This window comes from Phacochoerus africanus, chromosome 8 (assembly GCF_016906955.1).
Source record: "Phacochoerus africanus isolate WHEZ1 chromosome 8, ROS_Pafr_v1, whole genome shotgun sequence".
In the NCBI taxonomy this organism is placed as follows: domain Eukaryota; kingdom Metazoa; phylum Chordata; class Mammalia; order Artiodactyla; family Suidae; genus Phacochoerus; species Phacochoerus africanus.
This window is the reverse complement of record NC_062551.1, coordinates 60,900,155-60,969,199: the sequence shown is the minus strand read 5'-3', so window position 1 is coordinate 60,969,199 and position 69,045 is coordinate 60,900,155. Positions and strand designations below refer to the sequence as shown.

General features: G+C 52.5%; 4 protein-coding genes across 5 annotated transcripts in view; 3 read left to right on the top strand and 1 right to left on the bottom strand.

Moving 5' to 3' along the window:
• Positions 1-18,429, top strand: part of LOC125133298 (uncharacterized) — a 23,477-nt gene extending 5,048 nt beyond the window's left edge. The window contains exons 4-11 of the mRNA XM_047791406.1: positions 884-1,055; positions 1,950-2,031; positions 7,995-8,199; positions 8,500-8,791; positions 8,867-9,025; positions 13,182-13,271; positions 15,091-15,188; positions 18,128-18,429. Coding sequence (XP_047647362.1) covers positions 884-1,055; positions 1,950-2,031; positions 7,995-8,199; positions 8,500-8,791; positions 8,867-9,025; positions 13,182-13,271; positions 15,091-15,188; positions 18,128-18,310 — 1,281 coding nt within the window. The 3' untranslated portion in view covers positions 18,311-18,429. The remainder of the gene's footprint in view (positions 1-883; positions 1,056-1,949; positions 2,032-7,994; positions 8,200-8,499; positions 8,792-8,866; positions 9,026-13,181; positions 13,272-15,090; positions 15,189-18,127) is intronic.
• A 12,832-nt stretch (positions 18,430-31,261) lies between these two features.
• LOC125133297 (basic salivary proline-rich protein 3-like) lies at positions 31,262-33,466 on the bottom strand. Its single transcript, XM_047791404.1, has 2 exons — positions 33,231-33,466; positions 31,262-31,793 (listed from the first exon to the last, which is right to left on the bottom strand). The coding sequence occupies exons 1-2, from the start codon at positions 33,464-33,466 to the stop codon at positions 31,262-31,264; spliced, it is 768 nt and encodes a 255-aa protein (XP_047647360.1).
• Positions 33,467-39,441: 5,975 nt separating this feature from the next.
• LOC125133039 (uncharacterized) lies at positions 39,442-51,219 on the top strand. The gene is given in 8 exon segments (XM_047791021.1): positions 39,442-39,591; positions 41,764-41,819; positions 41,821-41,860; positions 42,489-42,580; positions 45,805-45,910; positions 48,042-48,137; positions 48,798-48,889; positions 50,922-51,219. Coding segments are annotated over 7 exon segments (648 nt in total). The 5' UTR covers positions 39,442-39,591; positions 41,764-41,780; the 3' UTR covers positions 51,105-51,219.
• Positions 51,220-54,824: 3,605 nt separating this feature from the next.
• LOC125133435 (uncharacterized) lies at positions 54,825-65,791 on the top strand. Of its 2 annotated transcripts, none has more exons than XM_047791554.1 (7): positions 54,825-54,965; positions 57,193-57,288; positions 57,930-58,021; positions 59,885-59,990; positions 62,620-62,715; positions 63,351-63,442; positions 65,494-65,791. In XM_047791554.1, the coding sequence occupies exons 2-7, from the start codon at positions 57,210-57,212 to the stop codon at positions 65,674-65,676; spliced, it is 648 nt and encodes a 215-aa protein (XP_047647510.1). In that variant the 5' UTR covers positions 54,825-54,965; positions 57,193-57,209; the 3' UTR covers positions 65,677-65,791. The 2 variants fall into 2 exon arrangements, with proteins under 2 accessions (XP_047647510.1, XP_047647511.1); XM_047791555.1 differs by lacking the exon at positions 54,825-54,965 and adding an exon at positions 55,008-55,040.
• Positions 65,792-69,045: the final 3,254 nt, after the last annotated feature.

The following is a 69,045-nucleotide window of genomic DNA, read 5'->3' as shown; positions in this document are numbered from 1 at the left end:
TGAGGTCTGTCTGCCATCGTTGGTGACGGGAGTTTTGATCCACTTGGCCAAGATGCTTGTCCCATTCCTCCACTGCATAATCTCTCTCATTTTTGTTTTATTGATGCAATTGACTCATAAGAAATCCCTGGGGAGACACTCGCAGATGGACCAAGGAACCCGGAAGCAGAGAGCGCTCTGATTGGTCCATTTCAGGCCCTGTGCCCACAACCGACCCCATCATCAGCTGCGGGCATGGAGAATCCTAAACGCTCAGCCTGGGTCCCATGGCCCTGGAGTGTGGGGGGTAGAAGGTCCCTAACTTTCCCCACTCAGGAGAACAGGAGCATGGGGTCAGGCAGTGATTCTCAGCCAGAGGCAGTTTATCCTCCAGGGGACACCCTCAATGTCTGGCAACATTTTGGGGTGTTACACCGGAAGGGCTGAAGCTGCAGGTACCTTGTGGGCAGAGGCCAGGGACCGTGCTCAACATCCTGAAATGCACAGGATGCCTGTCCCTTCAGGGAAGGATCTGGACCCAAACTGTCCGTGACTAAGAACCCTGGGAATAGGGGAAGGATGGTTTTGCGAAGGCACCGAGGGGAAGCCAAACCCTCTCACTAAGCAGCCAACATTGTTTAAGCTCCATTTCTTGGGTCCCCTGTCCAGTCCTCACGCTCCCCTCTGCGGGAGCAGTTCTTGATATTCCATGATACAGGAGTGTACACTGAGGCAGAAGGCCAGGTCTCCTGCCCCAGGACCCCAAGCTGTACATGGCCCCTTCGGAGGGAACTCAGCCCCAGGTGGATTCGCTCTGAGTCCAGCTGCTCCCACCCTGTGGAGGGTGGGCTCCACCCTCGGCAGTAACGTGCTCCCCTTTCTTCTCTCTTCTCTTTGCTTTAAGCCAACTGTTTGCTTCGCCTATTACTTGGAAACGGATGACTCTGACTCTGATCTGCAGTCTCCTCCGGAAACTTGGAAACCTGGCTCAGACGGCGCCTCCCCTTCGAAGCCTGGTGAGGAGTATCAGGAAGTCCAGACGTGGGAATGTCCCCTGTGCTGCCTCAGCATTCTCTGCCTTTCCTAATACCTGACATCCCTCTGCTTCCTGCTCTACACCACGCTCTCCTGAAACGTGCATGCTGGGCCACTGTGGTGTAAAATCCCAAAATACAGACACTTAAATTGGCTGAAATTGATGTCTCTGGTGGTGGTGGTCTGTGTGTAAAATCCCCAGGGCCCGGGGGTTGCCATCCTATGGAGCTGGGCAGCCTGGGTCCTCTGGTCCTGGTGCTCTGTGCCATGTGTCTGGGGAGGGCTCACCCCCACATCCAATCCACTTCCTGGGTCACGGGCAGGAGGGGAGGAGGGAAGGGGAAGACACACTTGAGTCCTTCAAAGGGCAACTCCTGCAAGATGCCCACATCACTTTTCCTCTACCCTCATTGGCTAGAACACAGTCACATGACCACATGTAGCTGCAAGAGATGCTGGGAAGTGTAGTCCTTAGCTGGGCAATCATGTGCTCACCTAATAGCTTCTGTTGTTACAGCAAAGGAGACTGGATATTGTGTCCACCATCGACCTGGTCTGTTATGTTAACTCACCCCAAGCACCAGGCTGTGATGACTACATGCGAGAATAAGTTGACTCTTCAGTTTGGTATCTGTCTCCCATTGAGTAGGATTCCCTCCATATTTACACGATTAATTAGAATAACGAACATTTCTTTAGCAGGGACCACGTGGTAGGCACTGAACTAATTTCTTTACCCCTTTTGAGCCACTTCATCCTCACAACCATGGGATGGGTTCTTATTATATTTTTCTGAGCTAAGAGAACAGAGGCACGGAGAGCTCATGTCACTTGCTTCAGGTCACACAGATCCTAAGTAGCCAAGCCAAGGTCCAAACCCAGGCAGGCTGGCTCCAGAGTCTGTGCCCTGAACCATCCTGGTCTCTCCCTCACAGATGGGGACCTGGGAGGTTCCCAGATGGCCTTACACCTGTGTGAGCCTCTTCCAGCCCTCAGAGCATCCACTCACCTGTTCAGGTAACGCATATGTACTTTGCATGTGCACGTATAGCCACAGTAATGCCACTTACAGCAACAGCAGCAGAATCCACAGCACTTGTGGAGAGAAATAACAACACACAGCGTGAGAGCTATGAGTTTCCGTTTTAGAGGGGGACTCACTGAGGAACACAGCCCAGAAGCCAGGCTTTCTGACAGCACCGAGCAACGGCTCGGAGGAGATGGGTAGGTGGTGGGCTTCCATGTGGTGGTGGAGAAGGTGTCCGTGCAGAGAAGCACACACCGTGGTAAAAGCTTCAGTGCTTTTCTCAGTAGGAGGAGATACAAGAATATTGGTTCTTAAAATTTTCTCGTGAAAACGCCTGTCCTGCCTGTCTTCCCAGACCCTGGGTCGCCTCCTCCTGATCGTCCCCTCAGTTCCTTTTGAGGGGGGGGGGTGTAGATCAGCCACCGCTGTGAAGTCTGCAGAATTGGATGGGGCAGCTACCTTCTTTTGCTGGCAGTGCCTTCTTCTTGGCAATAGATGCAACCAAGGTTTGGGAGGCATTTCTTACCCAGTTTCTACCGTGGTGCTCATAAGGTTTGTTCCTAGGTCAGCTGCGGATTTAATTCATAAGCCATTCAAAGTGCTGTTTGTGGACGAGGCTCCGTTAACAGTCGCCTTAAACATCTCTGCCCCTCCCACCTTACTCGACTGTTGAGGTCCGGGAAGTGATTTCCTCCTGTTGCTTCTTCCCAGACCTGCAGTCACTCTGTTGCCATCCTTGATTTCCCACAGAACTAGGAATTTGCTCTAGTCATCATGATACTTATTGGAGGCTCAGTCACACAATTCTTAATGCAAGAAATCACAGTCTTGTGAGGAGGCAGAATGCAAGTAACCTGCCCAGCAGTCTTAGTAGGGACATAAGTGCATCTTTACGGCAAGCACTTCCATTAGCTGCAGCACAGTATATACCAGGTCCCTCGTCCCTGTGCAATGCTTATCAATCATTAAGAGAAATTATGTATTGGCATTGCACTAACCTGAAAATGAACACCGCGCAGCCATAAAAAGAATGAAATCCCGCCGTTTGCAACAATCTGGGTGGACCTGGAAGGTCTTAAGCTTAGAGAAATAAATGAGACAGAAAAAGACAAATACTCTATACTATTATAGGTGGACCCTAAGCAATAAAACAAACAAATGAATGTAACAAAATAGCAACAGACTGGCAGATGTAGAGAATAAACTAGGGTTGCCCCTGGGGGAGGCGGGGCAAGGTAGGAGTAGGGATGAGGAGACATAAGTAAAAACAAGCTTATGAAATAAGTCAACAACAAGAATGTACTGTACAGCACAGAGAAACACAGCCGTTACTTTTTAATAACTGCAAATGGAGGAGAATCTATAAAACTATTGAATCACTCTGTTGTTCACCCAAAACTAATATCATATTATAAAGCAACTGCATTTCAATTAAAAAAATAACAGCTCCAGCAGAAGTATAACTCTTTTCTTCTAGAATAAATTTCTCATAGGCCATCCAATTAGAGCCTGGGAGAGGAGAAATCCACCAAAGTAAACTAGTGGTGCTGGGTGTCCATAATGGATCATAAAGCCAACCACCGGGGTAATTTTTAAACTCTGCCTCGGATTGTGCTCATGATAGAAACACATTTCATTCACATGCAAACATCCTCACAATCAAAAAACAGGAGAAATAATCATACAAGGTCAAGTCTTGCACCTCGGAATAGCTGATTACGTGGATGCCACCTGCTTTTCGCCCGAGTTTAATTTCTCCTGTGTTTGAGCATTGTTTTAAGGTGAGTTGGAGATCAACAGTCTTTTCCCAAGATCCGTCAGCTGCAGGGCTTTTTCTAAGGGGTAAATCGGATCCAATAGTCAATGCTCTTTAGTTTCACTGGGTATGAGGTGGTATAAGTGTTTTTCCGTCTAGGGTAGAGAGAGTGCTTTAAATGATGCCTTTTCCAGTAAGGATAACCCCCTGGTCACAGGTCATGGGGCATCCATTCTTCATACGAAGATAAGTTATTGGGGTAAGCTTCAGAAACAAACTTAGGCAGTCCCTTTAAGGGTTCCACTAAACTTTAATGTGCCATAGCAACAAGGAACCATTCAAGAAGTGAGTCTTAGACTGTAAACATAAAACTTCAAATACCATTAAAAACACTAGAACTTAATATGCACCGAAACATAATTTTTTCTCTGAACAGTGTAGCCCAGTCAAGACTAATTGTTTGCAAAATAAGTCTGCTTTCAGTAAGTATGGCCTGATTTTTTTATTTAAGTGTAATTGACCATATTTGATTTTTATAATTGGCTCTGCTGGAACTTATGTATAAAGACTCTCCAATTGAAATGTTCCCGTTGCAGCTCAGTGGGTTAAGAACCTGACATAGTGTCCACGAGGATGTGGGTTCAATTCTTGGCCTCAGCAGTGGGTCCAGGATCCAGCAGTTGCTGCAAGCTGCGGTGTAGATCACAGATGCGACGTGCATGTGGTGTTGCCATGGCGGCAGCTCCACTTAGACCCCTAGCCCGGGAACGTCCATATGCCACAGGTGTGGCTGTAAAAAGAGAAAGGAAAAGGAAAAAAAGAATCTCAGATCAAATCGATGAAAGGCCGCTTAGTCCAGGAAAGCCACGCCGAGGACTTATCATCAGACTCCACCTGCAATGTCTATAGATTTGGGTGGTTTCGTCTTGTCTCGGGGTCTCCAACATAACTTGAGATTCTGTGCCTGTCAGGAGGTGCCCTTCCTAATTTACCTGCTCGTGTCACCGGGAACTCTGGAGCAAGTTTGGTTCCAGGTTATTTTTCCGGGGAGCTGCTGGCTCCATAAAATCCACCTTGGTTCTTTAAACTTGTCTGGTCATATCCGATTCTTTGCATATTCTTAAGTATGACATGCCAGCCAAAGCCATGGTAACAGAGCAAATGTTTCCAATTATGTCCTGTTATGAGGAGAATAGATCCTTGTAGAACATATGCAAGTGACTCTATTGCCATAAAAATAAGAATAGTAAGAGTTTCCAAATTCTGGAAGCATCAGGGAGAGAGAAAAGATAAATGTTTTGATTCTGCTTACAGAGGTATAACTTACTAAATTGCCACTATAATTAGCTGAAAGGGAAATGTTCCCTTATACCTGGAAAACAAAGATTAAAAACCATATTTCAGACAAAAAGCCTTAAAAAATTAACACCGCATTCATCCACTCACTGAGTCCTATGTAACTAATCCCTTTTGATTTTGATCTTCTGTTAACACAGTGTATGAAGCCTCAGTTTTCCATTAGAATGCTTTCCTCTCTTGAGTTCCTACAGGTTAAGGACCTAATGTCTCCATGAGGATGCAGGTTCGATCCCTGGCCTTGCTCAGTGGGTTAAGGATCTGGCGTTGGTGCAAGCTGTGGTGTCAGTTGCAGATGGGGCTCAGATTTAGCGTTGCCATGGCTGTGGCATTGAGGAACTTCCATGTGCTGCGGGTGTGGCCATAAAGAAAAAAAAGAAAGAAAGAAAGAAAGAAAGAAAGAAAGAAAGAAAGAAGAAAGAAAGAAAGAAAGAAAGAAAGAAAGGAAAAAGAAAAAAAAAGAAAAAAGAATTCTTTCCTTTTTGACTCAGTTCAGTGATATGATTTGAAGTTTATTAGAAAGTTTTTGTCAAAAAGACCTTTCAATGTAAACCAATTAAACATAAAATTTATGAGAAACATAAACAGTTTCTCAGCTGCTCCAGCCACACTTCAGTGGCCAGATGTGGGCAGTGGGCACCATACTGGATGGGGCAGATAGAGAGCATGTCCGTGGCCACAGAAGGTTCTGTCTCAGGACTGATTGGGTGTCTTGGGGTATCAGGTTGTCCCACAGTGAAGCCCCCAGGAAGTGAGGGTGTGGGCTCGCTGCTGAGAGGGACGGAATGAGCACAGCTAAAGGGAGCCTCTCACAAGAGACCCTTGCAGACCCTCTGGGCTCCTCGGGAGGTTCCCTGGGCCTTTGGAGACTCAGGGCTGGCCAGTACCCTGCGCAGGACACCGCCTCTGCCTGGGGCAGATTAACCAATTGGATACTGGTACAGTCAGGTGAATGCGACCCTCTCTGGGCACATTCCACCTGTCAGGTATGTGCTGAGCACTCTGCATGGATGGCCTCACTTACCTTCCCCCGAGTCCTGTGAGGCAGGAACTAATACGATCCCAGTTTATAGGCGAGAAGACCGAGGCTCGGGAGGGTTTTACTTTGGTTAAGTTGGATTAAAATCAAGGAAGTGTCGGCCAGTGCAGGGAGTGTGCATTAAATCTACAAATATTGACCTTACCGTCTGTCTGTTTTTTAAAAAATCGCCTTAATGTTCGCCCCTTCCCTCAGGTCCAGGAATCTAGCACTGCTCGGTGAGTTCTGATCTGCAGGTCATATTTGGAATGTGATGGTCCATTAAGTGACTCTTTCATTTATTCCAACACCTTCTACTGGCAGCATAAACAAGGTCAGAATTGGAAGAGCAAACTGACCCAAAGTATTTTCAGTACACATGACATAGAAAAGATCAGTATCCTTAACATGTAAAGAAATCTTACAAAGAGATGAGAAAAGACTGATGACCCAATCAAAAATCGGCAAGATAGATGAAAAGATAATTCACCGTAAAGAAATGAACCTGCTTTTGACCCTGTTCTCACCAGAAGTTGGTAAAGATTAAAAAACATGTTCACACGCTGACTCGGCCTCTCCAGATGCATTTAGTTGGAGTTTCACCTGGTACTTTTTGTGGAGGTCAGTTTGGCAATAGCTCCTCAAAATTTGAAATGCACATATACTAATTATTTTTTTATTTTTATTTTTTTTTATTTTGGCCCACAGCAGTAACAATGCCAGATTGTGGAATCTGACCCACAGCAGTAACAATGCCAGGTCCTTAATCTACTGAGTGACCAGGGAACCCAAAGCATGCATATACTCTGATGTAACCCTTTCTGTTCTTAAACGTGTGCTGATAAACTTCCAGTTGTGTATAGTGACATATTTGCCAGAAAAGGCATTCCAGTAGTGTCTGTAGAAGCCACCTAAGTGTCCATCCTTAGGAGACTGGGTTAAACACCTTATGGCCAAGTCATCATGCAGGCGAATAGTCTACCACTGTTGAAAAGAAAGAGGCAGGGAGTTCCCTGGTGGCTCACTAGTTTAAGGATCCAGCAGTTGTTACTGCTGTGGCTTGGGTTCGATCCCTGGCCCAGGAACTTCCACACGCCAAGGGCGTGGCCAAAAAAAAAAAAAAAAAGAATGAGGCAGTTCTGTATATACTGATACAGCAAGATTTCATTAGTTTAAAAAAAGAGAATAGAAGCAAGGGTGCATATCATAAGATACCATTTGTGTTAAAAAAAAAACAGATGGCTAGTGGCAGATAAAATATATTTATTTATATACACATGCATGTGCATGTGTAATTAAACATATACATTAAAATATGATTGAGCATGCAAATGAATAAATAAACCTCTATCTCTGAAGGCGTAGATGAGAAGTTTTCAACAAATAAATATGTAAGAAATCATTGAACGCTAGCAGGGATTACTCTGAGGTGGGAACTTGGTGGGGGGGGGCTGGAAGAAAGGAAGTCAGACTCTTGCCCACGTCTTATTTATTCTGCTGGTGGTTCCAGCAGTCTTGCAGAGACCACTGCTCTCCTGCCTCGGTTTGCCCTTTCTTGAGGGTATTAAACTCGGAATTTCTGCAGGGGTCTTGCTACCTGCACTAATGACCCATTTCCCACCTCCGGTCTCTGGGAGTCGGTTTGATTGAAGGTCTGGCCAGTGAGGGGTCAGGGTAGGGACCGCCCTTAACAGAGTGCCAGGCGAGCTTGTGTTTCTGCACCTGGGTGCCGGTCGCCAAGAGGGTCTCCACTGTTCCAAATAGGCCCAGAAGGTTGAGGGGAAGGGGCTGGGGGTTGGATGTAAGCCATGGTGAGTTGGCAGTGAGTGTGAGGTCGTCTGGGAGAGGGAGCGCCATGCGCCTAAGGTCGCCATGCGTCGGAAGGTTCTGCGGGGCCCAGCCCCCCGCCCCCAGCCCTCAGGACCCCCCACCGTGATCCGGGGCAACCAGGCCCTTGGGCCTCTGCTGCTCAGAAGCATGACCTGCTGCTCTCTCCGGGCAACCCACGCTTCCCTTCTGGAAGACCTGGTCTAGGGCAGGAGGCGCAGGTTGGGGGGGGTGAATGGCTCCCCGAGGCCCCCCTGGCAAGCCCCGCGACAGGGACAGGGGTGCAGGGTGGCTGGGGTCAGGGAGGAGGGCCAGGACCAGGACTCCCAATCCGCATATCCTCCTGGCAATCACATCGGAACCAGCAGCCCAACTTTTCAGACTCGAGGGCACTGTCGGCATCTTTCAACCCGAGTTTTCCCGCGGGCAGGGGAGGGGCCGCGCCCGCGGGCGGCTCCTGGCTCGCCTTCCGGTCCTGCGGGGGTCCCGGCTCACGGTCAGGACCCCCGCGAGACTTGTCGGAGAGAAGCACTCCGCCCGCCCCCCGGCCCGGCCCGGCCCGGCCCGGCCCGGAGCGCCGCGCCGAGCCGGCGCCCGGGTCGGGAGGTGCGCCTCGCGGCCGACGCTCCGAAGGGGCTGCGCCATCAGGGCGAGTGCGCAGTGCGGGGCGGGGGGCGGCGGGACGCGCGGCGGGGTCGCCGCGGGGAGGGCGGCGGCGCGAGCCCGGCTGTGCGGGTGCGTCCTGGGCGATGGGGCGCGGGAGCGGCTGCCGGAGAGCCCCGGAGACCTAGGGGTGCGCGCGCGCCTGAGCCCCTTGAGCAGCTCGCGTCTCCCCTGAGGGCGGCCAGAGTCCTCAGACCCTCCTGAGCTGCGGGGCGAATCGGGTCCGAGGATCGCTCGGGCCACTGGGAGGAGAGCAGGCTGGCGGGGAACGAGGAGGACTGGGCTATCCGGGTTCGGGGATGGCTGGGTCTGCTTCCAGGGCAGGTGGAAGAGGAGCAGGGTCCTGGTCCCGAGATTTTAGGAGGTAGGAGAGGCAGACCTGGGGATTGTGTAGTTTGATGGAGGGGCAGGAGGGAAGGGGTGCTTCGGGACACCGGAGAAGTCAGTTGGGGATGGGGGCCGGTCCCCGAAGTGGCCGAGGAGCACCGAGGCTCCTGATTTTGGGGGGCGTCCGGAGGCAGTCTGGGGGACGCGGAGGGTCGCGGAGCCCCTCCGGGGGCTTTTGGGGGTGCTGGCGGAGGCTCGCGAGCCGGGCGCTTGGAGAAGGGTTTCCGAGCCTCCAGTGATTTTTCGCGCCGGTGCCTGGCTGCGAGTGGGGGCTGGGAGCATGTGGGGGACCCGCATCTTTGAGGGGCAGGCGCTGGGGGAGGGGGCTGGGGGGACGGAGGGTGGGCTTGGAGGGCCAGCCGGAGGGGATCGGGGTCTGGAGGGTGATTTTCCGTTTCAGAACGTCTCTGCAGATGTTTGCGTGTCTTTATGCCCTGCTGCCCAAAATGTTCATTTGAAAATATGTTTCTACAAGTTACTGTGTGCGTGTGTCTGTGTGTGTCTGTGTGTGTCTGCCGGGGTTGTCTGCTGTTTCAAGCTCTGTGAATCTGAATCTGCAGGTTTATGTGTGTGTATCCGTGAGTTGGTCTTGTTTCCAAAAGGCCCTCAAGCTGAGGGGTGGGGGGTGTCTCTGATTTTCCAGGAGTGTCTGTGACTGCAGTGTGTGTGTGTGTGCATGTGTGTGTGTGTGTGCGCGCGCGCACGCGCGCGCGTGTGTGTGTGCGCACGCACGCGCGTGTGTGTGCATGCCTGGGTGTTGCCGAGCTTGTAGGTGAATTTCTGCATGTCTGTCTGTCTGTCTGATCTGATAGTAGGTGTCAGGCTTTTCAAGCAGACCTACAAGGCTGAGGGAATGAGTCTGAGATTTAAAGTAAGCCCTTGGGAGTAGGAGTCAGGGGAGACCAAGAGGGGAGCCTCAGTGGGCATCTGAGAGGGGGAACCTCTGGGGGGGTGGCCCCGGGTGAGGCTGGGGGTGGACCCTGGGGTGTCAGGCCGAGGTGGCCTGGGGGTCTGGGAGGGCACCCTTTGAGATTTAAGCCTGCAGATGTGTGTGTCCTGAGTGGGTGTGGGTCTGGGCGTGCCTAGTATTTGAAGCTGTGTGTCTGTACATTTGTGTGCGTGTGTGAGCGTGTGTGTTCGTGCGTGTGTGTGTGTGTGTGTGTGTGTGTGAACATGCCCGAGTGTTGCTGAACATGTGTGTGTGTGTGAGGATCTACAAGTGGGTCTTAATTTGAACAAGTAGGACTCTGAGGCCAGAGGGGTGTCTCTGAGTGTTGGAAGGGGTCCCCCTGCGTGGAGGGGTGTGCTTGTGAGTCCTGGGCAGGAGGTCAGTGGCGGGAGGGGGTGTCATTGTGTGTGTGATGATTGTGTAGGACCCACCTGTCCCCCACCCGCCCCTGAGGGGTCCCCAGGCTCCTGTGTCTCTTCAGCATGATCTCCGGTGCCTTTCCCTGGGAGGCCCAGCCTGGACAGTGGGGGAGGGGACGGATTCTGAGCCCTGCAGGAACCCCTGAGTGATGGGGGCCAGTGGGGAGGGGAGGCTGGGGGCCTTCCTGGAGGAAGAGGCCCCCTTCCCTCCCCCATCATAAGATGGCAGCCAACACGCTGATGCCTGAGCTGGTATCAGAGGCTGTTTTAACACCTGATTTGTGTTGGGAGTGGGGAGGGTGGGATTGTGCGTGTTGCTGGGGGACGCAGTGCGATTCATTCCTGAGTTTGTCCACAGTGGCCCGGGGGGCATCTCCAGAGCCAGCCCTGCGTGGGTGCCTGGGATAAGCAGGGAGCCCGCCCCTGCCCAGGGCCCCAGACAGAACCCGGGTGGGGAGGTCGGTCCTGCGGCTGCAGCTCTGAAGGGTCCCCGCTGTCAGCTTGGGATGGCGCTGCCGAGGTCAGCCCCGAGGGCACGTTCAGGGCCTTGGGACGCAGGAGCTGCTGTCTGGGAGCCCCCGAGCCCCCATCCTGCGCACGTGGTGAGGCCCCTGAAGAGCGCGACTCTCCCCCGAGGGCGAAGAGAATCTGCAGCTCTGAACCACGGGGCAGCTCTGGGTCCGAGGATTTCTGGGGCCACTGGGCGGAACAAAGACTGGCGGGGACAGAGGAGGCTGGGGCATCCCGAGCCCGAATTAGGGGAACTCCCTCCAGAACAGGTGGAGGAGTAGCCTGGGTCTTGGTCCCAAGGATTTAGGGGTGGCAGGGACAGCCCTGGGGACTGTGGAGTCTGATGGAGGAGGCGGGAGGCGAGTGGGAGTCTCACACCTGAGAGGTCGGTTGAGGCTCACGGGATCAGGTACAGAACTGGCCAAAGAGAACACAGGAAAGTCATTTTGGAGACATCCAGCCGGAAGTTCGAAGGGCAGTTTGGGGTGGGGAGCCTTTCAGAGGGGTTGGAGGTCTGCCGAGGCTTCGCAAGAAGGAGATTGGAAGGGGGCTTTTGAGCTTCCAGTGAGTCTGTGGGGTCTTGTCTGGCTGGAGCCAGGCCAGGCCCTGGAAGCCTGACGGGGGGGGGGTCATCTTAGGAGGGTCAGCTTCTCCATGATGAGAATGGGGGAGACCGGGGTGGGCTCTCAGGGTCAGCCCCAGGTAGAAATCGTGTTGGAGAGAATGACCTGTGTTTTCCGCTTGTGGGTCTGCAGGTGTGTGTGTGTGCCCTGCGCGTGTGCCCACGCGTGTGTGTATTTGCTGGTGGGCCTGAGGTTTTGTTTTTTTTTTTTTCTTTCCAAGTAGGCCTGTGGGCTAAAAGGTATCTCAAAGGTTTTGGAAGAATGACATGGAAAATCGGAGGGTGCGGGAGTCTCCGAGGGGGTCACTGCCTTCCTGCAGGGTCCCTGCAGGTCTGTGGTCCTGCGGGACCAGCCCCCGTTCCGCAGCCACACTTGAAACAGGCAACTTGTCTCAGCTGCTCGGGAGCCTGAAGCTCTGTGACCTGGGGATCTTCTTCTTCCAGAATTGTCTTCCCTGGCAGACCTGGCCCAGAGCCAGGGCCGGGACTGGTGGGGGAGGGGCGCTGGGGGAGCTCAGGGGTCAGAGGCCGGCTTGGAAGGTCCAGTGAGGCAGGGAAGGTTGGGGTGGGAGACGAGGCCTCCTGATGCTCCACCAATAACGATAAAATCAGAATCGATATATAAAAGGTCTGACTCTGTGTCAGACCATGTTTTAGGTCCTTGACCTGAACTTCATCTTATCTAATCCTCATGTTTAATCATTTATTGCCTCCTTCTTATGGTGGGGAAATCCGACAGCTCAAGAAGTTAAGTAACCCCTGAATTGGAGGTTGCAGGTAAAATACAGGATGCTTACTTTAAATGTGAATTTCAGATAAACCGTGAATTACCTGTTAGTGTAAGTGTATCCAAAACATTTCATGCGACCTGCCTATACTTAAACGCAATTTGCTCAAATAAATAAAAAAAAGATTTTTTTATGTAGATTGTCCCATGAAGTGTTTGGACATACTTAAACTAAAAAATTATTTGTACATCTGAAATTGAAATTTCCATTTGCTGTGTATTTACTGTATGATGATGTTGAATTTGGCAAACTTGACCCCTGAGACCTCTCAGCCACTGACTGTCAGGCAGGAATCCCCCCAATCCCCCCACCCCCCGACACACATAGGCCAAGTCAAGCCTGGGGTGAACCTGGGGAGGAGGCAGGGTCCCAGGACCCCACAGCTGAGCCTGCTGCCAAGCACCTCCTGCAGCGCCCGCCCCTCCCCAGGGGCTGTGGGGAGGGGTCCACCGAGCAGCCCCTCCCCTTCCCAGCAGCCCTGAGAGGCAGTCACTGAGCCTCCTGGACCAGAAGGGGGCCCAGGCCAGGCAGGGGCGGTGCTGGTCTGAGCCATGTGGCCAAGCTGCCCCGGAGCCTTAGGACAGGGCTGGCATGCGGCCCTGGCAGTGCCGGCCAGGAGGGCACTTACTGAGTGCCTGCTGTATGCCAGACACCAGAGGCCCTCTGATACCGGGTCCGCTGAGCTGCCCCTTCAGGGCCCCGACACTTCCCCTTGGATGGGGGGACCCGAGGACTTGGGGGCCATAGCTGCCCGTGTCCACCCCCATGTGAGGGCAGGGCTGGGTCACCCCCGGCCATCTGGCTGCACAGCCCAAGCACTCCTTGCTCTGGTCTCCTGCCCACAGGGGGTGCCTGTGGCATCACGATGCTGCCTCTCAGCACCATCCGGAGCCAGGAACCGGAGGAGGTGAGGACCAAGCCACCGGAGAGAAGAGGTGAGAACCCATGGGGTGGGAAAGGGAGTGGGTGTGAGTGAGGGGGGCTCTAGGGCTCAGCTGGGGGGGGAAAGGGGTGACCCTGCAGCCTGGCCCCAGCCCCAGCTTCTCCCACTGGCTCCTCCAGGGGAGGGAGGGCCCTGGGGGCACTAAGTCATTCTATCCGATATATGGTGCTTCAACGTCCAAACCAGCCCATGGATATTGTGTGTTTTTCCATGTATTTCATCACAACTGTGGCTGCCTGTAAAAACTGTGCAAAAACAGATACAGGCTAATACTTACCCTTAGCAGAGGGAGCTACTTCCCAGCTTCTTGCCCAGTCTTCCAGAATGTTCTGTGCTCACTGAGCCAGACAAGAATGTGTGTGCATCTGTAACTGTGTGTCTATGTCTGATTGCTGTGGGTACTACAGATGCCGCTTTCCTTTCCCTTGTCATCTTGTTTCATTTATTCTGATATGATCTGGCACTGGCTATGTTCCGGTCACAGTCCCAGTGCTTTCCAAGCAGCCGGTCACTCAGGCTTCATGACAACCCTGGGAGGTGGGAACGGTAATCTCTGCCTTTTGCAGGTGGGAAAGCTCAGGGGGTGACACATGTGAATAATTAGCTCATGCTGGGGTTTGAACCCTGGCCATCTGGCTTTGGGGTCTTTGACCTGAGTTGCTCTGCACACCGTCCATCTCCAGGGACCCTTCCCCACAAGATGCCAGGTTTATTTTCTGGCTGCCTAGTATTCCCTGGTCTATCTATACTACACCCCAATTCATTTAACCAGGTTCCCAAAGGTTGGTGTTGGGAGTTATTCCAAGTCTTTGAGGATGACAGTAAAGGCAAGTAGAAATAGGATTATGGTTGGGTCATATTGCACTCGGGGGAGTATATCCAGGGAATGTTTAAAAGGGGGAATGGCTGCATGGGGGTGGTGGTGGTGCATTTGCAGTTTGGAGAGTTTGGTTGAATAGTCTTTCCTAGAGAGACCAAATTTCGTTTCCTGCAACCGTGTCGGAGTTTGTAAGAATATGTCAAGATTTGTTGGCAGCTTTGAAATACGAGGAAATTTCACTCAGAGTGGAGACATCTGTCTTCTTGGGAAAACTGGGCTATTTCCCGGAGAGGCATCCCCTGCAGTCCTATCAGCTGCAGATCAGCTGTCCCTCCTGTTGAGCACAGGGCACCCCGTTGTCTCCACATATTCCCTGTCTGTTCCCTGTGGACCTGACACCATTTCAGGCTGGTCTGCAGGCCCTGCTGTGCAACCTCCAGCAAGTGTCCTAACCTCTCTGAGCTGCAGTTTCCTCACCTCTAAAGTGGGATGATGATGGTAGGCATCTCAGAGAGACATTGTGCACAACCAAATAAGCTGCTCACATTTAAAAATCTCAAAAGAGGAGGTCCCGTCGTGGTGCAGTGGTTAACGAATCCGACCAGGAACGATGAGGTTGCAGGTTCGATCCCTGGCCTCGCTCTGTAGGTTAAGGCTCCGGTGTTGCTGTGAGCTGTGGTGTAGGTAGCAGATGCGGCTCGGATCCCATGTTGCTGTGGCTGTGGCATAGGCTGGTGGCTACAGCTCCGATTCGACCCCAACCTGGGAACCTCCATATGCCGCAGGAGCGGCCCTAGAAAAGGCAAAAAGACAAAAAACAAACAAGCAAACAAACAAACAAAAAAACTCAGAAGAGTGCCTGGAACATGGCAAGTACTGTACACATACTAGCTCTTGTCAAAGTATTTTTCATGATAAACACTTTATTACGGCGGAGTTTCTCAAGCCTCACAGGGCAAGACGGTCTCATGACTCTTTCCTCTTCCCTCAGCGCTGCCTTCTGAGAAACCTAAGGTTCGTCGTCGCCCAAGGAAGTCCTCCAGGAAGAAAGCGAGAATGTCAGCCAGACGGGTGCCGGTTTGTCCCCTGGTGAGCCTGCTTCTTACCTCCTTTCCACCAGAGGCCCCTGGGCTCTGAATAGTGAGGCACAGGCACCACCTTCTCTGCCCAGCGTGGATCCTTTGCGGGCTGGTTGCTCCTTTGTCCGCCCCACACCCAGGATGTGGTCCCATTCTCTGGGGGATGGTTTCCTCAAGGATGCTGCCCTCTTTCCTGCCTCCTCTTTCCTAACTCCAGCCTCTGCTCCAATGTCACCTCCTCCACGAAGCCTCCCCCTGGACACTTCCTATCCATCAGGCGCTAACGCCTGGCCTTGCTGAATTTCTTCTGCATTACTAATGCTACCTGAGAGCGTATTTTCTATCTATTGTCCATCCTCTGTCTCCCCTACTAGAGTAGTTCTGTGAGTGCAGGACCCTCCTTGGTTGCTCAGTGACAGATCCCTCCAGCATAGACCAGATATAAGGAGGGGTAGGCATTGTATACACGCGGGCTGAAGAAATGAATTAGGGAGTGGTCCCTGCTGAGGCAGGCAGCTGTGGCTTTGCCCACCCGGGTGCATTCCTCCTTCTGCTAACACCCTTGTTCTATCCTGGAAACACCTGCGTCCACGTACTTGGGATGAATCTGATCCCAGCCTCAAACCAGCTCCAGGTGTAACCTGACCAATCAGAGCAGGCAATGCCCCCGGCTTCACTATGATTGGTTCGGGGCTGAGCATGTGACTCGGCCTTGGCCATGAGGCGTCTGATACATCTCTGGGGTTCCCGGCAGGCAGGAGGGGAGACGCGAGGGGCTGTGAAGGGACCAGGGGGGTGGAGGGCAGAGTCCGGGGAGGCGCGGGGTCCGGGTTCTGGGAAGAATGCCTTTCCCATTAGTGCCTGCCGCAGTGCCAGGGAGGACTCAAAAAAATCTTCTCATTAGAAAAGAAGGTAAGAGTCTCTGATTTTGCAAAAACAGTAGAAAGATAAACACATTCACCGATTGTTAAGCCTTTTCTCTGTCCAGGTTTCCTCTCATTATGTATGTCTGTATGGACTTAGACATTCTCTTTCACAAGTGTGGGAGGGTGGTAACCTTTCTGCATTTAATCCCAATACACACGTTCATCTCCTCGCTGCCCTCATGCCAGATTTGCGAATTTGCTATATATGGTCTGTTTGCTGTTCATTTTCCTCCGACACAAGATCCCCTCTAGGGCCCGGTGTGGTGCTTCGTAATGTGCCTTTAGTTCTCTTTAAGCTGGAAAATCTCCTCAGGCTTCCTTTGCCTCTTATGGCACTGACAATTTTGAAGTCCAGAGTCACACCTTGCTCCATATTCGTGGTTTATTGTTTTTTTTTTAATTGTTGTTGTTTGTTTTCTTTTTCTTTTTTTCTTTTTTGCCCTTTCCCCATTAATGAGATTCAGGTAAGCAATGATCTCTGGAACACCAGCTTGGTTATGGCATGTCTTCCTCAGGACATCACATCCCAGTACACAGCAGGCCCATCTCTCATCATCAGGGATACGAATTTCGATCCACTTGGCCAGGATGCTTGTCCCATTTCTCCACTGAATACTTTCTGATTTGTTATTTCTACATGTAACTAATCAATGAGAACTCATGGGGAGATATTTGTAGATGAACCAAGTAACGTAGAAACACAGAGCATTCTGATGGGCCCATTTCCGCCCTTGTGCCCATGACTGAACCCATCATCCGCTGAGGGGTGGAAACCCCTAAATCTGTCAGCCTGGGTCACGTGGCCATGGAGTGTGTGGGGTAGAAGATCCCTACCTTCTCCCAACCACAAGAACAGAAGTACAGGATCAGGTAGTGGTTCTCAACCAGAGGTAGTTTACCTCCCAGGGGACACTTCCAACATCTGGGATCATTTCTGCTTGTCACGTCTGAAGAGGTGATGCTCTGGTACCTTGTGGGCAGAGGCCAGGCATGGTATTCAACACCCTGCAATGCAAGCCTCCTCCCCCCACTGCAAGAAGCATCTGGCCCCACATGCTCACTACCGTGGAGTCCGAGGAACCCAGGAACAGGGGAAGATTGGTTCTGACGTGGTGAGGGCACTGAGCAGTGACAAAACCCTCCTGTCCACCCTAAGCCTCCAGCTGTGAGTGCCAGGCTAGTGAAGCTAAGGGCACACCTTAGCTTCCTCTGTGCCTCAGTTTGCTCACCTGTGAAATAGAGCAGTAAGAACACCCTTCCTGGGAATTACCATGAGGATAAAGTGAGCTCACATTTGTACTTCCTTACAGTGGGGCCTGGAATATAAGCATTTGTCAGGTAAATGGTGGGAGATGTCCGTCCCTGGGGAAGGGTCCATCCTCACTCCTAATCCTGACTCCCTGACACCCCATCTCTCCACTGTCATGAGTGGGCACATTCGTGGGGCTCCCCACCTTCTTGTCCTCATCTGGAGGACGGAGAAGTAACGACAGAGGCCACTTCATGAGAATTAAAGGGGACCTGCCATGTCATTCACGCAGAAGACTAAGCGCCAGATAACCGGGAGGTAGAAGGGTCCTCCTAGACACCACGACAGCTCCGTGTCGCTTACCAAGTGCCAGCACCATGGGAGAGGCTTTATCTTGGAAGGAAGTATTTAATTTTTTAGGAAAGCAGATGATTTTAAGAAACTAGCAAAGCCAAAGTTGTCACAGCTCCCGGGTTTTCAGCTCTCACTAAGCGGCAAACATTGTTTCAGCTCCATTTCTTGGGTCCCCCTGTCCAGTCCTCACGCTCCCCTCTGCGGGAGCAGTTCCTGATATTTCATGATACAGGAGTGTACACTGAGGCAGAAGCCAGGTCTCCTGCCCCAGGATCCCCAGCTGTACATGGCCCCTTCGGAGGGAACTCAGCCCCAGGTGGGCTGACCCTGATTCCGTAGGCTCAGCCCCCACACTGGGGATTGTGGGCTCCGCAGGGGAGTAAGACTCTCTTCCTTTTTCTCTGTTCTCTCCCCTTCCAGCCAAGTGTTTGCTTCACCTTTTACTTGGAAACGGATGACTCTGACTCTGAACCGAAGTCTTCTCCTGAAACTCCGAAACCTAGCACAAGATGCGCCTCCCCTCCGAAGGCTGCTGCAGAGTACCAGGAAATCCAGGCGTGGGAATGTCCCCTGTGCTGCCTCAGCATTTTCTGCCTTTCCTAAGTCTCATGACCCTCCACTTCCCGCTGCTCTTGACTGGGCACCCCCAAACCGTGCATGCTGGGCTCCTGTGATGTAAACCCCCAAATACAGCTGCTTAAATAAATGGAAGTAGATGTCTCTCTGGTGGTGGTGGTCTGTGTGTAAAACTCCCAGGGCCCGGGGGTTGCTATCCTGTGGAGCTGGGCAGCCTGGGTCCTCTGGTCCTGGTGCTCTGTGCCATGTGTCTGGGGAGGGCTCACCCCCACATCCAATCCACTTCCTGGGTCACGGGCAGGAGGGGAGGAGGGAAGGGGAAGACACACTTGAGTCCTTCAAAGGGCAACTCCTGCAAGATGCCCACATCACTTTTCCTCTACCCTCATTGGCTAGAACACAGTCACATGACCACATCTAGCTGCAAGAGATGCTGGGAAGTGTAGTCCTTAGCTGGGCAATCATGTGCTCACCTAATAGCTTCTGTTGTTACAGCAAAGGAGACTGGATATTGTGTCCACCATCGACCTGGTCTGTTATGTTAACTCACCCCAAGCACCAGGCTGTGATGACTACATGCGAGAATAAGTTGACTCTTCAGTTTGGTATCTGTCTCCCATTGAGTAGGATTCCCTCCATATTTACACGATTAATTAGAATAACGAACATTTCTTTAGCAGGGACCACGTGGTAGGCACTGAACTAATTTCTTTACCCCTTTTGAGCCACTTCATCCTCACAACCATGGGATGGGTTCTTATTATATTTTTCTGAGCTAAGAGAACAGAGGCACGGAGAGCTCATGTCACTTGCTTCAGGTCACACAGATCCTAAGTAGCCAAGCCAAGGTCCAAACCCAGGCAGGCTGGCTCCAGAGTCTGTGCCCTGAACCATCCTGGTCTCTCCCTCACAGATGGGGACCTGGGAGGTTCCCAGATGGCCTTACACCTGTGTGAGCCTCTTCCAGCCCTCAGAGCATCCACTCACTCACCTCCTTGGATAGCGCATACATACTTGGCATGTGCTTGTAGCTTTATCTTTACCCAAGTAATACCACTTAACAGCAACAGGATCCACAGGACTGGTGAACTGTTGCCAAAGTGCATAACAAGAGAGCTCTGAGTTTCCGTTTTACTGGGGACTGACGGAGGTGTATAGCCCAGGAGGCAGCCTTTCAGAGAGCTCTGAGGACCTGCTCACAACAGGTGCGGAGGTCAGTTTCTATGCGATTTTGGAGAATGGGGTCCATGCAGTGCATATGCATCTTGGCAGAAGGTAATTGTTAGTCAACAGGCAGCGACATCTAAGTCAATGATGTGATCACTTTTCTAAGATGGGAAGATGGGAGACTCTTGGCTCCTAAAATGTTTATTACTTTGAAAATATCTAACTGTCTAAAACCCGGTTCTGCCTGTTTTCCCAGACCTTAAAGTGCCTTATCCTGATCTTGCCCCCATTTGCTTTCAGGGTGTGTTGTAAGTGAGCCACTGCAGGGGTTAATGGCTTGATTTTTGCAGAACTGGATGGTGGGCAATTTTCCTCCGCTGGCGGTGCCTTCTTCTTGGTCATAACTTCAACCAAGTTTTGGGAGGCATTTCATAGCCAATTTCTCCCTCAGAATTTCTCATTCCTAGGTCAGTCAAGTGTTTAATGGATAGGCCCTTCAATGTGTTATTGCTGGACTAAGCCCTGTTATGGTCGCCATAAACATCTCTCCACCACCTATCTTACTATTCTGTTGGTCCAAGAAATGACTCCTTCCTATGGCTTCTTCTCATTCCCCCCCCCCTTTTTTGTATTTTTAGGGCTGCACCCACAGCACATGGAGGTTCCTAGGCTAGGAATCAGAGCCGTTGCTGCCGGCCTACGCCAGAGCTACAGCAACACCAGATCCAAGCCACGTCTGCAACCTACACCACGGCTCATGGCAACACCGGATCTTTAACTCACTGAGCAAGGTCAGGGATTGAACCTGCAACTTCGTGGTTCCTGGTTGGATTTGCTTCCACTGCACATGACGGGAACTCCCAGAGGAAATTTTTGATCGGCTGTGTGAGGGGATCCCAAACAGTAATATGAATAGTGGCTCCCAAATCAAAGACACCTCAGAAAAGAAAAGTACGAGCCAACATCTCTGATTAATGAAGGTGTAAAAATCCTCAACAAAATGTTAGGGAATTGAATTTGACAATATATAAAAAGAATTGTAACCAAGGATCAAGTGGGATTTAATTGAAGGATTCGAGGACGGTTTAATATCTGCAAATCAATCAGTGTGCTCTACAACATTAACAAAAGGAAGGATAAAAATCTCATTATCTCCATATACACAGAAAATGCATTTGACAAAGTTCAACATCCATTCATGATAAAATCTGTGATGAAAGTGGGTTTAGAGGGAACATATCTCAACTGAAGAAAGGATATCTATGACAAACCCAAAGCTAACTCATACTCTACAGGGAAAGGTGAGAATATTTCCTGTAAATTCGGGAAAAGGCAAAGATGCCCCTCTCGCCACTACTACTTAATATTGTTTTAGAATTCCTGCCATAGCAGTCAGGTAAGAGAAGAAAATAATAGGCATCTAAATTGGAAGGGAAGCATTAAAGCTGTCACCTTTTGCAGATGACATGATACTATGTACAGAAATCCCTAAAGTCTTCACCCCAAAATATTATTAAAACCAATTCAGTGAAGTTGAAGATTACAGATGAAAATACAGAAATCTGCTGCTTTTCTATACAATAGTAATGATCTATCACAAAGAGAAAGCAAAAAAGTTGGAGTTCCTGTCCTGGCACAGCAGAAATGAAACCGACTAGGAACCATGAGGTTGCAGGTTCGATCCCTGGCCTTGCTCAGTGGGTAAAGGATATGGCGTTGCCGTGAGCTGTGGTGTAGGTTGCAGATGTGGCTCAGATCCCACACTGCTGTGGTGGCTGTGGGGTAGGCTGGCAGCTGTAGCTCCAATTTGACCCCTAGCCTGGGAACCTCCATATGCCATGGGTGTGGCTCTAAAAAGGAAATAAAATAAAATAAAATAAAATAAAAAAAGAGAGAGAGAGAAAGCAAAAAAGTAATCCTATTTAAAATGACATCAACAAGAATAAAACACCTAGGAATAAACTTAACCAAGGAAGTGAAAGAACTATAATTTGAAAACTGCAAAACACTGATAAAGGAAATTGAAAATAATACAGGAGTTCCCGTCATGGCTCAGTGGTTAGCGAATCTGACTAGGAACCATGAGGTTGAGGGTTCGATCCCTGGCCTTGCTCAGCGGGTTAAGGATCCGGTGTTGTCGTGAGCTGTGGTGTAGGTTGCAGACGCGGCTCGGATCCCGCGTTGCTGTGGCTGTGGTGTAGGCCGGCGGCTACAGCTCTGATTCGACCCCTAGCCTGGGAACCTCCATATGCCGTGAGAGTGGCCCAAGAAAAGGCAAAAAGACAAAAAGACAAAAAAAAAAAAAAAGAAAAGAAAAGAAAAGAAAAGAATACAATGATATGGGATGATACCTCGTGTTCCTCACTGGAAATACTAATGGTGCTAAATGCCCGTGATGGACAAAGCAAGCTCGAGATTCAACGCGATCCCTCTCAGCATACCCATGGCATTTCCATAGCACTACAGCAACTCTGAAATTCACACACAAACACAAAATATCTTGAATTGTCTAAGGAATACCAAGAAAAAGAACAAAGCTAGAGGTATCACAGTCCCTGAAATTAGACGCCACTACAAAGGTACAATAGTCAAAGCAATATAGGACTGGCACAAAAACACACACCTCAATCAATGAAAGAGAATAGAGATCCCAGCGACAAACCCAGGCATTTATACTCCATTAATCCACAACAAAGGAGGCAAAAAGCCAGTTTCTTCAATAAGCGGTGATGCGAAAATTAGACAGCTACATTTGAAAGAATGAAATTAAACATTTTATCACACCGTATACAAAAATAAACTTGAAATGGATTGAAGTCCTAAATGTAAGACCTTAAAGCATAAAACTCATAGAAGAGAAGAGAAGTAGAGCCTTACTTGGCATAAATCACAGCAGTATGTTTTTGGATCTGTTTCCTAAGGCAAAGGAGACAAAAGCAAAAGTTAAAAAATGGGACCTTGTTAAACTTTAGAGATTTTGCACAGCAAACGAAACCATCAGCAAAATGGACAACCTACTGAACCGAAGAAAATGTAACGTACACAGAAACATATAGTTAAACACACCGGCAGATCCCATAGTTTTATTTTCAAATTTAGTTATGTGTCAGGTATTGCAATGTAACACTCACTACTTTACAATTAGCATTTGCAATATGTTACATTTCCTAGCTTGGGTTTAAAAATGACTCATTTCCCTTTTTCCCTCTCACTCTCCAGAACTGGAGATGGTTTAGATAAGAGCAAGGTAAGAATTCCTGAGAGAGCTGATAAAACATTTATATCTCAAAAACATGGTTTGAGAAATGCAAGTTCTTCCCAGAAGGACTTGTGCCTTCAGGACTAGAATTCTGAAAGAGTGTTCTACCAAGCCAGTTTCCTCTGTCTGGCTATGCAAAACCAATTTTGAAATGTCAACAGAGCCCCATCTTGGCTATTTTCAGGGGTGAGAATTCCTTCGATTCCCAATTAAGTGCGTGCTTTTAGGTACAGGCTCTGATACGGCATGTGAACCTGGCCGGGTCTTAGTTGGAGGCTGGCTTTCCGATGCCCCCTCATTTAGGAAATATGTTAAGTCAGTCTCCTGCCTCATCACCCTGTTAAGACAGATCCCTGTCTTTCAACCACGCTCCCTCAGTAACTTTCGGCTGAGGGAACACCTTTCCCCCGACGTCCTTCCACCTACCTGCCCTAAAATCTTTCAGCGGAGAGACATCATCCTTCTTTTACCTGGGGAGATAGGTGCCTATTACATGCCACCAATGAAACTCAGAACCACCAGCCAATATTTGGGAGATCTGAGACAATGGATAGACTCCCCCAAATGCGTCCGGATTCACACGGGAGGTGGACCGTCACAAGGGGCCACTGCTGGTGCCAAGCCTCTGGATCTTTGTAGAGGTCAGGGGGAAGAAAGTGGGTTCTAGGTCCCTTCCTGGTCGCCAAACCTGGACTGAGCTGGGGGGCTTCCTGAGGCCTGCTGCCCGGGAGACAGCACCTCAGAGAGTTAGGAAGAGCTGCTCCACAAAAGTAGAGAGGGAGCCCGATTTCCACGTGATTTGGGGCAACAGGAGGTGAAAGCAGCACCACCACGTTGAGCCTGTGGCTTTGCACGTGCTCCAGGGGCAGCTTGGGGTGGAGACAGACCCAGTCCCCTTGGATGGATTTCACGTCCTCCAGAGCATTTTTCTGCAGCTTTGGGCAGCCTGGGGCGGGGGGGGGGGGCCCAGATAGACTGGGGTGAAGGTAAATAGCACACAGGTGAAGATCTCCAAGGATCTAGTGCGGTTTTAAGATGGAGCCAACGTTGACTCTGTGTCTGAATTCCTCCTGAAAATTATCTCAGGAGTAGGGCTGGGGACTCGGGGGGTGGGGGGAACACATGTGGCAGGGTCTTCCTCTTGCCTGTGAGATATTTCTGCACAGGAAGGAGGGGGTTGGTGGTGGGGTTTCTTCTAGTACAAATGAGAACGTTTCTGTATGTATTCATCAGATTCCTTTTGCTTGCAAGTAACAGGAGCCCAAGTCACACTAGCCTAAGTGAAACCAACAGCAACAAAAGGCATTTATTGACTCATACACCTGAGGTTCCTTGCTTGATGTTCTCTTTAACTTTAGAGGTTGGACTAGAGAACTCGTTGCAGTAAGACTCCATTGCCTCTCCATCATCCCCTGGTCTTCCCTGCATAGTTTCCCTTGTTTTCCATTCTTGGACGGAAGCATTGTCCATGATGGGGCAAAACCAGCAACCAGGTGTCCCAGCATCACAACCCTAGGGGAAAAAGATTTTTTTTTCCTGCCACAGCTTCTGAATCAATCCCAGTGAAGGATCCCCATGAGGCTGTTATAATCTGCAGGAGGATTGGAAGATACACTTCTCTTTAAAAAAAAATATTTGCAGTGTGTGTCACTTTCGTAGTTTTTTGAAGAATTTAACCAGGAAGATCAAGCAATCCCTGTGGCAGGCAGGGAAGAAGGGTTAGAAACGTAAAGACCACTTAGAGGCTGATGGGGTCACCAAAGCAAGAAGTAACGGTGTCCAGGAGCAGACTGGGACAGCAGGAGGGACAGAAGTGGGTGGCTTCAGGATGCATATATAGAAGGCTAAGCTGAGGCTTAGCTCGGGGTAGGATGTGGAAGACTGAGGAGAGGCAGATGTCTTGGATGTTTCCGTGGATTCTGGTTTGAGCCACTGGTTCCAAGGTGGGGATGATTTGGGAGGGGAGAAGTGGATGATCAAGGTTCATTTCAGACCTGTTGTTACACTCAAGTGAGACAAGGCAAGAGAGGAGAGGGCACATTCAATCTACAAATGTATAATTGATGTCTGTAGCCATCTGCCTTCACAAATTGCCTTCAAACTCACCCATTCCCTCATGTCCAGGAATGCTGCACCTCCCAGGGATGTATTTCGGTGGGTGGATTTCTGCATGTCTGTCTGTCTGTCTGATCTGATAGTAGGTGTCAGGCTTTTCAAGCAGACCTACAAGGCTGAGGGAGTGAGTCTGAGATTTAAAGTAAGCCCTTGGGAGTAGGAGTCAGGGGAGACCAAGAGGGGAGCCTCAGTGGGCATCTGAGAGGGGGAACCTCTGGGGGGGTGGCCCCGGGTGAGGCTGGGGGTGGACCCTGGGGTGTCAGGCCGAGGTGGCCTAGGGGTCTGGGAGGGCACCCTTTGAGATTTAAGCCTGCAGATGTGTGTGTCCTGAGTGGGTGTGGGTCTGGGCGTGCCTAGTATTTGAAGCTGTGTGTCTGCACATTTGTGTTTGTGAGTGTGTGTGTGTGTGTGAACATGCCCAAGTGTTGCTGAACATGTGGGTGTGTTGCTGCCCATTTGTGTGTGTGTGTGAGGATCTACTAGTGGGTCTTAATTTGAACAAGTAGGACTCTGAGTGGTGTCTCTGAGTGTTGGAAGGGGTCCCCCTGCGTGGAGGGGTGTGCTTGTGAGTCCTGGGCAAGAGGTCATGCCCTGGGAGGGAGGGGCGCTGGGGGAGGGCACCGATTCTGAGACCCCCTATGAACCCGGCAGTGACAGAGACAGTGCCTGGTGGAAGAGGTGTCTGCCTTTATTGAATAATAATAACCCTCCCCCCAAACAAAATTAAAGCCAAACACTGACGCCTGTGCTGGTGTCAGAGGCTGTTTTACACATCTGACCTGTGTTGGGGGTGGGGGTGGGGTGGGGTTGTGAGTGTCGCTGAGCGACTCAGCCCCTTTCTATCGCGCGAGTTCGGCCACAGCTTCCCGGGGCATCTCTGGCGCCAGCCCTGCGCGGGCACCAAGGACAGGCACTGAGCGAGCCCGCCTGCTCGTGCCTGGGGGCCCAGACAGAACCCGGGTCCGGAGGTCAGTCCTGAATGGAAGATTCGGAAGGGTCCCTGCTATCATGGCCCGAGCAGTGCGGGGAGGGGGCAGCGGGGGCCCTGAGGGCGTCCCTGGAGGGCGGAGGTGCCCAGCCAGGCTGTGCTGACGCGTTCGGGGCCTTTGGACCCAGGAGGTGCTGCCTGGGAGCCCCTGAAACGCGATCTTCCGCGCGTGGTGGGGCCCATGAGGAACCGGAGGATCTACTGCAGCTGCCCTGGGTTCTCAGACCCTTCTGAGCAGTGGGGCTACTCTGGGTTCTAGGCTTTCTCTGGCCGCTGGGAGGAGGGGAGACTGGATGGGGCAGAGGAAGCGCGGGTGTCTGGGGTAGAGGATGGCGGGGACTCTGTCCAGGACTGGTCCAGGGGAGCCTGGGTCCTGCTCCCCAGACTTTAGGGGATGGGAGGGGCAGCTCTGGGGACTTGGCAGTTTGGTGAAGGAGGCAGGAGGGATACGGGTGCTGCGGACCCTGGAGAAGTCAGGGGGACGATGGGGGCCGGTTCCCGAGTTGGTCCCACAGGACTTGGGAAGATGACGGGGCGGGGGCGGGGGAGTCCGGAGGGTAATTGGGAGGCGGGGAGGGACAGGGAAAGACAGGAAGGCCCTCGGGATGTGTCTGGGGGCTCACTGAGGACCCACAAGAAGAGTCGCAGGTGAGAAGGGCGCTGGGAAAACTGCTCTGAGCCTCCAGTGATGCTGGGCGTCTGCGTGGCTGCGGGTGGGGGCTGGGAGCTGTGCTGGGGGCGCGTGTGAGCGGGGCGGGCTCTGGGTGGGAGGGCCAGGCGGAGGGCAACTGTGTTGGAGAGGATAGCGTGTAGTTTCAGCTTGTGTGTCTGCAGTTGTGTGTGTGTGTCTACAACTGCGTGTGAGCAGGGTGACCAGCACTGACAAGCAGGTCTGCCTGCTGCGCTGTATGGTGGGTGTCCATCCTTGGAGTGTGTCTGCAGAGGGGTTTGTGTGTGAACGCCCTGGTTTCCTCAGTGTTCTGAAAATCTGTGCTTAAAACACACAAGGTCGTGTGTGTGTGTGTGTGTGTGTGTGTGTATGGTCAGGTGTTCCCACTATTTGAAGCACTTGGTGTTTACAGGATTGCATGTGATTGCAATCTTATGCCTCGTAAACAGACTTAGAGAAAGAGTTTTGACTCTCAGTTACCAGAGAGTGTGTTCTGAGGGAGCATGTGTGTATTTAATCATATTTAATCCTCATGTTTAATAATTTATTTTCCTCATTTTCAGGGGAAAGCTGAGCTCCCATGAAGTTAAGCAACCCCTCAACCGGGAGCGGCAGGTAAAATACAGAAGGCATACTTACACTTGAATTTCAGATGAACTAATTACCCTTTAGTGTGTCACAGGTATTTCATGGGATTTGCCTACATGTAAACAGAATTTAGTAAAATAAATTTTAAATGACTTTAATGTAGATGTGTCCCGTGTTCTTTGAATCTACTTTTTGAAGCCCTGTTGTCTTAGTCCAGCCCCTTCACTCCCTGGCACTCCCTGTCTGTTCCTTCGGGGTGCAGGCACTGCTGTGCAGCCTCTCTGACCTCTTTGAGTCTGGGTTTCCTCATCTCTAAAGTGGGATGATGACAGCAGCCATTTCACACGTTCTTATTATGAACCACAAGATAAGCTAATACATTTAAAAGACTTAAAAGCGCCCCTGGCACATAGCAAGTTCTGCACACCTTAGCTCTTGCCTCTGGTTTCGTGATGAAAATGTTACCATTAGGGAGTTTTAAGCCTCAGAGGGCAAGACGATCTCATGAGTCTGTCTTCCTCCCTCAGCCCTGCTCTCTGTGACCCCTGAGGAGCCGCCAAAGAAGCCCCCCAGAATGAAGGGGAAGATGTCATTCCGAGTGCTGCCCATCTGCCCGATGGTGAGCCTGCCTGCTTCCTCCCTTTGACCAGAGGCCCTGGGTTCTGAGAGGTCAGGCACATGCACCACCCCTCCGCCCAGCAGACACTTGGGTGGCTGGGTGCCCCTAGTCCCCCCGCCAGGATGTGGCTCCATCGTGTGGGGGGTGGTTTTTCTTGAGGATGCGACCCCTCCCCTCTTTCTCTTTCATAATTCCTGCATCTGCTGAACGTCACTTCTTCTGGGAAGAGTGGACACATCTTCATCCCTTCCTAACTTCTAGCCTTGCCAGTTTTCTTCAGAGTTATTATTGCTACCTGAGAGCCTACCTTGTATCTGTTTATCATCTCTCTTCCCCTCTAGAGTAGCTGTGTCGGGGCAGGAACCTCCTCTGTTGTTCAGTGACACATCTCTGGAGCATAGAAGAGATGATAGGAAGGGCAGGTGCTGTGTACACGTGGGCTGGATAAATGAAGGAATGAATTAGGGAGTGGTCCCTGCTGAGGCAGGCAGGTGTGGTCTTGCCCACCTGGACCCATTCACCCTTCTAGTGCTAACACCCTTGATTTTTCTTGGGGAGCCACCTGTCTCCACGCATGTTGGATGCCTCGGATCCCATCCTCAAACCAGCTCCAGGAGTGCCCTGACCAATCAGAGCAGGCAATGCCCAGGATCACTGAGACTGGTCCGTGGCTGGGCATGCAACTGAACGCGGGCCAATGAGAACTAGTCCTGAGGCCTCTGTGCCATCTCTGGGATTCTTAACAGGCAGGATGCCAACCTGGAGGGGCCCTCATGGCAACCAAGGGTGCAAGGGGGGGAGTTCAGGGAGGCACTGGGTTTGGATGCCCTAAAGAGCATCTTTCCTATTACTGTCTGCAGCAGTGCCAGGGAGGCCTCTGAAAAAATTTTCTTAGAAAATAATGTGGAAATCAAAAATTTTACAAAAATAGTACAAAGATCATTCCTTTTCACTGATTTTTACCTTTTTCCCATTTCCATGGTGGCATATATGTATTCCTCCGTGTGTGCTGCCTTAGAAAAGAATATTCCCTTACATAAGGGTGAGGCTGTGGTAACCTTGGTGTATTTAATCTCGATACACACTTTCATCTTATCTCGGTCTGGGTTTCAGATTTGTGCGTTTGCTACATACTGTCTGCTGTTCTTTCTCCTCCAACACGAGATCCCATCTAGGGCCGGGTATCGTGCTTAGTAATGTGTCTTTCGTTCTCTTTGAGCTGGAAAATCTCTTCAGCCTTCCTTTGCCTCTTGTGGGACTGATCATTGTGAAGCCCAGAGTCACGCCTTGCCCCTACTCTCGGTTTATTGGAGTTTTTGAAAAGCCTTTCCCCATTAATGGGGTTCAAGGTGGGCTATGATCTCCGGAACACCACCTGCGTGATACCATGTCTTCCTGAGGACAGCACATCTCAGTGCACGTGAGTTCTGTCTTCCATCATTGGGGATGCAAATTTTTTTTTTGTCTTTTTGCTATTTCTTGGGCCGCTCCCTCTGCATATGGAGGTTCCCAGGCTAGGGGTCCAATCGGAGCTGTAGCCACCGGCCTACGCCAGAGCCACAGCAATGCGGGATCCGAGCCGCGTCTGCAACCTACACCACAGCTCACGGCAACGCTGGATCGTTAACCCACTGAGCAAGGGCAGGGATCGAACCCGCAACCTCATGGTTCTTAGTCGGATTCGTTAACCACTGCCCCACGACGGGAACTCCGGGGATGCAAATTTTGATCCACTTGGCCAAGATGCTTGTTCCATTTCTTCAATGAATGCTTGCTGATTTTTTTTTATTTCTCCATGTAATTAATAAGCAATCATTGGGTGACACAGATAAGCAAAACTCCTAGAAGAAAGGAAGATTCTGATTGGCCCGTTTTGGGTCCTGTGCCCACCACTGAACTGGTCATCAGTTGAGGGCATGCAAGACCCTAATTGTCCCAGCCTGGGTCACATGACTGTGGGGGTGTGGGGCAGAAGGTCCCTATCTTTCCCTGACTACAGAATCAGAAGTATGGGATCAGGCAGTGATTCTCAATAGAGGCAACTTGTCCCCCAGGGGACACCTTCAAATGTCTGGACACATTTTTGGTTGTCATAGTTGAAGGGCTGAAGTTGCTGGTACCTTGTGGGTAGAGGCCAGGGACAGCGCTCAGCATCCTGCGATGCACAGGACACCCGCCACTGCAAGAAGGACCTGGTCCCACAAGTCACTAGTGTGGAGGCTGAGAAACTCCAGCACAGGGGAAGGACAGTTCTGAGGAGGTGAGGGCACTGAGTGGCCACACAACCCTCCTGCCCACCCTAAGCCTCCAAGTGGAGAGTGTCAGCCTGGCGAAGCTGAAGCTCATCCTTTAATCGCCACCGGAAAATCCACACTGCCGGGCAAATGAGCCCTGTCCATGACATGATGGTAGACCAACGTTTCTCCTTCGATGTATGTCCCTCAGTGCTCTCCCAGAGCTTCTCCGAAATACTGGGGGGCATTTCTCCTTGTTGCGGCTGGGCAGTGCTACGAGCTGCTCAGAGTCAGGGGCAAGGATCCCTTAAACTTCCTGCAAATGACCAGGATGACTGCCTGCATGAGGAATGTTCCAGCCCCAAATGTCAGCGGTGTCCCTAGGGGGAATTGCATTTAGAAGAAATTCAGGTGTCATTTTCTTGCTCTCCAGCATAGTAACCACTAATGGTCTGCGGCTGCTTTGCTCAATCTTAAATAAAATTCATAACACAGTTTCTCAGCCGCTCCAGGCAGGTTTCAGGGGCCAGATGTGCGCTGGGGCTACTGTTCCAGAGAGTGCAGGCGGGAAACGTGTCCCACAAGCTTCTGTCTTAGGACTGGTTTCCATCTCGTGGGTTATCAGAATGATCACAAGTCCCACCCGTTCCTCAGGAATCGTTTGGGCTGCTTTCCTGCAACCTGGAGCAGCTGTCACACACCCCTGATGGCCCCCAAATCCTAACCTATTTGCCGCGAGACCCTTGACGGAAAAGGGACTGAGTCGAATAGATGCCACACTGAAGTAAATACAAGTGAAAGCGTGAGAAAGGTTAGAAAAAGGGGTGCAACTCTTGATCCACTGTGGCGGACACACAGTGAACACGAGATCTTGCCTTTGGGTCCAGCCCACATGCTCAATGCATGCGTGTCTCCGTGTGTGTGGCCCGGGTTTCCTTCTATTCGTAGAACAAGTTTAGAAATGCTGAGTCCCTTTATCACCTGCACCGCGGATTCCCAGACCCTTGAACCGGGCCCGCGGCACCCTCCTAAACTGGCTTCTCCAACCAACGAGGAGGAAGAGCCCCCGACCCCCACCCCCAACCCCGTAATGAAATTAACAGCGACCACGCTGACGCGTGTGCTGGTGTCAGAGCCGGTTTCAACCACCTGACTCGTGTTGGGGGCGGTGTGTTGGGGGGGGGGGGCGCGTCGCTGAGCGACTCAGTCCCGTTGATTCGCGCGAGTTTGTTCACAGCGTCCCCGGGGCATCTCCGGAGCCAGCCTTGCGCGGGGCACCAAGGACGAGCGCTGAGCCCGCTCCTGCCCAGGGGCCCCGACAGAACCCGGGTCCGGAGGTCAGTCCCGCGGCCGCAGCTCCGAAGGGTCTGAGCCCTTAGGGCGCTGGAGGGGCGCAGGGAGGGTGGAGGAGGGCGGCGGGGTGGCGCCGCGGGGGTCGCCGAGGGGAGGGACCAGGCGCCCAGGGCTGAGGGGCAGGTGACTTCTGGGCAACGGGGCGCCGGAACCGCTGCCTGGGAGCCCCTGAGACCTGAAGTGCGCGCAGTGGGTGCCTTGAGGGAACGAAGTGTCTCCCCTGAGGGCACTTGGGCTCCCCAGATCCTTTGAGGGGACTCCAGGTCCAAGGAACTCTTTGGCCGCTAGGAAGAGGGAAGAGGGAGGAAACGTAGGAGGCTGGGGTGTCCCGAGGACTGGGTGGCGGGGATTCCCTCCAGAACAGGTGGAGGAGGAGCCTGGTCCTGGTTCTGAGGTTTTAGGGGTTGGGAAGGACGGCCCTGGGGACCGTGTGATCTGATGGGGGTGGGTGGGCAGGAGGTGAGCGGAGCTCTGCACACCTGAGAGGTCGGTGGGGGTCAGGGGGTCAGGTAGTAAACTAGCCAAATAGAACAAGGAAAGTGATCCTGTGGGGCGTCCAGAGGGCAGTCCGAGGGGTGGGGAGGGAAGAGGAGCCCCTGGGGATGTGTTTGGGGTTCGCTGAGGCACTTGAGAAGGTTCCCCGAGGAAAGGGGCCCTTGGGAAACAGCTTTTGAGCCTCTGAGGATGCCTCCCACAGCTGTGTGGCTGTGCATAGGGCTGGGGGTCTCCTGGGGGCGCTCCTCTGGGGCGGGGGGGCCTGGGTGGACTGGGGGGGATGCTTGGAGGGCCGGGCAGAGGGAAATTGTGTTGGAGGAGGGGGTGTGTAATTTCAGCTTGTGCATCTGCAGGTGTGTGTGCGTGTGTGCACGCGTGGGCTCTCATGCCCACACATGCATTTCAGGAGGGCAATCCACACTGACAGGCAGGCCTGGCCCCCTGCGTGGCAGGTTTCTCAAGAGTTTCCCTTGGGGGTGTCTGCGGTTGTGTTTGTGTCCTAATGCCCTGGTTTCCTCAGTGTCCATCTGCAAACAGGTTTCTTACAATCTTGTGTGTAGGGACCTGTCAGGGGGTTCCCACTATTTGCAGCAGCCTGTGTTTGCAGGATTAGGTGTGAGGGGTCTGTGATGGGTCTTATGCTTCTTTGAAAGGGTTAGAGGGAGAGGTCTGACTCCAAGTAACCAAAGAGTGTGTTCTGAGGTTGTGTGTCTATGTAATGATATATAATCCTTATGTTTAATCATTAATTTTCCTCATTTCCATGGAGGGCAAAGCTGACAGCACAAGATGTTAAATACTCCCTGTATCAGAGGCTGCACCTAAAAGAAAGGATGCTTACTTAAGTCTGAATTTCAGATAAATAAGCCATTATGTTTTAATATAAGCACATCATGAATACTTCATGGGACCTGCCTATCATGAAACATAATGTAGTGAAATAAATAAAAAATGATTTTTAATGTAGACATGACCCATGCAGTGCTGGAAGCCTATTTTCAACTAAAAAATTTGAGCATCTGAAACTCCAGTTTCCATTTGTTGTGGATTTATTGTCATGATGATGTTAAATTTGGCAAACTTGACCCCTGAGACCTCTCAGCCACTGACTGTCAGGCAGGAATCCCCCCCAATCCCCCCACCCCCCGACACACACGGGCCAAGTCCTGCCCGGGGTGAACCTGGAGAGGAGGCAGGGTCCCAGGACCCCACAGCTGAGCCTGCTGCCAAGCACCTCCTGCAGCGCCCGCCCCTCCCCAGGGGCTGTGGGGAGGGGTCCACCGAGCAGCCCCTCCCCTTCCCAGCAGCCCTGAGAGGCAGTCACTGAGCCTCCTGGACCAGAAGGGGGCCCAGGCCAGGCAGGGGCGGTGCTGGTCTGAGCCATGTGGCCAAGCTGCCCCGGAGCCTTAGGACAGGGCTGGCATGCGGCCCTGGCAGTGCCGGCCAGGAGGGCACTTACTGAGTGCCTGCTGTATGCCAGACACCAGAGGCCCTCTGATACCGGGTCCGCTGAGCTGCCCCTTCAGGGCCCTGACACTTCCCCTTGGATGGGGGGACCCGAGGACTTGGGGGCCATAGCTGCCCGTGTCCACCCCCATGTGAGGGCAGGGCTGGGTCACCCCCGGCCATCTGGCTGCTCAGCCCAGGCACTCCCTGCCCTGGTCTCCTGCCCACAGGGAAGGCCTGTCGTGTCATGATGCTGCCTCTCAGCACCATCGAGGGCAAGGACACCCCCACCGAGGAGGTGAAGACCAAGCCGCCTGAGAAAGGAGGTGAGAGACCCCTGGGTGGAAAGCTGTGGGCAGGGGGAGTGGGGAGGGTCTCCAGGGCTGGGCTGGGGGGCAAGGGGTGGCCCTGCAGCCTGGCCCCAGCCCCAGCTTCTCCCAGTGGCTCCTCGTGGGGAGGGAGGGCCCCGAGGGTCACCCAGGATGGAGCCCCCCACATCACCGGATGTCAGTGGGTCCTGTTGCTCCCTGGCTCGGAGGCTGCAGGGATGTCTCCTGGGAGCTGGAAGCCACCTGGTCTCCTCTTTGTGGCCTGGACACCCCTGTTGTCTTACTCCAGCCCCTCCCCTCACTGACACTCCCTGTCTGATCCCTGTGGGCCTTGGGGATGCGATAAGCTCATGTCTGCAGGCACTGCTGTACAGCTCCTCTAAACTCTGTGCCTCGGTTTCTCCTTCTGTAAAGTGGGATGATGATAGCAGCCATCCCAGAGGTCATTTTGCACAACCAAATAAAGGAAAACCCGTAAAATACTTACAGCAGCGCCCGTCACATAAGGAGGACTGCATGCATGTCAGGTCTCATCAATGATCTTATGGGGAAGGTTTTACTATTCTTGAGTTTCTCAAGCCTCAGAGGGCAAGAGGATCTCATGAGTCTGTCTCCCTCCCTCAGCCCAGCCTTCTGAGAACCGTGCGAAGCCCGCAAAGAAGCCCCCCAGAGTAAAGGGAAGAATGTCATTCAAAGTCCTGCCGTTCTGCCAGATGGTGAGCCTGCCTGTTTCCTACCTTGGATCAGAGGCCTCTGGTTTTTCAGCGCTCAGGCACATCCACCACCCTCGCTGCCCAGCAGACCATTGGGTGGCTGGACGCCCCTGTAGCACTGAGGATATGGCCCCACCCTATAAGGGATATTTTCCTTCAGGATGCTCCCCGGTTTCCTAATTCCAACCTCTGCTCCAATGTCACCTCCTCCATGAAGCCTCCCTTGCTCACCTTTGCCCCATTTCTCTCTAACTCTTTACCTTGTGAATCACCTGTAGTGTAATCATTGCTACTTGGAGCCTGCTTTGTAGCTGCTTGTTCATCATCTGTCTCCCTCACTAGAATAGTTCTGTGGGGGCAGGAACCTTCTCTCTTGTTCAAGAACAGATCCCTCGAGCACGCAACAGATATAAGGAAGGGCAGGCACTGTACCAACTCGGGCCAAATAAATGAAAGAATGAATTAGGGAGTGGTCCCTGCTGAGCCAGGCAGCTGTGGCTTTGCCCACCTGGATGCTATCCACTCACTTCTGGTAAAACCCTTGATTTTTTGGGCAGAACACCTGTCTCCCTGCCCTTAGATGGATCTGATCCCAGCCTCATTTCAACTCCAGGTGTGCCCCTGACCAATCAGAGCAGGAGATGCCCAGCTTCACTATGATTCCGTGACTGGTTCAGAGCTGGGCATGTGACTCAGCCTCGGCCAATGAGGAGTTTTCTCTGTCTCTGGGATATTCCCCCCACCTGCCGTGGTCCAGGAGCTGATGAAATTCCCAGGCCAGGGATCAGATCCCAGCAGTAGTTGTGACCTAAGTGGCAGTTCTGGATCCCCCACCCGCTGCACTGGACCAGGGATGGAACCTGTGTCTCAGCGCTCCAGAGGTGCCTCTGATCCCGCTGTGCCGCAGCAGGAACTCCCATCTCTGGGATTCTTAACAGACAGGACAGGAGACTGGAGGGGTTCTGATGGGAACTAGGGGTGTGAGGGGAGAGGTCGGGGGAGGCAGAGGGTCAGGGTTTTTCTTTTTGTCTTTTTGCCATTTCTAGGGCTGCTCCCGTGGCATATGGAGGTTCCCAGGCTAGGGGTCTAATCAGAGCTGTAGCCGCCAGCCTGGGCCAGAGCCACAGCAATGCGGGATCCGAGCCGCGTCTGTGACCTACACCACAGCTCACAGCAACGCCGGATCGTTAACCCACTGAGCAAGGCCTGGGACTAAACCCGCAACCTCATGGTTCCTAGTCGGATTTGTTAACCACTGCGCCACGACGGGAACTCCAGGGTCAGGGTTCTTGAAAGAACGCCTTTTCTATTAGTGCCTGGACCAGTGCCAGGCAGGAGTCTTTAAAAAAATCATGAAGAAACCATGTGAGAATCAAAAATTTCCAAAAACATCACAAAGATCATCCAAACTCACCAGGTGTTAACATTTTTTCTAGTTTCATGTTTTCTCTGAGAGAAATAGGTATACTCCTCAGTGTGTGTCCACTTAGAATATTCTCACACATGTGTGTGTGGGACTGTTGTAAGCTTGGGGTTTTTAATCTCAATATGCGCCTTCATCTCATCTACTGTCTATATTCCAGTTTTGATAATTTACTGCATACTGTCTTTTTGGTGTTCTTTTTCCTCCAATGCAAGGTTGTCTTTAAGCTGGAAAACATCCTTAGCCTTTTTTTCCCCTCCTATGCCCCTAACAATCATGAAGACCAGAGTTACCCCCTGCCCCATACTGATGGGTTGTTTTTTTTGGGGGGGTTGTTGTCATTTACCCTTTCCTACTAATGAGACTCGGGGTAGCTGTGATGTCTGGAATACCACCTAAGTGATCCCACGACTTCTCAGGACGTCCCATCTAGAGGCACATGAGGTCTGTCTGCCATCGTTGGTGACGGGAGTTTTGATCCACTTGGCCAAGATGCTTGTCCCATTCCTCCACTGCATAATCTCTCTCATTTTTGTTTTATTGATGCAATTGACTCATAAGAAATCCCTGGGGAGACACTCGCAGATGGACCAAGGAACCCGGAAGCAGAGAGCGCTCTGATTGGTCCATTTCAGGCCCTGTGCCCACAACCGACCCCATCATCAGCTGCGGGCATGGAGAATCCTAAACGCTCAGCCTGGGTCCCATGGCCCTGGAGTGTGGGGGGTAGAAGGTCCCTAACTTTCCCCACTCAGGAGAACAGGAGCATGGGGTCAGGCAGTGATTCTCAGCCAGAGGCAGTTTATCCTCCAGGGGACACCCTCAATGTCTGGCAACATTTTGGGGTGTTACACCGGAAGGGCTGAAGCTGCAGGTACCTTGTGGGCAGAGGCCAGGGACCGTGCTCAACATCCTGAAATGCACAGGACTCCCCCCGCACCCCCGACCCTGCAAAGAATGGTCTGACCCCAAATGTCTCTAGTGGACACTAACATTCTCCTCTTTCTCCTCTGTTCCCTTTCCTTCCAGCCAAGTGTCTGCTTCACCTATTCCTTGGAGCAAGATGACTCTGACGCGGATGCCCAAGTTCCTCCTGAACCTTCCAAGCCTGACTCAAATTGCACCTTCATTCCTCTGCCTGTTCTGGAGTTTCGTGAAGTCAAGGTGTGGGAGTGCCCCCTGTGCTGTCTCAGCTTTGTCTCTGCTTCCTAATTCCTGAGATCCCTCTGCTTCCCGCTCTTGACTGGGCACCCCCAAACCGTGCATGCTGGGCTCCTGTGATGTAAACCCCCAAATACAGCTGCTTAAATAAACGGAAGTAGATGTCTCTCTGGTGGTGGTGGTCTGTGTGTAAAACTCCCAGGGCCCAGCGGTTGCCATCCTGTGGAGCTGGGCAGCCTGGGTCCTCTGGTCCTGGTGCTCTGTGCCGTGTGTCTGGGGAGGGCTCACCCCCACATCCAATCCACTTCCTGGGTCACGGGCAGGAGGGGAGGAGGGAAGGGGAAGACACACTTGAGTCCTTCAAAGGGCAACTCCTGCAAGATGCCCACATCACTTTTCCTCTACCCTCATTGGCTAGAACACAGTCACATGACCACATGTAGCTGCAAGAGATGCTGGGAAGTGTAGTCCTTAGCTGGGCAATCATGTGCTCACCTAATAGCTTCTGTTGTTACAGCAAAGGAGACTGGATATTGTGTCCACCATCGACCTGGTCTGTTATGTTAACTCACCCCAAGCACTAGGCCGTGATGACTACATGCGAGAATAAGTTGACTCTTCAGTTTGGTATCTGTCTCCCATTGAGTAGGATTCCCTCCATATTTATATGATTAATTATAATAATGCACATTTCTTTAGCATTCGCCATCACAGCAAAATCCACACTTCAGGGAAACTGAGTTCATGCACCCAAAGCAGAGGGCATCAGGCGGGTCTCCTCCCTGAGGCTCTACCAGAAAATTCACATTGGAAAAGTTGGTAAATTCTCTGAGCACGAAAGGGCTGCTAGCTGGAATGCACACCAAAATCCCTAGAGCAGGCAAAATAGGGGAAACCTATGTGGCTGGAGATTGCCTTCATATCTGCTCAGAAGTTTTTTGATAGACCGGAAGTTCTCATTTGGGGTGATGCTCCACTGCCCCCTCCTGGAACTTCTCCGCAACGTTGGGAATATTTCCGGTTGTCCCAACCTGGTGGTGCTCCCTGGCTCTAATGGAGAGGGACCAAGGATCCTCTAGGCGTGATGCAATGCACCAGGAAGAACTTTTGCGCAAATGTCAATAGTGGCACTATGGAGAATAGCATTTGAGAGGAAGTTAGGAGTAGTTTCCGTACCTCCTGCACCGTAACCGTAACAAACCACATGTGGCCACTTTGGTATAAATTACTCCATCCTACGTAAAATTTAAAACACCGTTTCTCAGCCCCTCCAAGCAGGTGTCATGGGCCAGATGTGACCACTGTCTGGATAGAGAATATTTCCATGGCCACAGAAGGTTCTGTCCTCAGGGCCGATTGGGTGTCTTGGGGTATCAGGTTGTCCCACGGTGAAGCCCCCAGGAAGTGAGGGTGTGGGCTCGGTGCTGTGAGGGACCGAATGAGCACAGCCAAAGGGAGCCTCTCACAAGAGACCCTTGCAGACCCTCTGGGCTCCTCGGGAGGTTCCCTGGGCCTTTGGAGACTCAGGGCTGGCCAGTACCCTGCCCAGGACACCGCCTCTGCCTGGGGCAGATTAACCAATTGGATACCGGTACAGTCAGGTGAATGCGACCATCTCCTGCATATGTTCCACCTGTCAGGTATGTGCTGAGCACTCTGCGTGGATGGCCTCACTTACCTTCCCCAGAGTCCTGTGAGGCAGGAACTAAAATGATCCCAGTTTATAGGCGAGAAGACCGAGGCTCAGGAGGGTTTTTTTTGTTTTTTGTTTTGGAAGGATGTTGTTTAAACTTTTGCAACTATATCAAGACTCTGTTGCTATTTGTATATTACACTCTTTCAATTCACAGGATTCAGCTTTTCATGAAATACAACTTTAAAAAAGGATGTATATCTGTTCACATTACTGCACAGACTATGCTTTTCACAGGAACTTCTCAACTTTATCTCCTGCCGGAGCTGGCACAGAAAATCCCCCAGGTCAGGGGTGGGCAGGTATGGCCACCCAGCCCACAGCCTGTTGTGGCAATAAGGGTTCGTTGGCACAGATACACCCATTCCTCACTTATATTCCCAGCTGCTCCCATGCAAATTGGTGTGGCTGCTGGAGAGAGACCTCTGGCCAGAATGCTAAAATAATTCGCCATGAAATGCTCGACCAAACAAGTGACTGACTCTGATTTGAATAGATGGCAAACAAGTCTCATCAGGTGAACGTGTGAGAATGGTTAGAAAAAGGAGGGAAACTCTTGAGTCATGGTGACACATAGTGTAAAAGAGATCTCGTGTTGGGGTCCAGCGCACACGCTCCATAAATGCGTTTCTCCGTGGGTGGCATGTGTTTCTTCCCATTCGCAGACCAAGTTTAGAAATGCTACCTACCTTTATTACCTGCACAATCGATTCGTGCCCGCCTACAGCCTGCCTGTGGCGAACTTCTGCATTGTTTTCTCTAAAGAATGAGCAGCAAGAGGCCCCCGACCCTCCCCCGTACTAATGAAATTACAGCGAAAAACTCTGACGCCTGTGCTGGTGTCAGAGACGGTCTGAACCACCTGACTCGTGCTGGGGGCGGGGTGGGGGGGGTTGCGCGTGTAGCTCAGCGACTCGGGGCCGTTCATTCGCGCGAGTTTGTTCACAGCGTCCCCGGGGCATCTCCGGAGCCAGGCTGGTGCAGGCGCCGAGGACAGGCACTGAGCCCGCCCGCCCGCTCCCGCCCAGGGGCCCAGACAGCACCCGGGTCCGGAGGTCAGTTCCGAGGCTGCAGCTTTGGCACGTCTGCGCCATCAGGGCCGGGGCGCGACGCTGGGCGCGGGCCGGCGGGTCGGGGCTGCGGGGTCCGGACGCGCGGAGGGAGGAGGCGCCCAGCGAGCGGGTGCGTGTGAGTCGGAGCAACGGGGCGCCGAGCTGCCGCCTGGAGCCCCTGTGACCCGACCTTTGCGCGCGCAGTGGGGCCGCTTGAGGAGCCCGCTTCCCCCCGGGGGACAGTCGGGGTCCTCGCCCTTGGATCCGGGGCGGGGGCGGAGGGCGGCTGCAGGTACTGGGATGTCTGGGGCCCCTGGGAGGGGGGAGACGGGAGGGGTGGCGGAGGTGGGGTGTCTGGGGTGGGGGACGGCGGAGACTCCGTCCGGGACGGGTGGCGGAGGAGCGTCGGTCGCGGTCGCAGCGTGCAGGGGCTGCAGGGACAGACCTGAGGACTTGGCAGTTGGATGCAGGAGGCAGGTGATGCGGGGGGCGGGGGTTGCTCTGCACACCTGAGAGGTCAGGGGTCAGTTGGCAGCGAATTGGCCAGAACATAGGAAAGGGATGCTGTGGGGCGTCCAGAGGGCAGTCTGAGGGGCCGGGAGGGGCGAGGAGCCCCTCGGGATGTGTCTGGGGTTCGCGGAGACACGTAAGAAGAGTCGCAGATGAGAAGGGCGCTGGGAAAACTGCTCTGAGCCGCCAGTGATTCTGCGCGTCTGCGTGGCTGCGGGTGGGGGCTGGGAGCTGTGCTGGGCGCGCATCTGAGCGGGGCAGGCTCTGGGGAGGGGCCTGGGTGGGACCGAGGGTGGGCTCGGAGGGCCAGGCGGAGGGCAACTGTCTTGGAGGAGGTGATGGGTTACTTCGGCTTGTGTGTTTTCCGAGTGTGTGTGCATGCGCTGTGGGTCCACAACCGCGAGAGGGGAGGACATTCGTACCGCCAAGCAGGCCTGCCCTGAGTGGTGGGTGTCTCGTTCCCTGGAGGTGTGTTTCTGCAGGTGTGTTTGTGTCCGAATGCCCTGGTTCCCTCCGTGTTCATCTAAAAACGTCTGTTTTGTACAACTGTGTGTGTGTGTGTATCGCTGCCCTTCCCAAGATTTGATGCATCTTGTATTTGCAGGATTATGTTGAGGGTTTGTGATGGGTCTTTTGCTTCTTCAAAAAGCTTAGAGGAGAGGTTTCTAAGTTACTAGATTGTGTGGTCTGAGGGTGTGTGTGTGTTTGTGCGTGTTTTCCTCATGCTTAATCATTAATTTCCCTCATTTCCATGGAGGGCAAAGCTGACAGCACAAGATGTTAAATACTCCCTGTATCAGAGGCTGCACCTAAAAGAAAGGATGCTTACTTAAGTCTGAATTTCAGATAAATAAGCCATTATGTTTTAATATAAGCACATCATGAATACTTCATGGGACCTGCCTATCATGAAACATAATGTAGTGAAATAAATAAAAAATGATTTTTAATGTAGACATGACCCATGCAGTGCTGGAAGCCTATTTTCAACTAAAAAATTTGTGCATCTGAAACTCCAGTTTCCATTTGTTGTGGATTTATTGTCATGATGATGTTAAATTTGGCAAACTTGACCCCTGAGACCTCTCAGCCACTGACTGTCAGGCAGGAATCCCCCCCAATCCCCCCACCCCCCCGACACACCACGGGCCAAGTCCTGCCCGGGGTGAACCTGGAGAGGAGGCAGGGTCCCAGGACCCCACAGCTGAGCCTGCTGCCAAGCACCTCCTGCAGCGCCCGCCCCTCCCCAGGGGCTGTGGGGAGGGGTCCACCGAGCAGCCCCTCCCCTTCCCAGCAGCCCTGAGAGGCAGTCACTGAGCCTCCTGGACCAGAAGGGGGCCCAGGCCAGGCAGGGGCGGTGCTGGTCTGAGCCATGTGGCCAAGCTGCCCCGGAGCCTTAGGACAGGGCTGGCATGCGGCCCTGGCAGTGCCGGCCAGGAGGGCACTTACTGAGTGCCTGCTGTATGCCAGACACCAGAGGCCCTCTGATACCGGGTCCGCTGAGCTGCCCCTTCAGGGCCCTGACACTTCCCCTTGGATGGGGTGACCGAGGACTTGGGGGCCATAGCTGACCGTGTCCACCCCCATGTGAGGGCAGGGCTGGGTCACCCCCGGCCATCTGGCTGCTCAGCCCAGGCACTCCCTGCCCTGGTCTCCTGCCCACAGGGAAGGCCTGTCGTGTCATGATGCTGCCTCTCAGCACCATCGAGGGCCAAGGACACCCCCACCGAGGAGGTGAAGACCAAGCCGCCTGAGAAAGGAGGTGAGAGACCCCTGGGTGGAAAGCGTGGGCAGGGGGAGTGGGGAGGGTTCTCCAGGGCTGGGCTGGGGGGCAAGGGGTGGCCCTGCAGCCTGGCCCCAGCCCCAGCTTCTCCCAGTGGCTCCTCGTGGGGAGGGAGGGCCCCGAGGGGCACCCAGGATGGAGCCCCCCACATCACCGGATGTCAGTGGGTCCTGTTGCTCCCTGGCTCGGAGGCTGCAGGGATGTCTCCTGGGAGCTGGAAGCCACCTGGTCTCCTCTTTGTGGCCTGGACACCCCTGTTGTCTTACTCCAGCCCCTCCCCTCACTGACACTCCCTGTCTGATCCCTGTGGGCCTTGGGGATGCGATAAGCTCATGTCTGCAGGCACTGCTGTGCAACCTCCAGTGAATGCCCTAACTTCTCTGTGCCTTGATTTCCTCATCTCTAAAGTGGGATGATATGGCGTGGCTAACAGAGTTTTTAGGAACAACCAAATAAGCTACTTACCTTTAAAAATCTTAAAAGAGTGCCTGGCATAGAGCAAGCACTGCACAGGTATTCTTGTGACTGGTCTCATGATGATTTTATTATTGCATTTCTCAAGCCTCAGAGAGCAAAATGATCTCATGAGTCTTTCTTGCTCCTTCAGCCCTGCCTTCTGAGAAGTCCGAGAAGGCGCCAAGGAAGCCCACCAGAATGAAGGGAACCGTGTCATTCAAACTCCTGCCCATCTGCCCAATGGTGAGCCTGCCTGTTTCCTCCCTTTGACCGGAGGCCCGGGTTCTGAGAGGTCAGGTACATGCATCACCCCTCTGCCCAGCAGAGACACTGCAGGAGCTGGGTGCCCCGTGTCCCCCCCGCCCCAAGGATGCGACTCCATCCTGTGGGGATGGCTTTCTTGGGGGTGCCGCTCACTTTCCTGCCTCCTTCTCTTCCCTAATTCCCAGCTCGTCTCTATTTTCACCTCCTCCATGAAGCCCCCCTTTCTCGCTTTTGCCCCATTGCTCTCTAATCTCTTTCCTTGCTGAGGTTTCTTCAGCGTAATGATTGCTACCTGAGAGCATGTCTGGTATCTGTTTATCATCTGTCTCCCCCGCTAGAGTAGTTCTGTGGGGGCAGGAACCGCCTCTATTGTTCAGTGACACATCCCTCAGCAGGTGACAGATGACAGGAAGGGCAGGCACTGTATGCACGTGGGCTGAATAAACGAAGGAATGAATTAGGGAGTGGTCCCTGCGGAGGCAGGCAGCTGTGGCTTTGCCCACCTGAATCCATTCCTGCTTCTTCTGCTAATGCCCTTGATTTTTCTTGGGGGACACCTGTCTGCGTGTGCTTAGGGTGGATCTGAGCCCGTCCTTAAACCAGTTCCAGGTGTGTCCTTGACCAAACAGCGCAGGTAGCGCCAGGTTCACTGTTACTGGTTCAGAGCTGGGTATGTGACTCAGCCTTGGCCAATGAGGCATCTTCTCTATCTCTGGGGTTCTTCACAGGCAGGACAGGAGCCTGGAACCTCCTTGACAGGAAGCGGGGGTGAGGGTGAGGGATGCGGTCAAGGGAGTCACGGGTTCAGGATGCTCCCAAGAACATCTTTCCTATCCGTGCCCGCAACCGTGCCAGGGAGGAGGCTTTAAAAACTTTTCTTATTAGGAAAGAATGTGAGAATTAAAGATTTTACACACATAGTACAGAAATCCTCCAAATGCACCGATTACCTTCCTATTTCGTGCTTTGTTTTCTCAAGATGCATATACATACTTCCGTGTGCATCGCCTGGGAAAGAGAATCGTCTTCTACCTAAGCGTGGGATTCCCATCACCTGTGGGCTTTAATCCTGCCACACACTTCCTTCTCCTCTGCTGTTGGTGGTCCTGCTCTGTGAATTTACTACACACTGTCTTTTTGGCTTTTTCCCCCCTCCAACTCCAGGTCCCAGCTAGGATGAGCTACTGTGCTTGTAACATATACCTAATTCTCCTTGAGCTGGAAAATCTCCTTGACCTTTTCTTGCCTCTTCTGAGACTGACAGTTTTGAGACCAGAGTCTCACCCTGCCCCGGATTGATGGTTATATTGTATATGTTTATCCTACATTTTCTTTTTATGAGTGTTGTTGGTCTTGATGTCTTGTTATTGCTCACCCCTTTCCCCTAATGAGGTGCAGGGCAGTCTGAGATCTCTGGAACATCACCAAAGGGGTGCCATGTCCTTCTCAAGACACCACATCCCAAGGCACTCGAGGTCTTGTAGTCGAGAAGGAATTGGGGTGTCGTTTCCCTGCCCCCCCTGCACTGTAACCACGAACTTACTGCCTGTGCCTACTTCAGTGTCAATGAATCAATCTTGAATAAAATTCATAGCCCAGTGTCAGCTTCTCCAGACAGGACTCAATGGCCAGATGTGGGCAGTGGGCACCATACTGGATGGGGCAGATAGAGAGCATATCCGTGGCCACAGAAGGTTCTGTCCTCAGGGCCGATTGGGTGTCTTGGGGTATCAGGTTGTCCCACGGTGAAGCCCCCAGGAAGTGAGGGTGTGGGCTCGGTGCTGTGAGGGACCGAATGAGCACAGCCAAAGGGAGCCTCTCACAAGAGACCCTTGCAGACCCTCTGGGCTCCTCGGGAGGTTCCCTGGGCCTTTGGAGACTCAGGGCTGGCCAGTACCCTGCCCAGGACACCGCCTCTGCCTGGGGCAGATTAACCAATTGGATACCGGTACAGTCAGGTGAATGCGACCATCTCCTGCATATGTTCCACCTGTCAGGTATGTGCTGAGCACTCTGCGTGGATGGCCTCACTTACCTTCCCCAGAGTCCTGTGAGGCAGGAACTAAAATGATCCCAGTTTATAGGCGAGAAGACCGAGGCTCAGGAGGGTTTTTTTTGTTTTTTGTTTTGGAAGGATGTTGTTTAAACTTTTGCAACTATATCAAGACTCTGTTGCTATTTGTATATTACACTCTTTCAATTCACAGGATTCAGCTTTTCATGAAATACAACTTTAAAAAAGGATGTATATCTGTTCACATTACTGCACAGACTATGCTTTTCACAGGAACTTCTCAACTTTATCTCCTGCCGGAGCTGGCACAGAAAATCCCCCAGGTCAGGGGTGGGCAGGTATGGCCACCCAGCCCACAGCCTGTTGTGGCAATAAGGGTTCGTTGGCACAGATACACCCATTCCTCACTTATATTCCCAGCTGCTCCCGTGCAAACTGGAAAAGCTCCTACAGAGCCCCAGGGCCCCGAATTCTGAAATATTTGCCATGAAACAGTTGAAAAAAAGGTAGCTGATCCTAATTTGCATAGATGCTAAATTCAGGTAAATTCAGGTGGAAGTGAGAGAATGGTCGGAGGGAGGAGTTCCGACTGTGGTGCCAATGGATGAGTGGCGTCTCTGCAGAATCAGCGCCAGGACGCAGGTTCAATCCTTGGCCCCACAGTATTAAAGGATCCTTTGATGCTGCTACTGCTGCAGCGTAGGTCAGAACTGCAGCTCAGATCCGGTGCCTGGCCCGGGAACATCCATATGCCACGAGGTGGCCAAAAAGAAAAAAAAAAAAAAAGGAGGGAAACTCTTGAACTACTGGGCCTGTGACACAGAGTCGGAAAGAGAGCTTGTGTTGGGTCCATCGCGCATGCTCCATACATGTGTTTCTCCGTGGGTGGCATGTGTTTCTTCCTATTGGTAAACCAAGTTTAGAAATGCTACCTGCCTTTATTACCTGCACAAATGATTCTCGTCCACTTCCAACGGGCTGGAGCCGGCCTTCTAAATTGTTTTCTCTTAAGGAGGAGAAGGAAGGGGCCCCGACCCTCCCCTTGATAATGAAATGACGGCGAAAACTCTGATGCCTGCGCCGGTGTCAGATACCCTTTAAACCACCTGACCTTCGTTGGGGTCGGGGTGGGGGTGGTGCGTGTTGCTCAGCGAGTCGGTTCGGCTCATCAGCACGGGTTTGTCCCCAGATTCCGTGGGCATCTTCCGAACCAGCCCTGCCTGGTCTCCCAGAACAAGGACTGAGCAAGCCCACCGGCTCCTGCCCAGCGGCCCAGAGGGAACTCGGGTCGAGAGGTCAGTCCTGGGGGTGGGGTGCAGCTCGGAGAGCGCTGCGGGGTCTCCGTGGGGAGGCGGGGGGGGGGGGCGCCAAGCCGGGAGATGCAGGTGCATTCAGGCCGTTGCCTGGACGCCCCTGAGACCAGACGGCGCGCGCGCGCTGCGGAGCCCTTGAGGAGCCCGCGTCTGCCCTGAGCGCGGCCAGAGTCCTGAGACCCTCGTGAACCCCCTGGTGTCTGCAAGTCCTAGGATTTCTCGGGCCCCAGGAGGAGAGAAGGCTCGAGCGGATAAGGGGCTAGGCTGTCCCGAGGACGGGGTGGCGGGGATTCCCTCCAGAACAGGTGGAGGAGGAGCCTGGTCCTGGTTCTGAGGTTTTAGGGGTTGGGAAGGACGGCCCTGGGGACCGTGTGATCTGATGGGGGTGGGTGGGCAGGAGGTGAGCGGAGCTCTGCACACCTGAGAGGTCGGTGGGGGTCAGGGGGTCAGGTAGTAAACTAGCCAAATAGAACAAGGAAAGTGATCCTGTGGGGCGTCCAGAGGGCAGTCCGAGGGGTGGGGAGGGAAGAGGAGCCCCTGGGGATGTGTTTGGGGTTCGCTGAGGCACTTGAGAAGGTTCCCCGAGGAAAGGGGCCCTTGGGAAACAGCTTTTGAGCCTCTGAGGATGCCTCCCACAGCTGTGTGGCTGTGCATAGGGCTGGGGGGTCTCCTGGGGGCGCTCCTCTGGGGCGGGGGGGGCCTGGGTGGACTGGGGGGGATGCTTGGAGGGCCGGGCAGAGGGAAATTGTGTTGGAGGAGGGGGTGTGTAATTTCAGCTTGTGCATCTGCAGGTGTGTGTGCGTGTGTGCACGCGTGGGCTCTCATGTCCACACATGCATTTCAGGAGGGCAATCCACACTGACAGGCAGGCCTGGCCCCCTGCGTGGCAGGTTTCTCAAGAGTTTCCCTTGGGGGTGTCTGCGGTTGTGTTTGTGTCCTAATGCCCTGGTTTCCTCAGTGTCCATCTGCAAACAGGTTTCTTACAATCTTGTGTGTAGGGACCTGTCAGGGGGTTCCCACTATTTGCAGCAGCCTGTGTTTGCAGGATTAGGTGTGAGGGGTCTGTGATGGGTCTTATGCTTCTTTGAAAGGGTTAGAGGGAGAGGTCTGACTCCAAGTAACCAAAGAGTGTGTTCTGAGGTTGTGTGTCTATGTAATGATATATAATCCTTATGTTTAATCATTAATTTTCCTCATTTCCATGGAGGGCAAAGCTGACAGCACAAGATGTTAAATACTCCCTGTATCAGAGGCTGCACCTAAAAGAAAGGATGCTTACTTAAGTCTGAATTTCAGATAAATAAGCCATTATGTTTTAATATAAGCACATCATGAATACTTCATGGGACCTGCCTATCATGAAACATAATGTAGTGAAATAAATAAAAAATGATTTTTAATGTAGACATGACCCATGCAGTGCTGGAAGCCTATTTTCAACTAAAAAATTTGAGCATCTGAAACTCCAGTTTCCATTTGTTGTGGATTTATTGTCATGATGATGTTAATTTGGCAAACTTGACCCCTGAGACCTCTCAGCCACTGACTGTCAGGCAGGAATCCCCCCCAATCCCCCCACCCCCCGACACACACGGGCCAAGTCCTGCCCGGGGTGAACCTGGAGAGGAGGCAGGGTCCCAGGACCCCACAGCTGAGCCTGCTGCCAAGCACCTCCTGCAGCGCCCGCCCCTCCCCAGGGGCTGTGGGGAGGGGTCCACCGAGCAGCCCCTCCCCTTCCCAGCAGCCCTGAGAGGCAGTCACTGAGCCTCCTGGACCAGAAGGGGGCCCAGGCCAGGCAGGGGCGGTGCTGGTCTGAGCCATGTGGCCAAGCTGCCCCGGAGCCTTAGGACAGGGCTGGCATGCGGCCCTGGCAGTGCCGGCCAGGAGGGCACTTACTGAGTGCCTGCTGTATGCCAGACACCAGAGGCCCTCTGATACCGGGTCCGCTGAGCTGCCCCTTCAGGGCCCTGACACTTCCCCTTGGATGGGGGGACCCGAGGACTTGGGGGCCATAGCTGCCCGTGTCCACCCCCATGTGAGGGCAGGGCTGGGTCACCCCCGGCCATCTGGCTGCTCAGCCCAGGCACTCCCTGCCCTGGTCTCCTGCCCACAGGGAAGGCCTGTCGTGTCATGATGCTGCCTCTCAGCACCATCGAGGGCAAGGACACCCCCACCGAGGAGGTGAAGACCAAGCCGCCTGAGAAAGGAGGTGAGAGACCCCTGGGTGGAAAGCTGTGGGCAGGGGGAGTGGGGAGGGTCTCCAGGGCTGGGCTGGGGGGCAAGGGGTGGCCCTGCAGCCTGGCCCCAGCCCCAGCTTCTCCCAGTGGCTCCTCGTGGGGAGGGAGGGCCCCGAGGGTCACCCAGGATGGAGCCCCCCACATCACCGGATGTCAGTGGGTCCTGTTGCTCCCTGGCTCGGAGGCTGCAGGGATGTCTCCTGGGAGCTGGAAGCCACCTGGTCTCCTCTTTGTGGCCTGGACACCCCTGTTGTCTTACTCCAGCCCCTCCCCTCACTGACACTCCCTGTCTGATCCCTGTGGGCCTTGGGGATGCGATTAGTGCATGCCTGCAGACATTGCTGTGCAACCTCCAGCAGGTGTCCCTACCTGTCTGAGCCTCAGCTTCCTCATATGAAAATGGGATGAACCTAGTTAGCATCTTGAGGGTCTTGTGAACACCCAAACAGGCTACTCTGTGTAAAACCCAAACAGGCTACTCTGTGTAAAACCCTTTAAGGACTGCCTGGCACATAGCAAGTACTGTGCACATGTTAGCTCTTGCCTCTGGTTTCGTGATGAAAATGTTACCATTAGGGAGTTTTAAGCCTCAGAGGGCAAGACGATCTCATGAGTCTGTCTTCCTCCCTCAGCCCTGCTCTCTGTGACCCCCGAGGAGCCGCCAAAGAAGCCCCCCAGAATGAAGGGGAGGATGTCATTCCGAGTGCTGCCCATCTGCCCGATGGTGAGCCTGCCTGCTTCCTCCCTTTGACCAGAGGCCCTGGGTTCTGAGAGGTCAGGCACATGCACCACCCCTCTGCCGCACTGGGTGCCCCTAGGTCCCCCCAGAATGTGGCTCCATCGTGTGTGGGGGGTGGTTTTTGTTGGTCATGCCGTCCCTTCCTCTCTCCTTCTCTTTGGTAATTCCTGCATCTGCTGACCGTCACTTCCTCAAGGAAGCCTCCCCTGGGCCCTCCTTCCTCCTTCCTTTCTGACCTCTTTCCTGGCTGAATTTTCTTTAGAGTAATGATTGCTCTCTGAGACATGCCCCGTATCTGTGTTTCATCATCTGTCTTATACTAGAGTAGTTCTTTGGGTGCAGAAATCTCCTCTGGAGCACAGAACTGGTATAAGGAAGTGTAGGCACAGTATACAGGTGGGCAGAATGAAGAAATGAATTAAGGCAGTGGTCCCTGCTGTGGCTTGGACCACCTGTATCCATTCCTCCTTCTTCTCTTAACACCCTTGCTTTTTTTGAGAGACCCCCCCCCCGTTTCTATGCTCATTGGATGGATCTAATTCCATGCGCAAATGGGCTCCAGATGTGCCCCTAACCAATCGGAGCAGGCAATGCCTATGTCCGTTGTGATTGGCCCATGGTTGGGCACATGACTCAGCCTTGGCCAATGAGCCTTGGCCTTGAGGCCTCTGAGCCATCTCTGGGATGGTTAACAGGCAGGCCTGGGGCTTGGAGGGGATGATGGAAGCCCAAGGGGCAGAGGAGAGAGGTCAGGGAGGCACAGGCTTGGGATGCTCGGAAGAACATTTTTCCTGTTAGCGCCCGCAGCAGTGCCAGGGTGGCGCCTTCAGGAATCTTCTAATTAGGAAAGAATGTGAGAGTAATGGCTTTTGCAGAAACATTATAGAGATCATTCTTACTCACCGATTTTTCACATTTTTTACTTTATATATGTACATATGTATATGTATATATGAGTATATACTGTGTGTACATATACACACGTGTGTATATTGACATACATATGAACATAGTCCTCAATCTTTATCACTTTAAAATAAGACTATGCTCTCGCATGTGCAGTCTCAGTGTATCAACCCTGATACACACTACCCTTTCATCTACTGCCCATAATCCAGTTTTGTTTATTTGCTACATCCTGGTTTTTTTTTTTTTTTTTTTTTTTGCATTCTTTGTCCTCTAATACAAGGTCTGGTCCAGGGCCAACTATTGCGCTTAATAATGTATATTTAGCTCTTTCTAAGCTGGAAAAACTCTCTCTGCCTCTTATGACCCTGACAGTTTTGAAGACCAGAATCACACTTGGCAGCATATGGTTTGAGATTTTGTTTGTTTATTCCCCCGCCGCCCCTTTCCCCCTAAGGAGACTCAGGGTAGCTGTGATCTCTGGAATACCACCTAAGTGATACAGCGACTTCTCAGGACATGCCATCTAGAGGCACAAGAGGCCTGTCAGGCATCACTAGTGGATCATTTTGATCCACTTGAATAAGATGCTTGTCCCATTTCACCTCTGCCTACTCTCTAGTTTCTCTATGCAACTGACTGTAAGAAATCAGTGGGGAGACACTTGCCGATGAACCAAGGAACCTAGAAACAGCATTCTGATCGGTCAACTTTGCGTCCTGTGCCCACTACTGACCCCATCATCAGATGCAGGCATGGAGAATCCTAAATCGCTCAACCTGGGTCCCACAGCCATGGAGTGTGGGGGGTAGAAGGTCCCTAACTTTCCCCACTCAGGAGAACAGGAGCATGGGGTCAGGCAGTGATTCTCAGCCAGAGGCAGTTTATCCTCCAGGGGACACCCTCAATGTCTGGCAACATTTTGGGGTGTTACACCGGAAGGGCTGAAGCTGCAGGTACCTTGTGGGCAGAGGCCAGGGACCGTGCTCAACATCCTGAAATGCACAGGACTCCCCCCGCACCCCCGACCCTGCAAAGAATGGTCTGACCCCAAATGTCTCTAGTGGACACTAACATTCTCCTCTTTCTCCTCTGTTCCCTTTCCTTCCAGCCAAGTGTCTGCTTCACCTATTCCTTGGAGCAAGATGACTCTGACGCGGATGCCCAAGTTCCTCCTGAACTTTCCAAGCCTGACTCAAATTGCACCTTCATTCCTCTGCCTGTTCTGGAGTTTCATGAAGTCAAGGTGTGGGAGTGCCCCCTGTGCTGTCTCAGCTTTGTCTCTGCTTCCTAATTCCTGAGATCCCTCTGCTTCCCGCTCTTGACTGGGCACCCCCAAACCGTGCATGCTGGGCTCCTGTGATGTAAACCCCCAAATACAGCTGCTTAAATAAACGGAAGTAGATGTCTCTCTGGTGGTGGTGGTCTGTGTGTAAAACTCCCAGGGCCCGGCGGTTGCCATCCTGTGGAGCTGGGCAGCCTGGGTCCTCTGGTCCTGGTGCTCTGTGCCGTGTGTCTGGGGAGGGCTCACCCCCACATCCAATCCACTTCCTGGGTCACGGGCAGGAGGGGAGGAGGGAAGGGGAAGACACACTTGAGTCCTTCAAAGGGCAACTCCTGCAAGATGCCCACATCACTTTTCCTCTACCCTCATTGGCTAGAACACAGTCACATGACCACATCTAGCTGCAAGAGATGCTGGGAAGTGTAGTCCTTAGCTGGGCAATCATGTGCTCACCTAATAGCTTCTGTTGTTACAGCAAAGGAGACTGGATATTGTGTCCACCATCGACCTGGTCTGTTATGTTAACTCACCCCAAGCACTAGGCCGTGATGACTACATGCAAGAATAAGTTGACTCTTCAGTTTGGTATCTGTCTCCCATTGAGTAGGATTCCCTCCATATTTACACGATTAATTAGAATAACGAACATTTCTTTAGCAGGGACCACATGGTAGGCACTGAACTAATTTCTTTACCCCTTTTGATCTACTTAATCCTCACAACCATGGGATGAGTTGTTTTCTTTTTCTTTTTTTGTCTTTTTTTTTTTTTAGGGCCACACCCTCGGCATATGGAGTTTCCCAGATGAGGGGTCAAATCGGAACTGTAGCCACTGGCCTACACCACAGCCGCCACAAGGCTGGATCCTAAACCCCCTGAGCAAGGCCAAGCACCTCATGGATGCTAGTCAGATTCACCTCCACTGAGCCACGAGGGGGACTCCAGGGATGGGTTATTATCTGTCTTTCTGAGCTAAGAGAACAGAGGCACAGAGAGCTCATGTCACTTGCTTCAGGTCACACAGATCCTAAGTAGCCAAGCCAAGGTCCAAACCCAGGCAGTCTGGCTCCAGAGTCTGTGCCCTGAACCATCCTGGTCTCTCCCTCACAGATGTGGACCTGGGAGGTTCCCAGATGGTCTTCCATCTGTGTGAGCCTCTTCCAGCCCTCAGAGCATCTCCTCACTCACCTCTTTGGATAGCACATACATACTTGGCATGTGCTTGTAGCTTTATGTTTAGCCAAATAATGTAGCTTAAGAGTAATAAGATCCACTGGTCTTGGCAACTGATGTAAAGTTGCATAAGGTGAGAGCTGTGAGTTTCTGTTTTATTTGGAGACTCACTGAGGAATATATTTCAGGAGATGGCTTCTCAGAGAGCTCTGAGAACCTGCTCAGGACAGGTAAGTAGGAGATCAGTTTCTATGTGATTTTGGAGAAGACGGTCCATGCAGTCAAACACACACCTCAGGACCAGGTTACTGTTGGTCATGAAGTATAGACTTCTCCATCGGTGACTTCAGTAAGGGAAGATGCAAAAATCTTGGTTCACATTATTTTTCTCCTGAAAATATGTAATTGTCTAAGGCCCCTTTCTTGCCCCTTTCCCCAGAGCCTGGAGTTCTCACCATGATCTCTACTCTGAACTCATTTCAGGGTAAATTTAGGCAGACGTGCCTGCTGGGCAACATCCTCTCATTGGCAAACTTCAAGGGGGTTGGGAGGTGGCTCTGGTGATGTTTCTGGGCTCCTCCAGATGCCTGGAAGATGCTGGTGGTCAGCTCACCTAGGCTGGCTTCTCTTGGGGGACTACAGAGACGTGGCCCTGCCCTACTTATCTTTCCTCCTCTAGCTGCTGGCCTGGGCCTGGTCATCCTCATGGCAGGGGGAGTTGCCCAAGAGAGAAATCCATGCCAGTTTCTCCAGCCCTTTCCAAGCTTCTGCCTGAATCACATTTTGTCAGCATCTCGTTGGCCAAAGCAAGTTCCATGGCCGAGTGCAGATTCAGAACGGAAGGGCGCTGCAGACTTGAATACTAAAGGGTGTGGACAGGAGTCAGGGTGGACACTGGGGGCCATGTGTGCAAGCTACCACAATGCAGAGTTGTGATCACATCCCCAGCTTCCATTGTCTCTCACCAGTCAGAACCAAAGAGATTCACCAGCCAGGCACCTGGGAGGGAAGCAGGAGTGTGGGGGAGACTTCACCAGCCAAGAGGCCCTTTCAAGCATCAGACAAGCCTCAAGGAGGATTATAGGTACCGGTGTGAGAGACGAAGGAAGGATTTCCTGTGTAAATCCGTGTGCAGAGATATCAGAGCATGGTAACTGGAGAGAAGCCCCATGTGTTTCCTGAGTGTGGGAAAGCTTTCCCTGATGGTTCAACCCTTAGCGTCTCTGCAAAATCCAAAGTGCAAGGATGCTGGGTCCAGGCACCACTGGTGGGGGAGCTTGGGGCTGGCTTCCTCCCTCACATTCCGCTGGAAAAGTCATGTAGAAAACAGAAGTAATCTCATGAGGTGTGAAAGGACCTTTAGCTGGAATGCACACCAAAATCCCCTAGCAGGCAAAATAGGGGAACCTAGGTGGCTGAGATTTCCTTCATGTCTGCTTAGAAATTTTTTGGTAGACCAGAAGTTCTCATTTGGGCTGAGGCTCCGCCACCCCCTCCTGGAACTTCCCCACAATGCTGGGGATATTTCTGGTTGTCTCAGCTTGGTGGTGCTACCTGGCTCCAATGGAGAGGGACCAAGGATCTTCTGAACATGGGGCGATGCACCAGGAAGAACTCTTGCACAAAGAAGGCATGGGCATTAGACCTCAATAGTGTCACTATGGGGAACTCCACTTAGAAAGGAGTTCAGGTTTCGTTTCCCTGCACCCCTTGCACTGTAACCATGAACTCACTGCCTGTGGCTACTTTGGTATCAATGAATCAATCTTAACCAAAATTCAAAGCCCAGTCTCAGCCTCTCCAGACAGGACTCAATGGCCAGATGTGGGCAGTGGGCACCATACTGGATGGGGCAGATAGAGAGCATATCCATGGCCACAGAAGTTTCTGTCCTCAGGGCCGATTGGGTGTCTTGGGGTCTCAGAAAATCCCCCAGGTCAGGGGTGGGCAGGGTATGGGCACCCAGCCCACAGCCTCTCATGTAAATAAGGGTTGTTGGCACAACTGCATGCATTCCTTTCTTATAATCCCGGCTGCTTTCATGCACAACCACATAGCTGTGACACAGACCAGACCCCAGAAAGCTTAACATATTTGGCATAGCGCTCTTGACAAAAAAGGAGACTGATCTTGATTTATAGATGCCAAACTAAAGTCAATACTTGTGCAAGCGTGAGAATGGTTAGAAAAAGGAGGGAAACCCTGGATCTGTTGTGACTGTGACACAGTGTAAAAGAGATCTCGTGTTGGGGTTCAGCGCACACGCTCCATACATGCGTTTCTCCGTGGGTGGCATGTGTTTCTTCCCATTCGCAGACCAAGTTTAGAAATGCTACCTACCTTTATTACCTGCACAATCGATTCTTTTCCCCTGAAAACGTGCCCGTGGCAACCTCCTAAAGCACCAAGGAACGAGGAGGAAGAGGCCCCCGACCCTCCCTGCTAATAATCAAATTGCAGAGAACACTGACGCCTGTGCTGGTGTCAGAGACGGTCTGAACCACCTGACTCGTGCTGGGGGCGGGGTGGGGGGGGTTGCGCCTGTCGCTCGGCGACTCGGTCCCGTTCATTCGCGCGAGTTCGTCCACAGCGTCCCCGGGGCATCTCCGGAGCCAGGCTGGTGCAGGCGCCGAGGACAGGCACTGAGCCCGCCCGCCCGCTCCCGCCCAGGGGCCCAGACAGCACCCGGGTCCGGAGGTCAGTTCCGAGGCTGCAGCTGCGAAGGGTCCCCGCCATCGGGGCGAGTGCGCAGCGCGGGGCGCGGCGCTGCGGGTGGGTCTGCAGGGTCCGGGCGCGCGGAGGGCAGTGGCACCAAACCAGGCTGCGCGGGTGGGTTCAGAGCAGCTGGGGAGCAGGAGCTGCTGCTTGCGAGCCCCGGAGACAGGGTCTCTCGCACGCAGTGGGGCTGCTTGAGGAGCCCGTTTCCCACCCGCCCCCGAGGACAGTCGGGGTCCTCGCCCTTGGAGCCGGGGAGGGGGCAGGGGGCGGCTGCAGGTACTGGGATGTCTGGGGCCCCTGGGAGGGGGCAGACGGGAGGGGTGGCGGAGGTGGGGTGTCTGGGGTGGGGGACGGCGGAGACTCCGTCCGGGACGGGTGGCGGAGGAGCGTCGGTCGCGGTCGCAGCGTGCAGGGGCTGCAGGGACAGACCTGAGGACTTGGCAGTTGGATGGAGAAGCCGGGGTGTGTGTGTGTGTGTGTGTGTGTGTGTGTGTGTGTGTGTGTGTGTGTTCAGCAAACCTGAGGCGTCCTTTGGGGATAAGGGCGGCCAGGTAAAGAGTTGTTGGAACGGAATATCATAGCATGATTTGGGGAGGACCCCAAAGCGCCATTCAGTGGACTGGGGGCAACCCCTCCGGATGCTTGGTGGGTCCGCTGAGGGCGCATATGAAGATTCACGGCAGAGAAGGTCTCTTGGAAAACAGCTCTCGAGCTTCCAGGGATTCTGTGCGTGCTGCTTGGCTGTGGGTGGGGGCTGGGAGCCCAGGGGGGCGCGGGGTGGGGGGCAGGCTCTGGGGGAGGGTCCCGGGTGTCCTCCAGAGGGAAGTCGTGTTGGGGGGTGACTTGTTTTTTTCAGCTTGAGCGTCTGCAGTTGTGCGTGTCCCGAGTGTGTGTGTGTGTGTGTACGCACACGCACACCCACAACTGCGTGTGAGAAGGGCCTTCAGGACTGAAAAGCAGGTCTGCCCCCTGAGGGGTGGGCGGCTCAGTGTCCCTGGGGAGTGTCTGCAGATATTTGTGTCCTGATGCCTGGTTTCCTCCGTGTTCATCTGAAAATGTGTGTTTAACAATTTTGTGTGTGTGTCCCTGGGCAAGTGTTCCCGCTATTTGAAGCACCTTGTATTTGCATGATTGCGTGTAAAGAGCTGTGATTGCCTCTGCTGCTTCTTAAAAAGGCTTAGAGCAAGGGGTTTGGCTCTCAGTTACCAGATCGGGTGTTCTGAAGGTGTATATGCCTGTGTGTGTCTATTTAGTCATATTTAATCTTCGTGATTAATAGTTAACTTTCTTCATTTTTGTGGAGGGGAAAGTTGACAGCACAAGAGATTGAATAACCCCTGATTTGGAGGTTGCGGGTAAAATACAGGACACCTGTTTAATTTGATATCAGATAAATAATGAATTACCTTTGGGTATCAGAATGTCCCAATATTTCACGGAACATATATAGTTAAATATTATTTAGTATATTAAATAAATGTTTTTCTTATATAGACATGTTTCATGCAGGGTTTGGGGACCTACCTATAATACAAAAATGCTTTCTGTCTCTGAAATTGAAATTTCCATTTGTCGTGGATTTACTGTACGATGATGTTGAATTTGGCTAACTTGACCCCTGAGACCTCTCAGCCACTGACTGTCAGGCAGGAATCCCCCCCAATCCCCCCACCCCCCGACACACACGGGCCAAGTCCTGCCCGGGGTGAACCTGGAGAGGAGGCAGGGTCCCAGGACCCCACAGCTGAGCCTGCTGCCAAGCACCTCCTGCAGCGCCCGCCCCTCCCCAGGGGCTGTGGGGAGGGGTCCACCGAGCAGCCCCTCCCCTTCCCAGCAGCCCTGAGAGGCAGTCACTGAGCCTCCTGGACCAGAAGGGGGCCCAGGCCAGGCAGGGGCGGTGCTGGTCTGAGCCATGTGGCCAAGCTGCCCCGGAGCCTTAGGACAGGGCTGGCATGCGGCCCTGGCAGTGCCGGCCAGGAGGGCACTTACTGAGTGCCTGCTGTATGCCAGACACCAGAGGCCCTCTGATACCGGGTCCGCTGAGCTGCCCCTTCAGGGCCCTGACACTTCCCCTTGGATGGGGGGACCCGAGGACTTGGGGGCCATAGCTGCCCGTGTCCACCCCCATGTGAGGGCAGGGCTGGGTCACCCCCGGCCATCTGGCTGCTCAGCCCAGGCACTCCCTGCCCTGGTCTCCTGCCCACAGGGAAGGCCTGTCGTGTCATGATGCTGCCTCTCAGCACCATCGAGGGCAAGGACACCCCCACCGAGGAGGTGAAGACCAAGCCGCCTGAGAAAGGAGGTGAGAGACCCCTGGGTGGAAAGCTGTGGGCAGGGGGAGTGGGGAGGGTCTCCAGGGCTGGGCTGGGGGGCAAGGGGTGGCCCTGCAGCCTGGCCCCAGCCCCAGCTTCTCCCAGTGGCTCCTCGTGGGGAGGGAGGGCCCCGAGGGGCACCCAGGATGGAGCCCCCCACATCACCGGATGTCAGTGGGTCCTGTTGCTCCCTGGCTCGGAGGCTGCAGGGATGTCTCCTGGGAACTGGAAGCCACCTGGTCTCCTCTTTGTGGCCTGGACACCCCTATTGTCTTACTCCAGCCCCTCCCCTCACTGACACTCCCTGTCTGATCCCTGTGGGCCTTGGGGATGCGATTAGTGCATGCCTGCAGACATTGCTGTGCAACCTCCAGCAAGTGTCCCTACCTGTCTGAGCCTCAGCTTCCTCATATGAAAATGGGATGAACCTAGTTAGCATCTTGAGGGTCTTGTGAACACCCAAATAGGCTACTTATGTTTAAAATTTAAAAAGCGTATGTGGCACATAGCCAGTATCCAACACAATAGACCTCGGTTTTGGTCTCATGATGAAGATTTTATTATTTTTGAGTTTCTCAAGCCTCAGAAGGCAAGAAGGTCTCATGAGTCTTTCCTCCCTACCCCCCCACAGTCCTGTTTTTTGAGAACCATGATAAGGCGCCAAGGAAGCCCCCCAGAATGAAGGGAACGATGTCGTTCAGATTCCTGCCGTTCTGTACTGTGGTAAGTCTCCCTTTGACCAGAGGCCCCTGGGTTTTGAGAGGTCAGGCACATCCACCCTCTCGGTCCAGCAGAGACCCTTGGGGGGCTGGATGCCCCCTTGTCTACTCACCACTCGAGTGTGGCTCCATCCTGTGGGGATGGTTTCTTTGGGGATGCTGCTCACTTTCCTGCCTCCTTCTCTTAATTCTGAGCACCACTCCCTTTATCATCTCCTCCATGAAGCCCCCCTTTCTCACTTTTGCCCCATTGCTCTCTAATCTCTTTCCTTGCTGAGGTTTCTTCAGCATAATGATTGCTACCTGAGAGCATGTCTTGCATCTGTTTATCATCTGTCTCCCCCACTAGAGTAGTTCTGTGGGAGCAGGAACTGCCTCTATTGTTCAGTGACACATCCCTCAGCATGTGACAGATGAAGGGCAGGCACTGTATGCACGTGGGCTGAATAAACGAAGGAATGAATTAGGGAGTGGTCCCTGTGAGGCAGGCAGCTGTGGCCTTGCCCACCTGGATCCAATCCCCCATCTCCTGCTGAACTCTTGCTTTAGGGGGGGACCACCTGTCTGAATGTGCTTAGGATGGATCCGATCCGATCCTCAAACCTGCTCCAGGTGTGCTCCTGCAGAACAGCCAATGCCCAGGTTCACCGTGATTGGTTCAGGGCTGGGCATGTGACTCAGCCTTGGCCAATGAGGCAATGTCTCTATCTCTGGGGCTCTTCACAGGCAGGACAGGAGCCTGGAGGGTCCACGGGGGTGGGGGGGCAAGGGAAGAGGTCAGGGGAAGCACAGTGGGAGGATGCCAGCAAGAACATCTTTCCTAATAGTGCCTGCGACGGTGCCACGGGGCACTCCTTGTAAATCTTCATATTAGAAAAGAATGTAAGGGTCACAGATTTTGCAAAAACAGCATAAAGATCGTCCCAATTGACTGATTGTTAGCATGTTTCTTCACAAGTTTCTTGCTACACAAGATCCCTTCTAGGGCCGGGTATTGTGCTTAGTAATGAGACTTTAGTTCTCTTTAAGCTGGAAAAAATCTCCTCAGCCTTCCTTTGCCTCCTAATGGACCGCCAATTTTGAAGTCCTGGGTCTCATCCTGTGCCTTATTGATGGGGGTTTTGTGGGGTCTTTGCGGCTTTTTTTTTTTTTACCCTTTTCCCCTAACGAGGTGCAGGGCAGTCTGAGATCTCTGACACACCACCGAAATGAGGCCATGTCCTTCTCAAGACACCACATCCCGAGGCACTTGAGGTCGTGCTTTTGAGAAGCAATTCAGGTGTAGTTTCCTTGCTCTCCTGCACAGTAACCACTAACTAACTGCCTGTGGCTACTTCAATGTCAATGAATCAATCAAGTAAAATTCAAAACACCATTTCCCAGCTTCTCCAGGCAGGTTTCAGCTGCCAAACGTGAGCAGTGATCACCGTATCGGTGCCGTTTGAGGGCATGTCCATGATCCCAGAAGGTTCTGTCTCAGGACCAGTTTGCATCTCCCAAGTTATCAGAATTATCACACAGTGAAGCCCCCAGAAAGTGAGGATGTGGCCCTGCTGTGAGAAAATACCTGTGTTTCCTTATGTACGTGGCATGCGTTTCTCCATATTCGAAGAACAAGTTTAAGAAATACGATTTGGTCTTATTACCTGCAAAACTGATTCTCTTCCACTGAAAATGTGCCCATGAATCTAAATCGGTTTTTCTAACCCGTGAGGAGGAGGAAGTACACCCCCCCCAACCCCATACACAGGAACAGTGAAATTGCAGGGAACACTCTGATGCCTGTGTTTCTGCTGGGGGCGGGGTGGGGTCAGGGGTGCGGGTTGTGCGGGAGAATGATCACCTCACTCACGTGATTCTTCCACAGCTACCGTGGGAATCTTCTGAGGCAGCCGTGGGCGGTGGCCCAGAACAGACACTGAGCAAGCGCCTCCGCTCCTGCCCGGCAGCCTGGAGAGAACCTGGGTCTGGAGGTCAGTGTCTTGGCCACAGCTCTGAAGAGGGTGTCCCATCGCGGTGTGGGTGCAGCACTGGAGCCGGGGCGTGGGGGGTGGGGATGGCGCTGCAGACAGAGGTGCCCAGAGAGGATGTGTTGGTGCGTTCGGGCCCATGGGGTGCCGGAAACTGCTGCCAGGGAGCCCCAGAGACCTGAGGCTGTGCGGAGTGGGGCTCTTTGAGGAGCCTGCGTCTCAGCTGAGGACGGCTGGCGACCTCGCACACTTGTAAGCCTCTCAGCATCTCTGGGTTCTAGGCTTTCTCTGGCCGCTAGGAGGAGGGGAGACTGGATGGGGCAGAGGAAGCGCGGGTGTCTGGGGTAGAGGATGGCGGGGACTCCGTCCAGGACTGGTCCAGGGGAGCCTGGGTCCTGCTCCCCAGACTTTAGGGGATGGGAGGGGCAGCTCTGGGGACTTGGCAGTTTGGTGAAGGAGGCAGGAGGGATGCGGGTGCTGCGGACCCTGGAGAAGTCAGGGGGACGATGGGGGCCGGTTCCCGAGTTGGTCCCACAGGACTTGGGAAGATGACGGGGCGGGGGCGGGGGCGGGGGAGTCCGGAGGGTAATTGGGAGGCGGGGAGGGACAGGGAAGGACAGGAAGGCCCTCGGGATGTGTCTGGGGGCTCACTGAGGACCCACAAGAAGAGTCGCAGGTGAGAAGGGCGCTGGGAAAACTGCTCTGAGCCTCCAGTGATGCTGGGCGTCTGCGTGGCTGCGGGTGGGGGCTGGGAGCTGTGCTGGGGGCGCGTGTGAGCGGGGCGGGCTCTGGGGAGGGGCCTGGGTGGGACGGAGGGTGGGCTGGGAGGGCCAGGCGGAGGGCAACTGTGTTGGAGAGGATGGCGTGTAGTTTCAGCTTGTGTGTCTGCAGTTGTGTGTGTGTGTCTACAACTGCGTGTGAGCAGGGTGACCAGCACTGACAAGCAGGTCTGCCCCCCACCCCAGTGAGGTGGGTATCTCAGCTTTCCTGGAGTGTGGCTGCAGGTGTGTTTGTGTCCTAATGCCGTGGTTTCCTTGACGTTCATCTGAAAATACGTTTCTTACAATTTTGTGTGTAGGTACTTGTCTGCTGTTCCCAATATATGATGCACATTGTGTTTGCAGAATGATGTGTGAGGGTCCGTGATGGGTCTTTTGCTTCTTTAAAAGGCTTAGAGGAGGGTTCTCATTGTGGCACAGTGGTAATGAACCTGTCTTGTGTCCATGAGGATGCGGGTTTGATCCCTGGCGTCGCTCAGTGGGTTAAGGATTCGGTATTGCCATGAGCTGTGGTGTAGGCCACAGGTGCAGCTCAGATCCTGCGTTGCTGTGGCTGTGGTGTAGGCTGGTGGCTACAGCTCTGATTTGACCCCTAGCCTGGGAATATGCATATGCCATGGGTGCAGCCCTAAACAGACCAAAAAAAAAAAAAAATGTGTTCTGAGGATCTCTGTGTGTGTGTATATATGTTTTCCTCATGTTTAATCATTTATTTCCTCATTTTCATGGAGGAGAAAGCTGAGCTCACAAGAGGATAAACAACCCCTAAATCAGAATTTGCAAGGAAAATACAGGACGCCTGCTTAAATTTGAATTTCAAATAAATAATTATCTTTTAGTATAAGTATGTCCCACATATTTCATGGGACTTGCTTATATTGAAACATAATTAACTAAAAATATATAAAAATTATTTTTATTTTATTTTTTGCTTTTTAGGGCTGTACCTGTGGCATATGGAGATTCTCAGGCTAGGGGTTAAATCGGAGTTATAACCACTGGCCCACACCACAGCCATAGCAGTGTGGGATACTTGACCCACAGAGCAAGGCGAGGGATGGAACCTACGTCCGTATGAATATTAGTCAGATTCGTTTCTCCTGAGCTGTGCTAGGAACTCCTAAAAATGATTTTTAACGTAGACATGACCCATGAGGTGTTTGAAGCCTACTTTTACTTAAAAAGTGATTTGTGCATCTGAAACTCCAATTTCCATTTGTTGTGTATTTGTTAAAATGCCGATGTTCAGTCCAGCAAACTTGACCCCTGAGACCTCTCAGCCACTGACTGTCAGGCAGGAATCCCCCCAATCCCCCCCTCCCCACACATACACGGGCCAAGTCCTGCCCGGGGTGAACCTGGGGAGGAGGCAGGGTCCCAGGACCCCACAGCTGAGCCTGCTGCCAAGCACCTCCTGCAGCGCCCGCCCCTCCCCAGGGGCTGTGGGGAGGGGTCCACCGAGCAGCCCCTCCCCTTCCCAGCAGCCCTGAGAGGCAGTCACTGAGCCTCCTGGACCAGAAGGGGGCCCAGGCCAGGCAGGGGCGGTGCTGGTCTGAGCCATGTGGCCAGGCTGCCCCGGAGCCTTAGGACAGGGCTGGCATGCGGCCCTGGCAGTGCCGGCCAGGAGGGCACTTACTGAGTGCCTGCTGTATGCCAGACACCAGAGGCCCTCTGATACCGGGTCCGCTGAGCTGCCCCTTCAGGGCCCTGACACTTCCCCTTGGATGGGGGGACCCGAGGACTTGGGGGCCATAGCTGCCCGTGTCCACCCCCATGTGAGGGCAGGGCTGGGTCACCCCCGGCCATCTGGCTGCTCAGCCCAGGCACTCCCTGCCCTGGTCTCCTGCCCACAGGGAAGGCCTGTCGTGTCATGATGCTGCCTCTCAGCACCATCGAGGGCAAGGACACCCCCACCGAGGAGGTGAAGACCAAGCCGCCTGAGAAAGGAGGTGAGAGACCCCTGGGTGGAAAGCTGTGGGCAGGGGGAGTGGGGAGGGTCTCCAGGGCTGGGCTGGGGGGCAAGGGGTGGCCCTGCAGCCTGGCCCCAGCCCCAGCTTCTCCCAGTGGCTCCTCGTGGGGAGGGAGGGCCCCGAGGGGCACCCAGGATGGAGCCCCCCACATCACCGGATGTCAGTGGGTCCTGTTGCTCCCTGGCTCGGAGGCTGCAGGGATGTCTCCTGGGAGCTGGAAGCCACCTGGTCTCCTCTTTGTGGCCTGGACACCCCTGTTGTCTTACTCCAGCCCCTCCCCTCACTGACACTCCCTGTCTGATCCCTGTGGGCCTTGGGGATGCGATTAGTGCATGCCTGCAGACATTGCTGTGCAACCTCCAGCAGGTGTCCCTACCTGTCTGAGCCTCAGCTTCCTCATATGAAAATGGGATGAACCTAGTTAGCATCTTGAGGGTCTTGTGAACACCCAAACAGGCTACTCTGTGTAAAACCCTTTAAGGACTGCCTGGCACATAGCAAGTACTGTGCACATGTTAGCTCTTGCCTCTGGTTTCGTGATGAAAATGTTACCATTAGGGAGTTTTAAGCCTCAGAGGGCAAGACGATCTCATGAGTCTGTCTTCCTCCCTCAGCCCTGCTCTCTGTGACCCCCGAGGAGCCGCCAAAGAAGCCCCCCAGAATGAAGGGGAGGATGTCATTCCGAGTGCTGCCCATCTGCCCGATGGTGAGCCTGCCTGCTTCCTCCCTTTGACCAGAGGCCCTGGGTTCTGAGAGGCACATGCACCACCCCTCTGCCGCACTGGGTGCCCCTAGGTCCCCCCAGGATGTGGCCCCATCTTGCGGGGGGTGGTTTTTCTTAAGGATGCTATCCCTTCCCTCCTCTTTCTCTTTCATAATTCCAGTACCTGCTGGATGTCACCTCTTCCAGGAAGCCTCCCCTGGACACTTCTTCATCCCTTCCTAACGCCTTGCCTTGCTGGGTTTTCTTCAGAGATATTATTGCTACCTGAGAGCATACTTTGTGTCCGTTTGTTTATCATCCGTGTTCCCTACTAGAGTAGCACTGTAGGGGCAGCAACCTCCTCGGCCCTCAATGAGGCATCTCTGGAGCACAGAACAGATGAGCTGCATAAACGAAGGAATGAATGAGGGAGTGGTCGCTGTGGAAGCTTCACCACCTGTACCCATTCCTCCTTGCACTGTTAACACCCTTGATTTTTCGTGGGAGACACCTGTCTTCTATTTACTTACATGAGTCTGATCCCATCCGCAAAGGGGCTCCAGGTGTGCCCTTGGCCAATCAGAGCAGGCAATGTTCACCGTGATTGGCTCAGGGTTGACCATGTGAGTCAATATTGACCAATAAGGCATCTTCTCCACCTCTGGGATTCTTAAAATGCAGGAGGGGCGCCTGGAGGGGCTCCAATAGGAGCCAGGGGGGTAGAGGGGAGAGGTCAGGGGAGGCACAGGGTTAGGATGCGCCTAAGGACGTCTTCCTCTTAGTGCCTGCAACAGTGCCAGGGAGGACTCTTTAGAAATTTTCTTTCTTTTTTTTTTTTTTCTTTTTTGTCTTTTTGCTATTTCTTTGGGCCGCTCCCGCAGCATATGGAGGTTCCCAGGCTAGGGGTTGAATCGGAGCTGTAGCCACTGGCCTACACCAGAGCCACAGCAACGCGGGATCCAAGCCGCGTCTGCAACCTACACCACAGCTCACGGCAACGCCGGATCGTTAACCCACCGAGCAAGGGCAGGGACCGAACCCGCAACCTCATGGTTTCTAGTCAGATTCGTTAACCACTGCGCCACGACGGGAACTCCAGAAATTTTCTTATTAAAGAATTTAGAAGCCACGGATTTTGCCAAAACAGTATAAAGATCATTCGAATTCACCAATTTTAACATTTTTTCAATTTCTGTGTTCTCTATTCCTCAATGTGTATTGACTTAGAAATAGAATATTCTCTTATATAAGTGTGGGACTGTTGTAAACTTCCTGTTTGTAGCCTTGTTATGCATTTTCATCTTATCGACTGTCCATACACCCATTTTGTTCATTTGCTATGTACTGGTTTTTAGCATTCTTTGACCTTCAACACCAGCTGTTGTCTTTAGTAACACATCTTTAGTTTTCTCTAATCTGGAAAATCTCAACATTTCTTTGCCTCTTATTGCACCCATCTAGAGGCACATGAGGTCTGTCTGCCATCGTTGGTGGTGGGAGTTTTCATCCACTTGGCCAAGATGCTTGTCCCATTTTTCCACTGCATAATTTTTCATTTTTGTTTTGTTCATGCAATTGACTAATAAGAAATCAGTGGGAAGACACTTGTAGATGAACCAAGTAACCTAGAAGCGGAGAGTGCTCTGATTGGTCCATTTCAGGCCCTGTGCCCACTGAGCCCCCCCTCAGCTGAGGGCATGGAGAATCCCAAATCTCTCAGCCTGGGTCCCATGGCCATGAATGTGTGAGGTAGAAAGTCTCTATCTTCTCCTAACCAAGAGCACAGAAGTGTGGGATCAGGCAGTGATTCTCAACCAGAGGCAGTTTATCCTCCAGGGGACACCCTCAATGTCAGGAAATATTTTTAGTTGTCACACCTGAAGGGATAAAACTTCTGGTACCTTGTGGGCACAGGCCAGGGATGGTGCTCAACATCCTGAAATGCACAGGACGCCCCCCCCCCATCCCTGCCACTGCAAAGAATGGTCTGACCCCAAATGTCTCTAGTGGACACTAACATTCTCCTCTTTCTCCTCTGTTCCCTTTCCTTCCAGCCAAGTGTCTGCTTCACCTATTCCTTGGAGCAAGATGACTCTGACGCGGATGCCCAAGTTCCTCCTGAACCTTCCAAGCCTGACTCAAATTGCACCTTCGTTCCTCTGCCTGTTCTGGAGTTTCATGAAGTCAAGGTGTGGGAGTGCCCCCTGTGCTGTCTCAGCTTTGTCTCTGCTTCCTAATTCCTGAGATCCCTCTGCTTCCCGCTCTTGACTGGGCACCCCCAAACCGTGCATGCTGGGCTCCTGTGATGTAAACCCCCAAATACAGCTGCTTAAATAAACGGAAGTAGATGTCTCTCTGGTGGTGGTGGTCTGTGTGTAAAACTCCCAGGGCCCGGCGGTTGCCATCCTGTGGAGCTGGGCAGCCTGGGTCCTCTGGTCCTGGTGCTCTGTGCCGTGTGTCTGGGGAGGGCTCACCCCCACATCCAATCCACTTCCTGGGTCACGGGCAGGAGGGGAGGAGGGAAGGGGAAGACACACTTGAGTCCTTCAAAGGGCAACTCCTGCAAGATGCCCACATCACTTTTCCTCTACCCTCATTGGCTAGAACACAGTCACATGACCACATCTAGCTGCAAGAGATGCTGGGAAGTGTAGTCCTTAGCTGGGCAATCATGTGCTCACCTAATAGCATCTGTTGTTACAGCAAAGGAGACTGGATATTGTGTCCACCATCGACCTGGTCTGTTATGTTAACTCACCCCAAGCACTAGGCCGTGATGACTACATGAGAAAATAATTTTAATCTTCGACTCTCTATCTCTTTACACTTTATTTTTTGCCACTCCTGTGGCATGTGGAAGTTCTCAGGCTGCAGATGGAACTGGAGTCACAGCAGTGACAGTGCCAGATCCTTAACCACTAGACAAAGAAGAAACTCCTAATTTCTTTACACCTTTTGATCCACTTAATCCTCACAACCACAGGATGGGTTCTTATTATCTGTCTTTCTGAGCTAAGAGAACAGAGGCACAGAGAGCTCATGTCACTTGCTTCAGGTCACACAGATCCTAAGTAGCCAAGCCAAGGTCCAAACCCAGGCAGTCTGGCTCCAGAGTCTGTGCCCTGAACCATCCTGGTCTCTCCCTCACAGATGTGGACCTGGGAGGTTCCCAGATGGTCTTCCATCTGTGTGAGCCTCTTCCAGCCCTCAGAGCATCTCCTCACTCACCTCTTTGGATAGCACATACATACTTGGCATGTGCTTGTAGCTTTATGTTTAGCCAAATAATGTAGCTTAAGAGTAATAAGATCCACTGGTCTTGGCAACTGATGTAAAGTTGCATAAGGTGAGAGCTGTGAGTTTCTGTTTTATTTGGAGACTCACTGAGGAATATATTTCAGGAGATGGCTTCTCAGAGAGCTCTGAGAACCTGCTCAGGACAGGTAAGTAGGAGATCAGTTTCTATGTGATTTTGGAGAAGACGGTCCATGCAGTCAAACACACACCTCAGGACCAGGTTACTGTTGGTCATGAAGTATAGACTTCTCCATCAATGATTTTAGTGCTTTTCTAAGTAAGGAAAGTTGGAAGAATCTTGGTTCACATTATTTTCTCCTGAAAATATTTAATTATTCTGCCACTTTCCCCAGAGTCTAGAGTGTCTCACCATGGTCTTCATTCTGAATGCATTTCAGGGTGAACTTAGGTAGAAATGAGCAACATACTTTAAATTTTTTCAAAAAATTAGAGTTGATTTACAATGTTGTGTCAATTTCTGCTGTATAGCAAAGTGACCCAGTCATACATAAACATTCCCTTGTATTGTCAGTCCATCTCAAGAGACTGGATATAGTTCTCTCTGCTGTTCAGGAGGACCTCAGTCTAAATGTGATAGTTCACAGCTATTAACCCTAAACTCCCATCCACCCCACTCCCTCTCTCTCCCTCTTGTCACCACAAGTCAGTTCTCTGCCTATGAGTCTGTTTCTGTTTTGCAGGTAGGCTCATTTGTGCCATATTTTAAATTCCACAGATAAGTACTATCATATGGTATTTGTCTTTCTGACTTCACTTATTATTAATATCTCTAGTTGCAACCATGTAGCTGGCATTATTTTGTTCTTTTTAATGGCTGAGTAGTAGTATATGTACCATATCTTCTTTATCCATTCCTCTGCTGATGGATATTTAGGTTGTTTACATGTTTTGGCTTTTATGAATAGTGCTACCACGACATGCAGTTGTATGTATCTTTTTGATGTATCTATATTTTGCCTGGATATATGCCCAGGAGTGGGATTCCTACATCATATGGTAGTTCTATTTTTAGTTTTCTGGGGAACCTCCACACTGTTCTCCATGGTGGCTGCACCAAGTTACATCCCCACCAAAGCGTAGGGGGGTTCTCTTTTCTCCACACCCTCTCCAGCATTTGTTATTTGCAGACATTTTGATGATGGCCATTCTGACCAGTGTGAGGTGGTAGCTCATTTTAGTTTTGATTTATATTTCCCTAATAATTAGTGATGTTGAGCATCTTTTCATGTATGTACTGGCCATTCATATATAGTCTTTGAAGACATGTCTATTTAGTTTTCTGCCCATTTTTCAATTGTTGTTGTTGTTGAGTTGTATAAGTTGCTTGTACATTTTGGAGATTAAGCTCTTGTCAGTTACATTCTTTGCAACTACTTTTCCCCACCCTGTAGGTTGTCTTTGTTTGTTTTTCTTTGCTGTGCAAAAAGCTGTTTTATTAGGTCCCATTTATTTATTTTTGTTTTTATTTCTTTGGGCAACACCCTTTAGTTTTCAAACTTCAGGAGCAGCAGACACAAGGGGTCAGGAGGTGGCTCCAGTGGTGTTTCTGGGCTCTTCCAGATGCCTGGAAGATGCTGGTGGTCAGCTCACCTAGGCTGGCTTCTCTTGGGGGACTACAGAGACGTGGCCCTGCCCTACTTATCTTTCCTCCTCTAGCTGCTGGCCTGGGCCTGGTCATCCTCATGGCAGGGGGAGTTGCCCAAGAGAGAAATCCATGCCAGTTTCTCCAGCCCTTTCCAAGCTTCTGCCTGAATCACATTTTGTCAGCATCTCGTTGGCCAAAGCAAGTTCCATGGCCGAGTGCAGATTCAGAACGGAAGGGCGCTGCAGACTTGAATACTAAAGGGTGTGGACAGGAGTCAGGGTGGACACTGGGGGCCATGTGTGCAAGCTACCACAATGCAGAGTTGTGATCACATCCCCAGCTTCCATTGGATGTTCACATCCTCTCTTGGGCCAGGCGGGGGGCCCATCCCTCAGTGTACAAGTTTCAGGAACTTGTTACAGGAACCAGTGAGTTCCAAGAATGTGGCCATGTCCTTCACCCAGAAGGAATGGCAGCTGCCGGAGCCACCTCAGAAGGATCTGTACAAGATGCGATGATGAAGAACCATGGGATCCCTGCCTCGCTGAGTATGGACATCCTTCCCTAGTTCAGACAGGGTCCATGAGAATTTGGTGGTCTGTTGGTTCCAAAACCTTCCAGAAGCATGAGCTCCACCCCAGAACTGGCCTCTTGAACTGAGGTTTGGGTGATGTTGAAACCCCAGGAGTGCCATCTCTTGCAA

Excerpts from the sequence above, each read along its gene's own strand:
- LOC125133297 (XM_047791404.1), bottom strand. The coding sequence starts at position 33,466 with ATGACACGACAGGCCTTCCCTGTGGGCAGGAGACCAGGGCAGGGAGTG. Across the intron at positions 31,794-33,230 it reads TGGCATACAGCAGGCACTCA|TTTACTACCTGACCCCCTGA; the intron begins GTAAGTGCCCTC and ends CTATTTGGCTAG.
- LOC125133435 (XM_047791554.1), top strand. The coding sequence starts at position 57,210 with ATGATGCTGCCTCTCAGCACCATCGAGGGCAAGGACACCCCCACCGAG. Across the intron at positions 62,716-63,350 it reads CAAGCCGCCTGAGAAAGGAG|CCCTGCTCTCTGTGACCCCC; the intron begins GTGAGAGACCCC and ends TTCCTCCCTCAG. Across the intron at positions 63,443-65,493 it reads TGCTGCCCATCTGCCCGATG|CCAAGTGTCTGCTTCACCTA; the intron begins GTGAGCCTGCCT and ends CTTTCCTTCCAG.